The 72,089-nt window shown below is 38.3% G+C and overlaps 1 protein-coding gene across 2 annotated transcripts; it reads left to right on the forward strand.

Moving 5' to 3' along the window:
* The first annotated feature begins 18,118 nt into the window (after nt 1-18,118).
* Nucleotides 18,119-53,508, forward strand: ANKRD50 (ankyrin repeat domain containing 50). Of its 2 annotated transcripts, none has more exons than XM_069557462.1 (5): nt 18,119-18,447; nt 19,936-20,885; nt 44,449-44,678; nt 47,720-51,270; nt 52,813-53,508. In XM_069557462.1, exons 2-4 carry the CDS (start codon nt 20,341-20,343, stop codon nt 51,265-51,267), a joined length of 4,323 nt encoding a protein of 1,440 aa, XP_069413563.1. In that variant the 5' UTR covers nt 18,119-18,447; nt 19,936-20,340; the 3' UTR covers nt 51,268-51,270; nt 52,813-53,508. The 2 variants fall into 2 exon arrangements, with proteins under 2 accessions (XP_069413563.1, XP_069413564.1); XM_069557463.1 differs by having other exon boundaries at nt 18,188-19,118.
* The last annotated feature ends 18,581 nt before the right edge of the window (nt 53,509-72,089 follow it).

The following is a 72,089-nucleotide window of genomic DNA, read 5'->3' on the forward strand; positions in this document are numbered from 1 at the left end:
TTAAGTTTTGTTTGGAAGACTCCATTAGCTTTCCAGGCCTGGAAATATCCCAACTGTGTCTTCCCTCTCTTACTTCGGGGGTCTGAAAGACCCCTTTTCATGAAAGATAGATCCTATTTGTATTTGAATAGTAACTCTGCTTCCTGCCAGGAGAACTTGGGGATGCGGAGAGTCTCCTTTTATTTTATATTCTTTCTGTCCCTTGCAACCTCATCTGGCAGTGATCCTGCTGATTATTTCCAAGTACCTTGTGGCTTTATATGGATTTCTGGGGGATCAATCCATTGGACAAAAGGCTCATCCACAGATTTATTTTTTTTCCCTGAAATAATTCCTTTTCTATTTTGGGCTTCAGCTGAGATGGCTGAAGGATACTGCCAATAAGCTTCTTAGAGGCTTTCTGGTTTGATTGTGATCTGTGAAGCACACCTTTAACCGCTGGTGATTGAATACCCTGAACTTTTGATCTCCCAGGGTTGCAGCAAAAGATTGTACAGTTTTTACTCTCTCCACTCTTTCAGGAGTAATCTCTTAATTTGAGCATCTTTTGCCATCTCTGTTGGCTGTGTGAATGAGTACTCAGTCCCTCAGTCGTGTCTGACTCTTTGTGACTCTGTGGACTCTAGCTCGCCTGGCTCCTCTGTCCATGGGATTTCCCAGGCAAGAATACTAGAGTGGGTTGTCATTTCCTTCTCCAGGGGATCTTCCCAACCCAGGGATCTGACCCACATCTCCTATATTGGCCAGCAGACTCCTTACTACTGCACCACCTGGGAAGCCTTCTATAGGCTGAGAACATCTTAAATCAGCATGCCTTGGTTCCTGTTTGCCAAACAATTTCAATTCAATATCCAAGTTTATTATTTACAAATTATACTCTCTATATAACTACAGGAAACAATTTTCCTAAACTTCCCACTGCTACATAACAAGGATCTCCTTTCCTCTAAATTTCCAGTAATGTGTTCCTCACTCCCTTCTGAGTTCTTACCAGTAGCATTTTTAGTTTCCCTATTTCTACTAACAGTCTTTTATCCAGCATAGCTCAGTCAGTAAAGCTTCTGCCTGCAGTGACGAGATCTGGGTTCAATTCCTGGGTAGAGAAGTTGCACTGGAGAAGGAAATGGCAACCCACTGCAGTATTCTTGCCTGGAGAATCCCATGGAGAGAGAAGCCTGGCAGGTTATACGGTTCATGGGATCATAAGAGTTGGATGTCACTTGTCATCTTTCTTTTCAAGCAGTCTAGACTTTTTCTATCATGTTCTTCCCAATTCTAAGAGCCTCTCTTCACTGCCTCCTTTCAAAATCCCTTCCAAATTTTGGGGCATTTATTATTGTTACATTTTATTTATTTATTGGCTCTATTGGGTCTCCATTGCAGTATGCCAGCTTCTCTAGTTGTGGCACACAGACTTAGTTGCCCTGAGGCATGTGGAATCTTTGTTTCCCCCCTAGCCCCCACCCCCCGCCACCATCAGGGATCGAACCCTGGTCCCCTGCTTTCGAAGGAGAATTCTTAACCACTGAACCACTAGGGAAGTCCCTTGGACATTTGTTATGGAGGCCCTTTTGGTAGCAAAATCTGTATTAGTTTCCTTTTGCTGCAAAATACATGATCACAAACTTAGGAGTTAAAAAAGCATCCACTTAGTATCTCACAATTTCTTCATATCAGAAGTCCAGATAGGCTTGAGCAGGTTCCAGGGTCAGTTCAGTTCAGTCGCTCAGTCATGTCCAACTCTTTGTGACTCCATGGACTGCAGCATGCTAGGCTTCCCTGTCCATCACCAGCTCCAGGAGCTTACTCAAACTCATGTCCATAGAGTCAGTGATGCCATCCAACCATCTCATCCTCCATCGTCCCCTTCTCCTCCAGCCTTCAATCTTTCCCAACATTAGGGTCTTTTCAAATGAGTCAATTCTTCACATCAGGTGGCCAAAATATTGGAGTTTCAGCTTTAGCATCAGTCCTTCCAATGAATATTCAGGACTGGTTTCCTTTAGGATTGACTGGTTGGATCTCTTTGCAGTCCAAGGGACTCTCAAGAGTCTTCTCCAACACCACAGTTCAAAAGCATCAACTCTTCAGCACTCAGCTTTCTTTATAGTCCAGCTCTCACATCCATACATGACTACTGGAAAAACCATAGCTTTGACTAGATGGACTTTGGTGGCAAAGTAATGTCTCTGCTTTTTAATATGCTGTCTAGGTTGGTCATAGTTTTTCTTCCAAGGAGCAAGCATCTTTTAATTTCATGGCTGCAGTCACCATCTGCAGTGATTTTGGAGCCCTAAAAGATAAAGTCTGTCACTGTTTCCATTGTTTCCCCGTTTATTTGTCATGAAGTGATGGGACTGGATACAGTGATCTTAGTTTTCTAAATGTTGAGTTTTAAGCCGACTTTTTCACTCTTCTCTTTCACTTTCATCAAGAGGCTGTTTATTTAGTTCTTTGCTTTCTGCCATAAGAGTGGTGTCATCTGAATATCTGAAGTTATTGATATTTCTCCCAGAAATCTTGATTCCAGCTTGTACTTCATCCAGTCCAGCATTTCTCATGATGTACTTTGCATATAAGTTAAATAAGCAGGGTGACAATATACAGCTTTGACATAATCCTTTACTGATTTGAAACCAGTCTGTTGTTCCATGTCCAGTTCTAACTTTTGCTTCCTAACCTGCACACAGACTTCTCAAGAGGCTGGTCAGGTGGTCTGGCATTTCCATCTCTTTAAGAATTTTCCACACTTTGTTGTGATCCACATAGTCAAAGGCTTTGGCATAGTCAATAAAGCAGAAATAGATGTTTTTCTGCAACTGTCTCACTTTTTCAATGATCCAATGGATGTTGGCAATTTGATCTCTGGTTCCTCTGCCTTTTCTAAATCCAGTTTGAATATCTGGAAGTTCACAGTTCACATGCTATTGAAGCCTGGCTTGGAGAATTTTGAGCATTACTTTGTTGGCATGTGAGATGAGTATTTTGGGGTAGTTTTAGCTCCTTGCAGTCACTTTCTAGTCCTAGCACATGACCCTGTCCTTCTCCACAATGGTGGAGGCAACAATGATACATTAAATCCTTTTGACTCCAAGCTCTCTGTATCAAAAAAAAAAAAAAAAAAAAAAGACAGACTCTATCTGAAAATTGCCATCTATTGTTGGCAATATTGTTTAGTTATATTGTGAGGCTTCAACTGTGATGTTTCATTTCTAGTTAGTGGATAATTTGTGGACATTGGTTCTGATATAACCTCCCCCCATGAGATTTTCAATAATCATTTCTGCTTCATCTGAGAGCAAACCTTGATTAAATATTTTCTTCTTTCCTGGCTCTTGCTGTTGTTATCAAATAACAGCACCTCGTTCCACTTGAATTTCAGGAACTGTGTGAGAATTTCCTTTATGTAACCTGTGTACCTGCCTGAAAGTCTTGCTTTCATCTTATCAATTACAGATTATAGACTGAAATGCCAGGTTCTTACTTATGTAACATTTCTAAATTATTCTGGAAGCAAATAATGAATGTATATAAACGAATGCAAGGAAAATAAATTTCATATTCATTTTAATTGGAAGTTAGCCAAATTAAACTACCATGTATTATAAGACCTGTTAACATTACAGAGGTTATATTAAATAAGAAATATATCTTGAGAAGACATTGCTGATGTCAGTTCACACCCATGCATGCCCAGTCATGTTCAACTCTTTGTGACCCCATGGGCTATAGCCCGCCAGGCTCCTCGTCCATGGGATTTTCTGGGCAAGAACACTGGAGTGGGTTACTATTTCCTCCTCTAGGGGATCTTCCCAACCCAGGGATTAAACCTGCATCTCTATGTCTCTTGTATTGGCAGACAAATTCTTTACCATTGAATAATTACCTACTCAGTAACTATTCAGTAATTATTTTTGAAAAATGTTCACATTGATGTATCTTTCAACATACACCATTTAATTTTTAAACAATGAACTAAAGCTAAGCAAAGACTAAAATTAAGCAAAAATTCTACTTCACTTTCCTGTTAGAGGGAATTTCCTTCAACCACCATAGCTAAAGAAGATATAAATAGTTCCTTTTAACCTCCTTAGTTTAAAAGAATTTAATTAGAGATAGAATAAGTTGATTAAAATAAGCAGAATATTTATAGAATTAGAAAGAGAATATTGTCTTTTGTTAGATATTAATTTATATATGTAATGTTCCATTCCAAGTCAAACAAATCATCCATCTCTGTTCAACTCTGATATTCACATTTTCTGAGGATTAGCTCCTCAAATTCCTGTTACGTGGAGTAAAAATAGAACTTCTTATAGCTACAAAAATTAACAGTGAAAAAATGTCAGAGCAGATGGACATATGCTTTTTATCTTTTGACTGTATTCTTGTTTATTCCTTTTAAGTGGCACATTGAATTTAGGGGAAGATGTTTAAATCAGAGTTTCTTAGTTTTTAATCTTGAGTCCTTGGACATGGAACAGCATCATTCCTTTAAATTTAATGCAGGCTTGGTGTGTATGTACATTTTTTTTTCTTCTGGTGAAGAGCTTATGTTATTTGTCAAATTCTTAACGATTTTTGTTTGCCGTACTTAAAAGAACATGACCATCCCATCCAAAGAGTCTTTTACCCCACCTCCCTGAATCTGTCTTTGTGAATTTCTTTACCTATAAAATATGGCAGAAGGGACACTGGGTGTTTTCCAGAGCATGGCTTCAGAGGTATTCCAGATCCTGCCTCAGCTTTCACAGAACTCCATGGACATTTTGCTGTGAAGAAGCAATGGAGAAAGTCACCTCATTCTTTGCAGCCAACCTAGCTGGTGACTCAAACATGAGTGAAATCAGCTGAATGCACCTAAATGAGGGAGTGATGGCAATTTACTCCAGTTCTCTTGCCTGGAGAATCCCATGGACAGAGGAGCCTGGTGGGCGACAGTCCATGGGGTCGCAGAATTGGCAGGACTGAAGTGACATAGCACACATAGCACAGCAGAGATCAGCAGAGGATCCACCCGTGAGATCCAAAGAATTGTGAGAAACAATAAATCAGTGCCATTTTAAGCCATCATGTAGGTTAGGGTATGTGATGTAGCGAAAGGTGACTGATACACTGAAAATCTAACACTCCACAAAAAAGCTGGTTTAGAGGCAAAAAGCAAGTTCACCTCCAAATCTTTTCACTTTACTACAGAGACTTTTTGAAAAGTGCTAAAAAAGGAGACTTTTAATCAACATTTGATGATGATATTTCTCTTCTACTCTGTAAGTCAAAAGGACTTAGCATTGACTTTCAGAAAAATGCATTACCTTATAGAACTTTTGTAATAAAATATTTTAAAATTAAATTTTATTAAATAAAACATAAATGTAGATTTAATTTCCTTTGAAGAAGTCAAAGGTTTCCAGGATTATTTTACCAATACAAGAGTTCACAGACCTGGACTTCCCTGGTGATCCAGTGATCAAGAATCCGCCTGCCAGTGCAGGGGACATGGGTTTGATCTTTCATATGGGAAGATTCCACAAGCCTGAGAACAACTAGAACCCATGCACCACAACTACTTATCCCATCCTCTAGAGACCTTGAGCCACAACTATGGTACCCAAGAGCTGCAACTGCTGAAGCCTGTACTCGGCAATAAGAGAAGCTACTACAATGAGAAGCCCATGCACCGCAATGAAGAGTAGCCCCCACTCCTTGAAACTAGAGAAAGCCATCACGTAGCAACAAAGAACCAGTGCACCCAATTAAAAATAAATCAGTACGTCAATACAATTTTTTTTTTTTAAAGTTCACAGACCTAAACCATACTCAGCTTCTCTGAATATTTGCTCTGCCCCATTATTGCCTGATTTCTCTTTTTTCTTGTTTTTTCCTCTTTGGCATAGAGAAGCAAAAATTCCTTTGGGGCCCAACTAATCTATACCAATCTAGGAAATCTTGTTTTCTAGATGGAGAAGCAATCCACCTGCTTCAGTTCAGTTCAGTTCAGTTGCTCAGTCATGTCGAACTTTTTGTGACCCCATGGACCTCAGTATGCCAGGCCTTCCTGTCCATCACCAACTCCTGGAGTTTACCCAAACTCATGTCCATTAAGTTGGTGATGCCATCCAACCATCTCATCTTCTGTCGTCCCCTTCTCCTGCTGCAGATTGAAAATCAGGATACACCTATGACGTTGCTTTCTTTAGGTACCTAGGAAGCACGTCTTATCATTTTTCTTCATCTCAAATACTTGCAACATTATTAGTGGAATTTCCTGCCCTTCTTTAAGCAAACATATAGAATCTCCAATCTGAACTTTAAAAAAGTCTCTTAGGCAACGATTCTCCCTCTGAAAAATTTATCATTTTGTATTCACTGGGCCTTGACTAAAAATAATCATATATTTAGACCATCTGGCCTATATCTTCGTTGATCTGTTTATTCCTGATCTGAATACATGCATATAATATGAATTCAAATGTGGTCTAACTTAAATAGAAGGTGATCTCAATTCAGTTGTCGTTGATGACTTACAGATAAATGGAGCTGTTTTTCAATCTATCATTTATTCAACTGTCCAGTGACATAAAAATGCTTAACTTAGCTTTTCACATGTATTTTCATTAAAATTAAAAAGGCTTTCAGTTATGAACTCACCATCTGTTTTTATATTCAATTTTCATTGTTAATATCTCTATTAATTTACTATCAGTATAACAGAAATATTATAATTTAAGATAAATTTAAGTAAAATTTCCTCCCTAAAGTTCAGAATCTTAAACAAAATAGAACTACTTGATGAATATTAATTTGAAGCAAAATAATCTGATGCCAATAAAATGAAAGAAATTATTGACCCATGTCAAAACTTTTTCCCTAGGATTTAAAAAAAAAATCATGATATTTGATTCCAAATTACTAGTCTTCTATCATTTTTCTTAGGAGGTGACATCCTTCCTAGCTTTATTGAACTTCTTCCCCAATCTGCACTGCATAGTGAGCCATTTCGATAATGACATGTATACACCAAAATAATGTGTTTCCTTTTCCATCTGATATTTTTCTTTGACAATCACCAACTTTGGTTTGCCCTCCTTGTCTGTTTTTTCATTCCTGCTCCAAGAATGCTGAGCATTCCTAGAAAAAGTCACAAAACTAAGCAGATACTACTAATTGTCTTCCTAATGAACCGTCTCTACTTCTTAGAACAGAACCCTGATTTTCTTCAGGGCAGCAATGTGTCTAGCTAACACAATTTCCCAGCCTACTTTCTACAGTTCTGATAAATTAGATGTGTGCTGAGAATTACTGGAAGAGTTTTACCTTTCTGATACAGGTGCCATCCATTTCTTATTCCTTAATTCTTCCCTCATTTTCTTCCTGGCCCCAGTTGATATGAGAAGCTGGAGGTAGAATGCCATCTTGAGCCCAGGTAGGCGGACCAACAGTCCTGGTTTACCAGGGAGTAAGGGGGTTTCTCAGCTGTGTATCTTTCAGTTTTAAAACCAAGACAATTTGGTCATCTTACCATGAGGTGACAATGAAGTAAAAGACACTTAGGATAGCAGAGAGAAAGATAAAAGGGTTGAGTACTGCTGAGCTACTTACTATAAGCCATGCCATCAGGCTTTTTATTACACAAGAGAAATAAGCCCTTATGTATCAAGTCATTGAATGTGGGTTCTGTTACATGTGCTCAAACATGATCTCTAACTGCACTCACTACTTTGACACAATCTGGTCAGTTTGAATCGGATCACAGTCCATTTGGATGGTGTCACCCCCAGTTGTGCAGTGAATAGCCTATTCAACTGTAAATGGTGACCCCAACCCAAACTATACTTCGCTAAAGCTGTGACCCTCCTAATGTTCCAACCACGATTCAACCTCACAGACAATGCTGATACACTTCTCAAAATATCTCCAAACCATAGTCCCAGGATAAAAATTGGTCACTTCTCTTTCCACCTCCTCTGGGCTCTTAATTCACCTGATTTGATTGAAAAATATTCAGTTTTACTATTAAATTTTAAAATTGTTTAAATTAAAATTTTTATTAAAATTTTGAATAAATTATTAATGAGCTTGTTCATCCAAAACAGATATATCTTTCATCTGCCTAAATTTCTTAATAACGTGTTCTTTGCAAAGTATATAATCTCCTAAGAAAAAAGAAACAGAAATGAAACAAAAGCTTTTATTACTTAAGGCCAAGTCTAAACCCAAATGTTTTACTCTTTTTAAATTTTGAAGTAGTCAATGTCTAGGCATTCAGAAATTAAATCAACATTATTGAGAGAATGTGCTTCTGATTCAGATCACCCCTGACACACCAGCCCAATTATATGTAAAACTATGCTGGTAAATTGAGAGCACAGCTTCTGATTCTCATTTATTATAAGGCACTTGGCTGGAACCAGATGTTTTTGTTTGAAAGTATTATATGACTGTCTGGCAGGCTAGAATCAGAGATGTTCTTATTGAGCAAAGGCCTCTAATGTGATAAGAAATATGCAGTGGAGAGAAAAGACACCTGGAAATAAATACAAATTCTCATTCAGTCTACATAATTTTAAAAGTCCACTTAACTCCTATCTCACTTCTTTCATTATTTCTCAAAAGGATAGTGTATAGAAAACTGGGATGGTATGAATAATGTTTCGGTTCTTCAGAACTATTTCAATTGCCCAAGAGACAAGATGAAGAGAGAGACAGAAAAGTAATAATGGCAGAACAATAGGACATTCCTTATTTTCACTGGATAGTGTTTTGACTGTGTATTACTAAATAACAAATGACTCTGGGACTTCCTAGTGGCTTAGCAGTAAAGAATCTGCCTGCAATGCAGGAAACATGGATTCCATCCTTGGGTCGGGAAGATCCCCTGGAAAAGGAAGTGGCAATTCACTCCAATACTCTTGCCTGGAGAAGCCCAAGGACAGACGAGCCTAGCAAGCTACAGTCCATGGGTTTGCAAAGACTTGGGTGCAACTTAGCCACTAATCAACGACAAATGACTCCACAATTTAGAGGCTTAAAACAGCAATCATTTTGACATTTGTCATCATTCTGTGGTTTGACTGGGCTCAACCAGACAATGTTTCCATGGGGCTCACTTGGGGTTCTTTGTGAGGTTGCAGTTAATGGCAGCTGGGGCTGGAGCCATCAGGAGGACCAACTAGATGCTAGCCTGGCTGGGTCTCTTTGTCTCTCCATCTGACCTCAAGGTCTCTCCACATGGCCTTCTTGTATGGTTTCTCCACATGGTTCCTTCAGTAGGGTAGCCAGACTTCTTCAACAGTGATTCCTAAAGGTGAGCATTCCAAAGTGTGACATAGAAGCTGCCAATCCTTTTCAGATCAAGGTCTGGAATGAATATAACATCACTCCTGCCACATTTTATTGGTTAATGCAAGTCACAGGTCAGACCAGATGCAATGTGAGACACCTGTTTAAGGGTATAAATGTCATCAGGTATGGTTCCTTGGGGGCATCTCTGTCCTACCTAGTTTGGACTGGTAGCATTCATACTTGGAAAAAGACATAAAAACATTGCTTTTTTTTTTTTTCAGTAGAGTGGGGATCTATACATGTGGCATTCAGAAAATAATTTTGGATGGTAATTTCAGTATATTTCTAGTATAGCAATATCTCTGGTAGGGTATTTGTTATCTTTCATGGTTAAAAGACTTGGTATATGGTGTACCTCAACCAATTCAGTTCCAGATTTAGGATGGTAGTTACATTTTTCTGTCAGAAGAATTTTTAAAAACAGAGGGGGGTTACTCAAAATTAAATGAAAATATAAAGGAATGATCACATTTTAGGCTAACTGACAAGTGCTGATAAGAATTATGTTGTTGTTCAGTTGCTAAGTAGTGCCTGACTTTTTGTGACCCCATGGACTGCAGCACTCCAGGCTTCCCTGTCCTTCACTATCTCCCCGAGTTTGCCCAAGTTCATGTCCATTGAGTTGGTGATGCTATCCAACCATCTCATATGCTGCTGCCCTCCCTCCTTTTGCCTTCAATCTTTCCCAGCATCAGGGTCTTTTCCAATGAGATCAACTATTTGCAGCAAGTGGCCAAAGTATTAGAGCTTCAGCTTCAGCATCAGTCCTTCCAATAAATATTCAGGATTGATTTCCTTTAGGTTTGATCTCCTTGCCATCCAAAGGACACTCAATAGTCTTCTCCAGCATCACAGTTTGAAAGCATCAATCCGTTGGTGCTCAGCCTTCTTTATGGTCCAACACTCACATCCATACATGACTACTGGAAGAACCATAGCTTTGACTCTATGGACCTTTGTTGGCAAAGTGATGTCTCTGTCTGTCTAGGTTTGTCATAGCTGTTCTTCCAAGGGGCAAGCGTCTTCTAATTTTATGGTTACAGTCACCATCCTTAATGATTTTGGAGCCCAAGAATAGAAAAATCTGTCACTGCTTTCACTTTTCCCCCATCTATTTGCCATAAAATGATGGGACTGGAGGCCATGATCTTAGTTTTTTAAATGTTGAGTTTTAAGTCAGCTTTTTCACTCTTCTCTTTTACCCTCATCAAGAGCCTCTTTAATTCCTCTTCATATTCTTTCATTAGAGTGCTATCATCTGCATATCTGAGGGTGTGATGTTTCTCCCGGTAATCTTTATTATTATTATTATTTTTTTTTTCCTCCCTGCGATCTTGATTCCAGCTTGTAACTTATCCAGCCTGGCATTTCACATTAGGTACTCTGCATATAGGGGCTTCCTCAGTCCACAGGAAATGTGGGTTTGATCCCTGGGTTGGGAAGATCCCCTGGAGGAGGAAGTGGCAACCCACTTCAGTATTCTCACCTGGAAAATCCCATGGACAAAGGAGTCTGGCAGGCTACGGTCCATAGGGTCACAAAGAGTTGAATATGACTGAAGCAACTTAACATGCATGCACTCACTCTGGATGTAAGTTAAATAAACAGAGTGACAATATACAGCCTTGTCATATTCCTTTCCCAATTTTGAACCAGTCAGTTGTTGTTCCATGTAAGGTTCTAACTGTTGCTTCTTGATCCACATACAGGTTTCTCGAGAGGCAGGTAAAATGGTCCGGTATTCCCTTCTCTTTAAGAATTTTTCAGTTTGTTGTGATCCACACAGTCAAAGGCTTCAGCATAGTCAATGAAGCAGAAGTAGATGTTTCCTTGAATTTCCTTGCTTTCTCTATGATCCAACAAGTGTTGGGAATTTGATCTCTGGTTTCTCTGCCTTTTCTAAACCCAGTTTGTACATCTGGAAGTTCTTGATTCAAGTACTACTGAAGCCTAGCTTGAAGGATTTTAAGCGTGACCTTACTAGCATGGGAAGTGAGCACACCTATCCGGTAGTTAGAACATTCTTCAGCACTTTTGCCTACAAAAAGGCAAAATAAGAAATACAGATACCCAGATAAAACTGACTAGTAAGAAAATTATCAGTTACCTTATGGAGGTTATTTGGCATCTAGCCTAACAGAGAGAAAAACAAAACGAGCTTATGAGAAGTTAACCTCCCTGCTATAGGCCTCTTGCGCTGCCGTGTTGTTCAGCGGTCTCTGCTTCCATCTTCGTCATCAGTATAATGAGTTCCGTGGCAACGTGCATGGGATGGGAAGTGTGGCATTCCTAGGAGCCTCCGTGACCTTAGAAAAACTGCCTTCCAAGATGAGGTGCTCCCACAGACACTTTGCTCACTTTCTTTTTATGCTTTCAAGTATATAATATTTATCTTTCAAATTAATACAACCTACCTCCCAGAGGTTGCAAATACCAAGGCATGTTGGCCTAGTGAGTGATAAGACCTGGAAAAAGACAAAACAAGGTCTGCTTCTAGATGACCAGAAAGACTGAGGACAATAAATCAAATAATCTCTGTTATTTACTTAGGAACCTAAGTCAATAACTATGTGCAGCAAATCAAGAAATTAATTGCACTTAGTATTTCACTGTAATTTGGTTAAAGAATGCATAGTGGACATAATAAAGTTACAGAAGTCAACTTCTTAAAATGACATTTAGTATTAGTTTCAGATTACTGTTATTACATCTAATTATTGGTATTTTGGGGGGCTTCCCTAGTGGCTCAGTGGTACAAATCCAGCTGCAAAGCAGGAGACACAGGTTCAATCCCTGTGTCAGGAAGATCCCCTGAGAAGGACCTTCTCAGAAGAAATGAGAAGGAAGACAAGGAAAGGGCAGCCCACTTCAGTATTCTTGCCTGGACAGAGAAGCCTGGAGGGCTACAGACCCTGGGGTTGTGGAGAGTCGGATACAACTTAGTGACTAAACAACTGAACAATTGTTATTTTTATATATAAGGATGTAACACAGAAGTCAGGAAGATAATATTGCTGTATCAGTTTCCACTGTCTTCAGATATTCAAAATGATGTTCAGAGAATGCTTCATGAATGGTCTTTGTCAGAAAGAAATATTTGATAAAAAGGTGATGGTGACTCTGTGTTTGAGCATGGGCTTCTGGAAGAAAAAGTAGGAAAATGCAATTATGAGAATCCATTGGAGGGACATATTTTAGAGGACTTTTGCTTCTTTAAATTCCTTCTTGTATTGGAGACGTGCACAAGATGATGAATTTTGGATTCATTCTAGCATGTGGACTGCAGGTGTAATTTTGGAGCCTATTGAGAGTTTTTGTTCTAAAAGCCTGTAGGATAAGGTGGAGCACTGTAACCACGGCTAGTGAGTCTGCATTTCCCTTGGCTGGGAATTCTGCAAAATACATCTTATTTTGGAGTTTGTTTAATTCTTTGAAGGAAAGGCCTCTACCTCACACATTCTATAAGCACAAAATTATTTTTAGGCTTGTCTTCAAGAACAGGAACAAATACAGCTGGCAACAGTAATTTACACATGTAAGACTTAAATAAGCATTCTTTTAAGAAGGGTATTTAAGAGGGCAGCCACAGCCGGATGTTCCTATCATTATGCTTACTCTGTCAATCAAAGACTTTCTATAGTCTAGTACCACGTCAAGTCCAATTAACATAACTAACATAACTTGCGCAGGTTTGTGTAAACCAAGCACTGTTATTAATAGCAGTATTAAAATAACCTGGCATGGGTTTGGTAGACCTTCATATTTATTTCCAGCTTCTGCCATGGTCATGTTTAATAGTGTGTGAGATACATTAGCAATGAACAGAGTTCTTTAAATGTGTGGGGAAACCTGAAAGACGGCCAGCAATAACTTTTTCCGGATTCTTTCCAGATGCAAAGTAACTTACCCCTTCCTTTCAGGGACAGTGAGCAGGATACTAGCTGAAAAAACAAAACTCAGCTTGATAGGAGAGACTGCTCATTTGCTTTAATTGTGCCCAACTCTTTGTGATCCCATGGACTGTAGCCCATCAGGCTCCTCTGGCCATGGGATTTCCCAGGTAAGTATACTGGAGTGGATAGCCATCCCCTTCTCTGTCAAGGGGTCTTCCTGACTCAGGGATTGAACCTGGGTCTCCTGCATTACAGACAGATTCTTTACTATCTGAGCCACCAGGAGAGTGGTCTAACTCCTGGTCTTGGGAGTAATCAGCGAAGCTTTCAAGCCTGCTGATCCTACCAGGTACTTGGTGTGCTATTCAGGTGTGCCCTAGCCTGCTGCTGCCACCTTAGATGTTCATGAACCCCCCAGGCTGCCACTTCTGAGAATCAGTGGTAAATGTAGAAAAGTAAAGTTAAGGTATATCTGAAACATGCGAAATAGAGACTGAATCACCCTGTAATAGAGCATATATCAAGACTGAATGCTCCTGTACAATCAAAGAGTTCTTTAAATTTGTGATAGAATCTGAAAGACTGCAGTGATGTTCTTAATTACTTTGTCACAAACTACTATGTATAAAATAGATAAACAGCAAGAATATATTGTACAGCACAGGAAAATATAGCCATTTTTATGTAAGAACTTTAAATGAAATACAATCTATAAAAATGTTGAATGTTGTACACCTAAACTAAAATTACATTATTATAGCTAATATATAGCTATTGTTATGTAATAACTTTAAATGAGTATAACCTATAAAAATGTTGAATGTTGTACACCTAAATTAAAATTACATTATTATATTTAATATAACATTACATAGCAACTCTATTTCAATTTAATAAAATGAATTACTCTGTAAATCAACCTGAGTGACCCACACTAATTAGAGGCCTAAAATGAGTCCTTTAAATTTTCACAGCATTTCATTTAAAATCACTGAAACTTTAAAATCAAAGTTTTTGTCTTCCACAGCTTTTTAAAGAATTGTAATTACAAAGATTTTCAATAGGAAGAACTGAAATTTTTCTCTACCAATCAAAGAAGAAATTAAATGTATTACATGACTGTACAAATATTGTAAAACACCTAGTTTTCAAATTTATCATTGGGCTTTGGACTATCTCAACTTGTAGGGAGAATCTTTTGATCCAGTTAAAAAGCTGCTGTTTTTAACTGGATAAAATTATATTTTGTATCCAAATGGGTTAAAAACCAGAAGACTTATAATTTTGAGATATCTAAATTTAATTGAAGCCATCAACATAAACAAAATTTATATAAGGAGCTTTGTTTTGAAAAAATATTTGTCGAGAGATGCTACTGAAGGTTTTAAAAAAGACATACCTGTTAAAAGATTTGAGCTGAAAAATTTGTACATTTCAATATAAAGAATATAAATAATTATATATTTTTTAAAATCAGAGCTTGCTTTGAACTTACTAGGTACCTCAGTACTTAGAGAGAAAATTTTCAACTAAAAACATTATGGTATAGAGATTATCATTCTGAGTGAAGTCAGACAGAGAAGCAGAATCATCGTATGACATCCCTTATGCGCAGAATCTAAAAAGACATGATACAAATGAATTTACAAAACAGAAACAGATTCACAGACTTAGAGAATGAGCTTATGGTTAGAGGTGGGGAAGGATGGGGGAAGGGTTAGTTAGGGAGTTTGGGATGGACAGGTACGTATTGCTATATTTAAAATGAATAACCGACAAGGACTTACTGTAAAGCACTGGTAACTCTGCTCAGTGTTATGTGGCAGCCTGGAAGGGAGGGGGTTTGGAGGAGAATGGACACATGTATATATATGGCTGACTCTCTTTGCTATCCACCTGACACTATCACAACACTGTCAATCAGCTATACTCCAATACAAAATAAAAAGTTAAAAAAATATGTTCTACAGAGGAGCATTCGTTGAAGATGGCAATGATATATTGTTTATGTAAACATGAAGATTTCAGGCAATTTTATGAATAAATTTTAAAAAAGGAAAATTGTATTTAAGAAAATGTATTTTTTAGAAAAATACCAGTATTTGGTGGTGGAGAAAGTATGCTAAGAAATTGATTAAAGTATGTGAAATGTACTGAAAGTAAGTACAAATACTAAAAATAGCATTCAGGTAATTGATAAAAAGACATTTTGTAAAATCTGGTAGGTAAATACATATTTGTGTTTTAATATATATTTTATTGCTATTTTTTGAAAAATAATGTTTATATAGAACTATTTAGTAACTCTACCAAACATAATTGAACCAAATTTTTGGTCAGCAGATAAGTATACCTAAGAACTACATAGTTTTGTTTTTATTAGTTCTTTCCGTTCTCAAAAAATATCCCAGCTGGGTCAATTAACAGGCCCACTAAACCATATACGAAAAGTGAAAGTGTTAGTTGCTCAGTTGTATTTGACTCTTGGTGACCCCATGGACAGTAGCCTGCCAGGCTCCTCTGTCCATGGAAGTCTGCAGGCAAGAATACTAGAGTGGGTTGCCATTCCCTTCTCCACGGGACCTTCTGGACTCAGGGATCAAACCTGGGTCTCCTGCACTGCAGGTCTACTCTTTACTACGTGAGCCACCATACGACTTTTTTTTCAACAGTGGAGACTTCCACCTTTGGGTGACCAAGACAGTAATTTGGCCACTAGGAGTCTGAAAGAGCTTAAAAAACATCATTGCTTCATATAAACACTGGTAAAATAAATGGATGTTCTGAAAAGAAAGAATGGCTAGAGTAGTCCCAAGTTACCTTTGCCTTGCAACAACCTCCCAGACTTGAAGAAACTGTGTCTGTCCATTTTTGTAAATTATCATTATGCCCAACACAGTGGGAGAAGGAAATGGCAACCCATTCCAGTATTCTTACCTAGAGAATCCCATGGACAGAGGAGCCTGGTGGGCTGCTGTCCATGGGGTCGCACAGAGTCAGACACAACTGAAGTGACTTAGCCTGCATGCATGCATTGGAGAAGGAAATGGCAACCCACTCCTGTATTCTTGCCTGGAGAATCCCAGGGACAGAGGAGCCTGGTGGGCTGCTGCCTATGGGGTCGCACAGAGTCGGACACGACTGAAGCGACTTAGCAGCAGCAGCAGCCAACACAATACCGTGTGTGTAGAAGTCTCTATGTAAGTTGAGTGTGGAATAAAAGAGCAGACATGCTTTACATGCAGGGAAACTTGCTACAAACCTACAAGGGTGTGGAGCGCATAGTCCCTTCTTTTTCAGAAGCTTTTCTATTAGGGAAAGCAAAAAGTCATAAAAATGAAATGTGCAATACATGTTAAAAGAAAAAAATTCTAAATGAGTCTGAAGATTATAGCTTAGTTATTGCTGAAGTATTTAAAACAGCATTCCATGATAGTTAACTGAAAAAAACAGGCTCAGTAGACCAAACGTTTGTGTAACTTCTCTATTGGACAGAAATTATCTTAATTAATATATTAACAAATAGTTTAATGGAAATGATTATACGATGTACATCAGTTCAGTTCAGTTCAGTCGCTCAGTCGTGTCCGACTCTTTAAATTTCCCCTAAACATGTAATTTTACAACCATGAAACTGGAGTCATTATTCCAATGGCAATAATGTATGACAAGTTAAGCGGTAATTAAAACGGCTTAAGCAAAATGCATATCAAAGTTGTATCTTTTCAAAAATCATATTTTATCACTAATTCTGGTGAATTTATACTCTTTGCTTTGTTCTGGGAAAAAAACCTCAGAATTTGCAACAAGTGCATTAAAATTAAAGGTCAACAAACCTCAACTGCCATAGATAGCCTGAGAATAAACAGAATGGAAGGGTAAGCATAAGTACAGTCCATTTTTCTAGTTAAGAGTGACAGCTATACTTCGAAATTCCTAAAAACAGATGGGAGACTGGTTCAGCATTTAAGATAGAAGACTATTTAAATTAATGGAAGCTGGGAGGAGAGCTGATGGTTTTAGCATAAATAATAAAAAAGATATTAGTTGACAGTACTTTCCCAGCAGAAATTTGGAATCTAATTCAGGTTCACGTGAATGCAAACTGGCTCATCTAGTTCAAAAGTAACTGCTTGTGGTCAGGTCCTCCAGGGCAGTTCATCTTATTCTGCATTCTGACCTCGATCGCGGTCTTTTTCTCCCATAGTGGCCTCTGCGAGTAATCAATCTGTCCAGAAGGGAAGCTAGCTGCCTGAGATCCAATAGTGATAGCTTTCAACTAGATCTGATGGAGGCCATGTCCTTTTCATGAGGCAAGTAGGAACATAGCCCCAAATCCCTACTATTTTTAGTTTTCACAACCTCCTTCCCGGTCATTACTTGTTTCTTTTAGTCCCAGATCGAGAAAGTTAAACCATCACCGGAATTTAATAGATTGAACGGGGACCGGGATGACTGAAGAAAAGGACCGGCCTGGAGTGCCCTTTGGGGACAAAAAGGTTAAGGGAGTGGCATGGGGCAACTCTCCCAGCTCAAGTGCCCCTCCTAGCAGCGGCCCCAAAAGCCAGCGAGTCCCTCAGACAGGAAGACAAAGGAAGGCTCAGGGCCGAGTGGTGACGGGGTGGGTGGGGGCAGCGACTCGCGTGAGCTCGGGGACGTGAGAACGCAGCCCCCGCCCCCTTCTCCGCCCCCATCCTCGAGAAAGGCGGAGCCGCCAGGCAGCCCTCAGAGAGGTCTCCCAGCGGTGCAAAGCAGCCGGTCCCCAGCGGCCGCACACACCCAGGCACAGGCGGCGATCGGACGGTACAGTGGGGGAGGGGCGAGGCAGGGGGCGGAGCCGGCGGCCGAAGAAAGGCCGGGCGGCCGGGGGGCGGGGCCTAGGCAGAGAGGGCGGGGCCGCGGGGCGGGGCGGAGCCGGCCGGTCCCGGGCTGCCTGAGACAGTCACTGCCCTGACGGCGGCGGCGGCAGCGGCGGCGGTTGGCCGGTGGGGGTTGGGAGGAGCACGGCGGAGCTGCTGGGGCAGCTGGAACTGGCAGTTGCCGGGGGCCAAGAGGAGGATCTGGAGCCGGGAGCGTTCTCCGGGCCGGGCTGAGGAGGCGGCTGCAGTGAGAGTTCAGGGAGCGCTGGCGGCGGTGGCTTCTCAGCAGAGCAAGTGTCTGAGACTGAGACTCCGCAGCGGCGGCGGCGGCGGCGGCAGCAGCCGGGACCGAGGTAACCGAGGGGCGGCGGCGGCAGCGGCGGTGCAAACGAGGCCCCACCCTCAGGTCGGAATCTCGGGGGCTGTGGCTGGGCTCGGACCTCACCCACCCATCCAGCCTTTTCAGCCCCGGGCTCCAGACCCGACTTATCGGTTCGTTCCGCGGCGGGCCGGGCGGGGGCGGGAGCAGCGCCCGAGGTTGGGGGCGCGGAGCTGGACACCGACCCGAAGCGACCCTACATCTAGGACTGGCGAGGACGTCGGGCACCCCTTCCCCCTTCAGAGGACACACCCCGATCTCGGGGCGGGGCGGGTGTCTAGGCGTTCCCAGCCTTCTGGAAGGAAGATCTCAGTGTGGAGGCTGCACTTCGGTCCGTGGCCTCTCCGAGGTGGCCCTCCTGTGGCTCCTTGGGGCCACTGAACCCGAAGGAGGTTCCTGTCGCTGGGAATCCCGGAGTTCCTTTTGTCTATCAGCTGAACTAGAGGCCGGAACTGTAGGCAAACACCCACCAGCTCAAGGCATCTATTCCTCATCCCTTTCCTGCCTGGAAGGATTTCTCCCCAGCAGCCTTTTCTCCGGCCACAGTAGTAGATTTCATGCCTCGCCCCCTCTCCGAAACCTTCCTCTTTGGCGCAGAGGAAAGAAGGATTCGCGTAGTACTTGTGTTTGGATTTTATCACTCCTGTAAGCTCACCCCCTTCCCCTTTTTCTTTTTAACCCGTTCCCATTCAGCCGCAACCCTGATAATCATCCGCTAGATTTTGCAACCTATCAACAAAGGAGTGTGGCCAGTCAACAGAGCCCTTTGACTAGCTGGTCTGTGCAAGTTCATAGAGCTTCCCTACCTGGCGCTATTCTGCCAAGCTTGTCGGAAAGACCTTTTTGGCTAGAGTTAAGGATGATACTGCATGTGCCTAAAGTCTTTATTTCTCCTTTCTACAGTGAGGGCAGCTTGATTCAAATGTAGCTGTTTGGGAAGCCTGACTATAGAGGAAGAGAAATACAGAAAGGAAAATGTAATTATGATTTTGGTGTAGTTATCCAACTTTTTAAAAGTGCCAAAGATGAAGTGTATGAGTTTTTGAGATTACTGTAACTGGATAATTGTATTCTTTGACAAATGAGCTTTTTATCATGTGATATTTTGCACGAAGGTATTTTTGTTTTATTTTAGTTGCTAGTGGGAATTATTGATTACCTAGACATCTTAAACGCAGAAACCTGTGAACAGGTTCATTAAGAATCTATCTTGAAAAATGCATTTTATGAATGCTTTGAATTAAGAAGATGTTAACAGTGGTTTGCCATTTTTGCCACATAAGAGACAGTAATCTGAAACAGTTCCCTCTCTGGCAGTTGTCCAAATATCTAAAACCTGCAGGGTCTAGTACTTTGACTATCCTTCAACCAGAAGTATAGCACTAACAATCTACTGTATAATTGTAATCCCTTTGATAGCATTTAACTGTAATGGATACGTTTTTCTGCATCTAATTTTCAGATACAGAGTTAACGCTGGAAATCTGGAGAAGCATTTTATACAAATTGAAAGATTGGGCTTTCTCTTCAGTTTTCCAGATGTATTGTCTCATCTGCATACTTGAAATATCCACAGTCACATAAACTCCAGATGTAACCATGGAGTTACGCGACCCATCAAGATATAGGAAAAGTGTGGCCAAGGTTCGGAAACAGGCAGTTTTCCACCAGTTCAACAATTAATATAAACATATATTCTCTGCTGATTATCAGGAATAAAGAGCCAAATAAAGTCACACACATTCTGTTGGCAGATGGACTCTGTGGCTGTTGAATTTTACTGTAACTGGTTACTCTGCCATTCAAAGTCAACTTAATATGCAAGTTCTGTCCAAATGGATGTAAAGACCTGTGTTGATGTACCCAGATGCTAGCAAATGTTAACGATAAGAAACCTATTATGACTAACCCTTGGGAAGAGAAAGTCTGCAAAATGGCTCAAACGAGTTTACTGCAGGGGAAGCAGTTTTACTGTAGGGAGTGGGTTTTCCACAAGCTTCAGCATTGCCTCCAGGAGAAGACTAACTGCTGCAACAGTGCTGTCAACACACCACCCCTTGTAATGAATTCTGGGAATAATGCTAGTGTTGTCTCTGGGAAAGGAGCTGCCTGGGGTGTGTTATTGGTAGGAGGGCCTGGCAGTGGCAAGACAGCCTTATGCACTGAACTCTTGTGGCCAAGTTCACCTACAAGCTTGCAGAGAGGTTTACATCGCCAGGCGTTGGCCTTTCATTTCTGCAAAGCACAGGACTCTGATACTTTGTGTGTTGGAGGGTTTATTAGAGGTCTGGTTGCTCAGATCTGCCGTAGTGGACTACTCCAAGGATATGAAGACAAACTAAGGGATCCAGCAGTTCAAAGCCTCCTACAGCCCGGGGAATGTGAGAGAAACCCAGCAGAAGCATTTAAAAGGTAACAAATAAGTCATGGTCATGGTGTTCTGTTTCTTTGAAAAAATTAAAGTGTTTTTTTTTTTTTTGGTGTTTTGTATTTTTTCTTAACTTTGCCAGTACTTTTACTCTAATTGTGTATTTGGGGATAATCTGTGGTTGTGAAACACTTGTATACTTTGAATGTTGAAGGAAACAAAATTTAAGCTTTGTATTGTAGGGATATTAATTAAAAGTATTATCTTTTACTTATTTAATAACAGAGTGTGAAGCACTGAAGAAACTTAGAGAGGTGTGATATTCTTGCAGACTTTTTAACATGTGAGTGCCATCCAGTAAAACTCAGGGCAAATCTGTTTTCTTCTGCTGTTAGCCATCAAAATCAGGGTCAGAAATGTTATATCATTCTGAGATTAATGAGCAAATCTGTTAGGCAATACCTGTATCACAAATTTGAGATGCCAAGCTTGATGGACAGTGTTCAATATGGAATAATCAATAATGCAAACCTGAATATTAAACTCTACTTTTTACAAGACTTAAGTGTGCACAAACAAATCTTTTCCTCTTGACTTACTACTTTTTCTGGAGGTACTGTCACTCGTTGAAGAGCTGAATTTTCATTTCCGATAAGTAATTTCATGAATTGTGGATTTATTGAAATCTTAAAAAGTGTTTCGAAAAGCTTAGTCTAAGTCGAACTTTAAAAGTATGTAATTATGTAGTTTGATTGAAATTAGTTAAATAAATTATGTAAAATTTTAATACTTTAAAATATTTAAAATCAAGTCTAATAACTGTATATTTTTGATATATTCTGATCATGAGTAAATCTTTCTCTATAGTAGCAGAGATTTCTTTAAAAAGATCCTTCTACTCAGATCGTTTTCTACATTTTTCCCCCACTGGGTGAATTTTAGTTACTAATTGAAGGTGAATAAGAAGCAGATATACAGCTGTGTGTAAAAACCACATCAGTATTGACTTTCTGATTGTCAGAAGGATCTAATCATTTTGTATTCCCAGTCTGTACTTGGGGAGGGAAAGTCTAGTGTTTCTACTTGTACCATTCTGGTACTCTTATGGTTTTCTACTGGGTCTTTCAAAAACTTGGGTCACTTTCTTTTTCACTTAAGTAGTGAATCAGTGGGCTTCCAAGTGGCTCAGTGGAAAAGAATCTGCCTGCCAATGCAGGAAACACAGGAGACACAGGTTCAATCCCTGGGCCAGGAAAATCCCTGGAGGAGGAAATGGCAACCTACTCCAGTATTGTTGCCTAGAGAGTCCCATGGACAGAGGAGCCTGGCAGGTTGCATTCCATGCGGTTTCATAGAGTCAGGCATGACTGAGACTGAGCATGCACAATTGAGTCATTAAATAAACTAGGTAACCCCTTGGTGGGACTTCCCTGGTGGCTCAGAAGGTTAAGTGTCTGTCTACAATGTGGGAGACCCGGGTTCGATCCCTGGGTCGAGAAGGTCCCTGGAGAAGGAAATGGCAATCCACTCTAGTACTATTGCCTGGAAAATCCCATGGACAGAGGAGCCTGGTAGGCTACAGTCCATGGGGTTGCAAAGAGTCAGACTTGACTGAGCGATCTTCACCGTGACCCCTTGGTATTGGAAAAGCTGTTTTTGATCATTCGTAGAGCTGCATGTTTCTTTGAGACTGTGAAGCAGTAATATAACCATCGTCAAATGCAGACAAGAACATACTTAAAAGTTAAAAAGATAGTTTTACATAGTCTATGACATTAGATGATCTAGATCTCAGCTTTTGGACAAATAGTTAAGATTTTATTGTGGGTTTTACTGGTGTTTGATTGACTTGTTAAATAAATCCTTTGGAGAATTTTAATAGGCATATATTTTATTTAGGTAGGGATAGATGTAATTAAACAAGTAGACAATGGAGCAAAAGGTCCTTATTTTCAAAGAGTTAAACAATATTTTGAGGGAGACAGAGATGGATGTAGTTAATCATAACATGATGGGAGATAAAATATAAACAAAGAAAAGTAATTGTTTTTTTCAGTTTTGACAAAAGCAATCTCCTAAACCAGGTTGTGTATTGTAACTTTCTTAACATTAACACTGGATAATTAATATTGATGACTTCATATATTTATGTGTGAAATAATGTAATAGAAATTTGATATAGTTCTTCACAGATCTATAAAATTGGGGGAATTTCAGAGTGGTTCGGTAATTGATGCTTTTTATCTACTTTTCTTCAGTTTTACTTCCTAATTTTTTTATCCCTATTTTTTTTTTTACCTGTAATGATACTGGATACAATATGCAGTGCTGCAAACTAACTTCTTACATGGAGTCACATAGTTAAGTAGTAACTTGTTAATTACCAGTTTTTTGAAATCACATTTTCTTCATGATGAAAGTAACTTCATGTTTAGTTAAATATTCCTACTTTTTTTCTGACATAGTAGAGGAAACTCTGTTGATTCTGAGATTTAGTTGTCAAGAAATTTCTTCTGATATCCATTCATTCATTCTTACAGCAAATGTTTATTGAGAGCTTTTTATGTTTTAAGCACAGTTCAGCTACAGATATTTATTGTGAACTGTCTCTGTGTTAGGTAGAGTTCAGCTATAGATGAATTAGTGAATAGAACAGACAAAATACACCATCTTCATGGAGTTTTAAGTTGTTAACGCTAACATTTATCTTATTTCTATAAAAAAATAATACTTTGGGTAAATACTTGCTATTGTGTAGATGCAGCACACACATTTTAACTCTGATGGGATTGGATCATCTGTTAAAGGGAATGATGAATGAAGACACATTAATTTCTTATTTTTGTTCTTTTCCATTTTTCTTTCTTCACTGGTTAAAGTGCAAAGCTGTTGTTACTACACTTAGAATATATATATTTCTTCTGTTTCTATTGATGGAACTAAGATGACAACCGTTATGTTTTTACTTGTTTAGAGGACCAAACGCTGATTTATTTCGTTCTGCCTCCCGTTTCAGGCTCATATGGGAAAACTTTGCATTTTCTGTTGAGTTGACTTTTCTAGAGTTAGCGGTAGAGTTTCCTAGTAGTCCTATAACCGTAAAACAAATTCTAGTTGTTTTTGACCAAACGATCAAGTTAAGGAATGAGGGAGGGGTTAGTGGTTTTAGATCCTGTGATTGGTTCAGAAGCACAATGAAAGATGGTTATTTTTTCAATCAGAAAACTCCTTTCTGAGCCTTACTATCATGGTCCTTGACATCCTCCTCCCCGCCCCCCCTTCCCCCTCACCCCCCACCCCCCACACACACAAGGCTAGGGTCTTTTTGGAGAGATAGATGGATGTGGAGTGGAAGTACAAAGCTTTGTTCCTAGTGGATATTATTTTCTTTTATTTCTGATTAACAATAGGCAAGGCCAGATGTGAACTTTCTGTGTGATGTCAATTTTCCACGTTGGGTAAAAAGATTTTGTTCTTTGTAACATTGATAGTTACAGTAGTGTTAGTCGCTCCGTCGTGTCCGACTCTTTGCGACCCCATGGACTGTAGCCCACCAGGCTCCTCTGTCCATGGGATTCTCCAGGCGAGAGTACCTGAGTGGGCTGCCATTCCCTTCTCCGGGGGATCTTCCCAACCCAGGGGTCAAATCTGGGTCTCCTGCGGCGCAGGCAGAGTCTTTGCCATCTGAGCTACAGGTAATGTTGATAGGAATTATTGAACATCTTCAGTGGTACCCTCAAATTAAGTATAAATGGAATAAAGTTGTGATGAATTAAGGATGAACAACTCTAAACTTTGAGAGTTTAGCAGAAAAATTTTATGAAAAGTGCTGAAAGGTAACAGTGGCTTGTTAGAAAAAGATTGGGAGCTGGAAGACTGGACTCTGACATTTGTTCCTTATGTTGACTAGGAATCCTTGAATAGTGGAATCTTCTTTCTAATTTTTTTATCTCCTTCTTAAACATTTTGTACTTCTTCCCTTATAGCTCTTCAGATTCTTAACTTCTTTTGTAATTACTTATGCACACATGTTTTTTTTATCTCCTCTATTAGGCATATGTTTCTTCATAACATTATTCATGGCTGATTAATATTTTATGGTTAGAATAACACTTTGAACAGCATTTTGCATATCATAAGTGCTGTTTGAGTATTGTTTGAGTGAATAAATACTACTGCTAACGTATCTAGAATGTGTTTGAACCTGATTGAAGGACAGCTGAAGCTCTTGCCCAAGAAAGGAAGTTGACATGTTACATCATTTAGGTGAGTGTTAAATGCAGACCAGGCTGGTATAGTGATTATTAATTTATTAACCTGATGTCTGCTCTTTAGCATGTATGACTGTGGCATTGGTCCAGATCGTTTTACATGGCCAGATGTCTATCTTCGGTCTCAACTGACTTCAAGTGTTTTTGGCAAACTCAGCAAAGGGGCAAAGGACGGAGTGGGACTGGAGCATATTCTTCCTTCTTACCCTCAGTGGTGGGGTATTTTCAGGGCAAAATAGTTCCTTTCTATTATCTGTTTTGTATATCTAAGACTACTTATACTCTTAACTAATACTCTTAACTACTAAATCTGATATCTACATATTTACAGAAAGATGTTTAAGCCTAAAATCTTCTGAATCCACTTTTAATCTATCTGTAGCCTTAGATGATATATGTTAGTAATTCTTTTTCATTATTAGTGTTTTCTTCTATTCAGAATCCTCTGTATGACTGTATTCTCTAATGGGACTTTCTCTAGGTTCTCTGTGGCTGTCCAGCAGAGCCTCATTAGGTCGTCTCCATTGTTGATACACTCCTTCAATAATTTACTTACATGGCTACCAATGCTTATGTCTAACACGATAGCAATCCAGTCTACATCAACAGCCTTTCTCTTAATTCTAATCAACATGTATCTTTTCACTGGAGTGTCCCTCACCTACCTTCCTCTGTTCAACCCATCACCTCTTTTAGCATTTCTATTCATTGACACCGATTTATTTCTTAAACAAAAAGTCAGCACCTGCTGTGTGCCAGATGTGTGCTAATGCGCAGATAATAGGACTGAAGTGGTGAACCCAACAGGACATTGAGAAGTGGGGAGAAATACATTGAACAAATAATCACAAAAATTAAAAAATGCAGCTTTGCTAAGTGCTGAGAAGGAAGGACACAGGCCAGTAAGAAAACATACAATATAAGGCTTGATCGTTATCTAAGTTGCTCCATAGTTACTCTTATTTTCTAAACCCTTTCTATTTAAAAGTATGATCATGAGATCAACAATATTGGCGTAACCTGGGAGGTTATTATAAAAGCAGAATCTTAAATTACTGAAGTGAATCTGCCTTTTGAAAAGATTTCAAGTGAATTCTGTGCGCATTGAAGTTTGAGAAGCACTGCTCAGGGTAGCTGCTAGAGTTTTCTTTCGACTTTTTTTCTGTTATCTTATGGTATCTTTTTTTGGAATGGTTCTTGAATTCTTTTACCCTAATCTAGAATTTTTGTTCATCACCTCCTAGGTGCTCTTCTTAATCTTAGCATCTCTGTATTGTGATTCCTTTGGGTAATGGCCAATTAACCAAAGTAAAACAGTGCTTTCTTTAGGTCATTCCTCTGAGCCTGTGACAATGTAAACAACAAATTTAAATTTGTCTACTTGACTTTAAAAGTTCTTTACAATTTGGTTCTATTCCATCTAAAGTATGTATTATGTTTCCAGACTTCACCAGAACACATTAAGCTCATTTATACTTTCAGGAAATATTTTTAAGCTTTTGAGACAATGTTAAAGTTGATAAGAGATATGAATAAGAATATTCTCATTTTTCTTATTGTTTAGTAAGAACTTAATATACTTAGTAAGAATATGGACCTTTTGTTTGTTATAGGTTGCAGATTTTTTAAGTTTTAACTTTGTTTTTAGCATTGCTTAAATGGTTTCTATACAATGAAATGGTTTGATTTTATAAAGTAAAATAAGTAAATATTCTTCTTGCCTTAAAAAAGATCTTTGAAGTGTGTTCTGATTGGTTGCCTGTCTTTATCCTCTAGTTATTTTACGACTTTCTTTGTGTTAGCGTGTTAGTCTCTCAGTTGTGTCTGACTCTTTGCAACCCCATGGACTGTTGCCCACCAGGCTCCTCTGTCAATGGCATTTCCCAGGCAAGGATGCTAGAATAGGTTACCATTTCCTTCTCCAGGGGATCTTTCCCACTCAAGGATCAAACCCTGGTCTCCTGCATTGCAGGCAGATTCTTTAGCATCTGAGCCACCAGGAAAGTCCTGTCTTGACTATACTATATATAATTGTTTTAAATTTCAAACCAACTTCTCTTTCGTGTTATCTTAATTTCAGAAATATCCATATTATCGTTTTCTTTTCTACAACACATGTAATGTAACTAAACGCTGTGCTCAGATGCTTGGTCGTGTCCAACTCTTTGCAACCCCATGGACTGTAGCCCACCACGCTCCTCTGTCACTGGATTCTCCAGGCAAGAATACAGGAGTGGGTTGCCATTTCCGGGGATCTTCCTGACCCAAGGGTGGAACCCACTTCTCTTATGTCTCCTGCATTGGCAGCTGGATTCTTTAGCACAGGTGGCACCCAGGAAGCCCAGGGTAGCTAAATAATCTTTGATAATAATGTAGAATTTGAAAATGTTCATGCAATTACTTAATGAAAATAAGAATTAATTAAGAGAATTATATCTTATTTGTGGCTATCTTGAAAAACAATTTGGACTATTTCAAGAACTTGTAGCCTTTTTACAGTTGTGACTCCAGAAGTGAATATATAGATTCCAGAAGTGAATTCGTAGGTATTGCTGTGGATTGAATTATTTGCTTTTATTTACTTTTGTTCTTCTCTCTATGTATCCTTGGTCTTTCCCACATGATATTGCAGTGCTTCTACTAGAGAAGCGTCCTTCTCTGCCTTTTGATTTTGGCTCAGCCTTGTGATATGGGGGAAGTTAGTAGATGTGATTCAAACAGAGACTTAGCACGTGCACGAGTGATTGGGCTGCTCCTCTTTGAGGCTCATCACCTTGAGAAGGATATGTTCTGGGCAGCTAGTTGGTCCCAAGAGGATGAGGGGGATGTGTGCAAACCTGACCCAACTCAAAGCTTGACTCTAAGCCTGGAATACAACAGATGCATGGACACAGGACAAAGCATAAATATTGTTATTTTAAGCTCTTGAGTTTTGAGGTGGTTGTGGTATACCACTTTTGTGGAAAAAACTAACAATCCAAAAATTAAGGAAATGATATTTCAAATAGAAAATCATTAATTTTCATAAAAAATCTGAGAGTCCTCATTGATCCCCCAATTTTACTCCTCCCCTTCCCCGATTCTGTCAACTACTTTCATTCTGTTTCCAAGATAAATACCTCAATTTTTCTTCATCTCCATTGCTGCTACTCCCATATCCCTTGCAGTGATGTCCTAACTGGTCTTCTTGCTGCTGTTATCCCTCTTATCTTCACAGATTAATTAAGGGTATCAGATCTTGTTATTTCTCTGCTTAAAACTTGCAGATAGCTTCTCATTACCTTTGTAAGAAATTCTAAGCTTTACATGGTCTGGCCCTTGCCTAGCCATTGACTTTGACCTGTACTATTCTCAGCCTTGTTCTTTGTTTGTCATCCTCATTGTCCTTATTATTGTTCTATAATAGGTCACGTTCTGGCCAACCTGTATGGCCACTTGCTCTGATATCACTTAGGTGTACCAGCTTTAATGTTTCCTCCTTGGAGAGTTATCTTTGTCCAATGAGTCGCCCCAGCCAATCATTTTCTTAAATCACATCATCCCACTTTGCTTTCTTTCTGTCTTAATTTCCAGTGTCCATCATGATTGGGAATCATTTTGTGCATACTTTGACTTTCTAGCTAGCTTCTGGAATGAGCAGAGTACTTTTTTGTCTTGTGCCTTTATATCTCTAGGGCTTAGAATATAGCAGAGACTCATTACTTCCTGAATTAATAATTTTGTCACATTGATAATTTGCTCTGAACATATTCAGCTTTGAAATATTCTGTTTTCCTGTGGAATAATCTGTACATATAGATAAAATATTTATAGATGAAAAGTATTTAAAATCAGCATTTTGATGACTTTATATTAGTGTCTTTTACAGTTCATGTTGAAATTAATTTTTATCAAATGGAAACTTTTTAATATCAGGTTTATGTTACGTGATGTGAGTCATGTGATGTCACCTCTTGCCTCTCTTCTGTAAATCCATAGTTTCATCTTGAAACTCTTATCATTCTTTCAGACATTGTCATTTAAAATTCATACTCACTTAGAAAGGAGAAAAAACTTTTGCAGTTTAAATCTCAGTTAATATGTTTGTTAAGTTGCTACTTTAGGGAGAGAAGCAACTTGCAAAATGGTGGACTTCACAGGAATTGAAAGGTAAACAATAATGTTACTAAAAGGGAAGAAATTGTTGTAGAAAATAAGTTATAGAGGAAATGATACATTGCTCCTATCCCCAAAGCTTCAATTATACAGGAACATTAATAAAATAGAAAGACAAACATGCATGTACCTAACTCATTTTGCTACATTTACTCTAAATCTGAGTTTTCTGTTTCTTTAAAAAAAAGATAGTCCACATTTGAAGCCACCAAAGTATCCCATTCTAATTCTGATCTAGGTGACCCCCTAGGTGTCTCATCTGTGAATTTACTTGTTATGCATATGTAGTATGACTAGTTTATATACATGAGGAGATATATATGTATTTATACATACTTATTACATACTTTAGTTGTGTACATTTTTAATTCCATATCAGCAATTCTCAAACATTTTTGTTCTAGGTCGCCTCTATACTCTTAAAAAGTATTGAGTACCACAAAGAATTTGTTTTTGTGGATTATGTCTGTGTATCAATATTTGTTTATTTGAAATTTAAACTAATATTTAATATATATTAACATATTTAATAGTAATAAACTTATATATGAACATAATATTTTAATGAAAGAATAACTGAATTGCCCATGACAAAAGGAAAAAAAACACATAGCAGCATTGTTTTACATTGTTTTGCAAATCTTTTTAATATTAGGCTTAATAAAAGACAGCTGGACTATCATGGCTATGTTTCTGCATGCAGGCTCTGGAAAAGTCCGTTTATCCTTGAGAAAGAACAAGAGTGAAAAAGGCAAATAACATTTTAGTTTTATGATGACCCTGATTAGGGACTTCTAGGGATCCCATACTATACTTTGAAAAACATTGTTCTGTATAGATAGTGTTGTGTTGCTAGTACTATCCTGCAATATTTTCTTTGTAATATTGTTTTTTGTGTGTTTAGCCGTGTTGTTACATGTGGATCTACATGGTTCCCTTTATGGTACGTGTGCACTGGTCCCAAGTCACTTCAGTCTTGTCCGACCCTTTGTGACCCTTTGGACTGTAGCCCAACAGGCACCTCTGTCCATGAGATTCTCCAGGCGAGAACATTGGAGTGGGTTGCTGTGCCCTCCTCCAGGGCATCTTTGCCACCCAGGGATGGAACCCATGTCTTTTAGGTCTCCTGAGTTGGCAGGCAGGTTCTTTACCACTAGCACCACCTGGCAAACCCACTCTCTAGTATATAATTTTATTTTTTTATACTATAATTCACTTATTGTCATGTTGATACTCATTTAAGATGTATAACTTTGCAAAACAGTTAAGAACATTCTTGGGTATTCTAGTGTGCATATATATTAAGAATAAAGAAATGAAGGATGATTCCAAGTTGGATTAAATACTCAAGTATTAAGTGAAATTTTGGATCTTAAGGTATGTATATCCATTTTCAATGTAGAGATAGTACCAACTACTCTTTAAAATTAAATCAGTTTATACTCTTCGAAGAGTGCATAATTTGAGTTTCCATTACTCTGCTAGATCTATGCTTGCCATATTTTCAGAGTTGGAAGGTGAATGTGAAACGGTATCTTATTATTTTAAATATCCTTGATCCTGTGCCTTGTCATTCTGCTTGTGTAATTTTTGTTTTGAAATGTACAAAGTGAATATAATATCAGTCTTTTCATGATTTCCTTTATAGTTTGGCCTTTGGGGGGTCTTAAAATGTAAAAACTTGTTTTCTACTTGATTGTTCTAGTAGTACTTGTTGAATGGCTCATCTTTCACTATTGATTTTACTGCTGCAGTCGGATACTCACATACATACACACACATGCATGTATTTCTGAGTTCTCTATTCAACTTTGGTTTATTCATTCCTTTGTTGTTTTATCAAATATGTATTAGATAGCAGGAATGTACCAGGTGCATTCTTAATACTGGGTTATATTAGTTAAAATGTGCCATGTATCATTGGTATTTATTGAGCTTATATTTTGAGGGTTGGTGTGGGTAGTTGGTAGAAAAGTGAAAATTTAAGAAGACAGTATATAATATATAGCATATCACTAGATAATAGGTGGTATGTGGAAAATCAAAACAGAGTAAGGATGATAGGAGTGATACGCTGAGTAGGTTGGGGCCAAAGAGTTGCTATTTATATAGGGAAAGTTAGGGCATTCTGTAGGAAGTATCCAGAGTGAGGAAAATTCCAAGTGCAAAGTCCTGTGGTGGGAACTGGCTTGGTATTATCCAAGAAAAACAAAGGGAAACTAAGAGACAAGTAGAGATGGAGTTAGGAGCCACGTAATACATAGACTTGGGCTTGGAAGCCGTTATAAGGATAGGCACTTTTGCTTTGAGGAGATGAGAAGACATTAAGTCTTTTAAACAGGGTAGTAAAACATCATGTGACTTACGGTTTTAAAGGGTCACACTAGCTACCATGTTAAGAACTGGGGTGGTAAACATTCAAGCAGGAAACCAGTAAGTGACGAGTGCAGCAGTTAAGGTCGAGAGATAATACTTGGACTTCGGTGAAGTGGTGGAGGTAGTGAGAAGTGTTTAAATAATGTTTTATCTAAGAAGCAAGGTCAGTAGTTGGGAGTGAACTTTGAGAAGAGGAAAGTGTGAAATAGTCCTCTAGGCGAGTGGGGCATGGATGGTTTAGTGCTTTGCCACGTGTGGTGTAGGCCCCTGCAAGGGCAATTAAAAAAAAAAAAACAATAGTAACACACAACGCAGTATTTGTTTTTTCACTCTCCCTCTCTTTTGAGGGTATGATGAGGGCCACATGAGAGACTGAGTGCATAAATATTCTGACTGAGATTTTTATTAGGATTGCATTGAATTTTAGATTAATTTGTGGAAATTGACCTGTTTGCAATGTTCAATCCCCTAATCCATGAATATGGTACATCTTAACTTACTTAGATTTTTTTTTTCCCAATTTTCCTCAGCACTGTATTATAGTTTCTAGTATATAGATCCAGTACATCTTGGATTGGATTTATTTTCAACTATTTGATTTTTTTTTTGGTACTATTGTAAATGATATTATTTGTAAATACTATTTTATGTGTTTTTTAAAATGTTAGTGTGTAGGGATTCAAATGATTTTTATATATTGACATTGTCACAAAGCAGTCTTGTGAAGTCCACTCATTAATTGTTATTCTCTAATCACTTTCACTTTTGAAGTATATTTCCTTTTTTTAAAATATAAATTTATTTAATTGGAGGCTAATTATAATATTGTATTGGTTTTGCCATACATCAACATGAATCCACCAGGAGTGTACACGTGTTCCCCGTCCTGAACCCCCCTCCCACCCCATACCATCTCTCTGGGTCATCCCAGTGCACCAGCCCCAAGCATCCTGTATCATGCATCGAACCTGGACTGGTGATTTGTTTCATATATGATATTATACATGTTTCAATGGCAACCCACTCCAGTGCTCTTGCCTTGAGAATCACAGGGACGGGGGAGCCTGGTGGGCTGCTGTCTATGGGGTCTGCACGGAGTCGGACACGACTGAAGTGACTTAGCAGCAGCAGCAGCAATGCCATTCTCCCAAATCATCATCCCACCCTCTCCCTCTCCCACAGAGCCCAAAAGACTATTCTATACATCTGTGTCTCTTTTGCTGTCTCACAGGGTTATCGTTATCATCTTTCTAAATTCGATATATATGCATTAGTATACTGTATTGGTGTTTTTCTTTCTGGCTTACTTCACTCTATAATAGGCTCCAGTTTGCGATCGGTACAGAGTTAGAGGTTTAGAAGGTGTGTGTGTGTTGTGTGTGTGTGTGTGTGTGTTGTGTGTGTGTGTGCACATGCACATATTGCCTTCATCATTTTAAAGATACCTTTAGCATGTCTTATACATCTTCATTTCTGTTGAAAAGTTTCTTGAAGACTTGTTTTTGCTTCTTTGATAATGCCTTCTCTCCCCTTTTTTTGTTTCCTTTCAAGATTTTCTGTATTTGTGGTTTTTTCTTTGTTTTTCGGTAGTTAGACTTTGTCTTGCATAAGTGTGGTTTCTTGGTAGTTTTTCTGTCTTTGGATTTACTGAGTTTCCAAAATCTGGGGATTGTTTTTTTTCATTAGTTTTAGAAAAGTCTCATCTGATTCTTTTTCTTTGCAGACCACAACTGTGTGTAAGTTGTACCTTTCAAATGAATTCCTCATGTATTTTCCACACTACTCTGTTCTAGCCTTCTTTTCTCATGCTTGGGTATTTTCTTTTGGCCTTTATTTTGAATTTGTTAATTTCATCTTCCATTGTTATCAGGATGGTGTTGAATATACCCAAAGAATTTCCGACATCAAATACATACAGTTTTTTAGTTCTAAAGTGGAATTTTAGTTCTTTGTTTTTATAGATTCTGAGTTTTTTTGGTTTAAATTCTTCATTTTTTTCCTAATCTGCTTTTTTAAATATTTTAATTATGGTTAGTTTAGTTTATGCTAACAATAGTATCTAGATTTGAATCTGTATTTATTGTTTCTTTTTCCTCTAAATTACCAATCACATATTTCTTCCCTTTTTCTGATGAGTTTTGATTGCATGTCAGGTAGTGTGTCAAATACTGTAGAGTTCCAGACCATATCTTTCATCAGAGAAGGCTTGCTTTTTTTCTCATTTGGGCAGAGAGTGAGGGGCTGCTGTAAATAGAGCTTGAGCTGGGCTGAGGCTCCTTTGAAGTCTTACTGAGACTGCTAGTTTATTTCTGTCATTTTGGTGTGGACCTTCTCAGCTTTTGATTGAGAGCTCCAAAAGGACGGTTGATAATTCACTTCTTCTCCAAGAAGTATCCATTTAGTTTTTCGACTTCCTGCCCTTTATACCTTCAAATTCTGACAAACGTCTTGAAGAGGGTGGGTTTTGTGTTTAAAGCAAGTTCCCTCCCTTTGGTAGAACTTCTTCTTCAGCATGCAGACGGTGGGGGACTTCCAGACACAGTGATCCTAGTTCCCCAACCCAGAATTTAGCAGAGATACCTTGGAGAAAACAGTCTGTTGTCAGGGACAATTCAGATTTGACTCTGCTCTCTGAAAGAGAAATGTCTGACCTCTAAAAGCTGGGGTGATGTTATTTCTTTGGCAGAGTCCCTCAGGGTGGCCCAAGTCTGATTCTTCGTCCATACCTAAAATCACTACATGCCCCAAATCAGCAAATGACCCCTTAGAAGAAATCAGCAGGTAGTTTCTTTTTGTTTGTTTGTTTTTTTCCTTTTGGAGGAATTCCTGTCCTCTGGAGTTCTAATTCATTTTGCTCTCTTGCTTCAACAACCTTCTCATGTCTTTAAAAATGTAAATTTTGTAATGGATAACATTATTTTCTAGCTGTTGCTGTGGGAATTTTGGGCTGCTGCCACCTACTGCGTTATATCTGGCAGTGAAAGTCCCTATGAGGAAAATTTCTCTGGTTCTCTCCTGTTTTACTTGATTTGTGCCTTTGCTTGTTAAGTAACTTCTTTTTAAAATAAATAAAATAGTCTTTTATTTATCTGAACATCACAGATTGGTTTTCTTTAAATTCTTTGGCAGTTTTATAAGTTACTTTCATTTGGACATGAACCTATATTCTGATTGTTCCATTTGCTGCTTTCTTTCAAAGCGCTAAGAATTTTGTAATTTTCTCACTCTCCTTTCTGAATCACCATTTCTACCTCTGTTCTCCTTGCTCTAATTGCTGATTGCCCCCACCACTCCCTACCATCAGTGCAGTCTAGGATGATGGTCAATTGAGATATGAAGCTCCTACTCCAAGCCTGTACAAGTGATTTTGTAGATTTAGTCACTGACCCATGATCTTTTTAGGTTCAGTTCCTGTCTCCTGGAGGCTGATTTTTCACCCTCCCTGCTGCTTCTTAAAAGCCATAGCCCTAGGCGGTAGTCTGTGCTTTTTGTTTCCTTCTTTCATTATTCATAGGGAGAGCCCCTCTTCCAGCCCCTGGTTTCAGACAGTGAGTCTGAGTCCTATTAGTAGAGGCAGGAGAACTTGTCACAGTTTTTACTTCCACCATCTAATCTCTGGGCTGCCATTGCAGACTTGTTTGACAGGTTGAAGTTTTAGGCTCATTTAGGCTTATAGCATTTTGCTTCTTTTCTGTGTCTGATACTTTGAAATGTTTATTTTATTTTTGACTCTGGTATTTTCCTTTTTTCTTTGTATTTTAATATTTCATAATTCCCTGCTGTATTTTAGCTAATGGGGAAACAGTTCATGAAGTCCCTACAATATCCTGGTCAATGTTTAGAGAGAAATTTCACCCTATATTTTGGCTAAAGTCGTGACCTGATTTTAATTATCAATTATACTCATGAGATTTCTTAATGAATATATAACATGTGATCCCTAACTGGTTTGAGGTATCAGTTATACCCTATTCCACGTTTTCACATGCTTTAATTTATTGGAGGGTAATTTCATTGCTAAAAGAACATAAGGAGCAACCTAAGTGTGCATCAGTTTAGATAAATGGATAAAGAAATTGTGATACACACACATACATATAACTCAGCCATAGAAAATATTTGTGGCAACGTGAATGGATCCTAAGGACATTATGCTGAATGAAATAACTCAGACACAGAGAGACAAATATTGTATGTTTTCACTTATATTCAGAACCTAAAAACCAAACTCATTGAAATAGAAATGATCATATTTGTAGTTCCCAGAAGCAGGGATTAGGAGTTGCGGCATTAGATGAAAGTGGCCAGAAGGTACAAACTTCCAGTTATAAGATAAATAGGCCCTGGGAGTGCACACGCAGCATGGTGACTGCAGTTAGCAATACTATATATTTGAAAGATGCTAAAAGAATAGATCTTAAAATTCTCATCACAAGGAAAAAAAAATTATAACTGTGAGATAGTGGGTGTTAACTGATCTTACTGTGGTAACATTTTGCCGTATGTACATACACGTGTTATAGTCCTTAAACTTACAAAATGTAGTATGTCAAGTATATGTCTTAATGAAACTGGAGAAAAAGAAAAGTAAGAACCTGGGTCTGTTTTCCTAAGACAAAGATATATTAAGTGAGAATTTTTAGTGATTTAGTTTTTCTACTTCACATGCTTTTAAAACATTTGTTTTAAAGCATAGCCTTTTGAAAGAATTTAAGATTTCATTAATAAAATGACAGGCTGTTATGTCAGCATTGTACTTCCAGATGATTTTGGAAAGGTGCTAGGTATATAGGATTAACCTTCTAGGTAAACTTAAAATGTATAATATTTTGATGACAGATTTCACCAGGTAGTACTAAATTTTTATCTATTTTTATTTTTTTTTAGCGATTTGGCTATGTTGGGTCTTCGTTGTTGCATGCATGCTTTCTCTGGTTGCAGCGAGTGGGGGCTACTCTTGGTTGCAGTGTTCCAGCTTCTCTTTGTAGTGGCTTCTGTTGTTGTGGAGCAGAGGCTCTAGGGTGTGTGGGTGTCAGAGCTTGTGGCTTGAGGGCTCTAGAGCACGGGTTCAGTAGTTGTGGTGCACAGGCCTAGCTGCCTCATGGCATGTGGGATCTTCCCAGATCAGGGATCGAACTGGTGTCACCTGCATTGGCAGGCAGATGCTTAACCAGGGGGTCACGAGAGAAGCCTAGCAGTAAGATCTTAGACTTCAGAATTCAAAATGGGTAATTAAGTAATATTGTGTATCATTTTTTAGGTTGAAAAAAACTCCTTTCTCGATTGAATTATCTTTGCAACACTGAAAAATCAGCTTCCTATATTTACACTGGTCTGTTTTTAACTTAATGTGTCATTACGGTATTCTGCAAATACCATACTATTTTTTTTTTTAACTTGTAAACTTCATTTTTTAGAGCATTTTTAGGTTCACTGCTTTCTTCTTAAGTGGAAAGTGCAGAGAGTTTGTTTATCCCCACACCTTCACACACACAGCCTCCTCCACTATAAACATCCTGCATCACAATGGTGTGTTTGTTATAACTGATCAATCTGCATTGACATATCATTATCATCCAAAGTCCATAGCTGACATTAGGGTTCACTCCTGGTATTGTATATCCAGTTGGTTTTAAGAAATGTGTAATGATATGTATATTCCATTACTATATAGTTTTGTATGGTAAAACTACACAATATTTTACTGCTCTAAAAATCCTCTGTCCTCTGCCTACTCATCACTGCCTCCCTATTCTCTGGCAGCCTGTGAGCTTTCTGCTTTAACCAGTTTTGCCATTTCCAGAATGTTTGACAGTCAGAAATCATATTGACTTTTTCCACTCGGTAATACATTTTAAGATTCAGTTCAGTTCAGTCGCTCAATTATGTCCGACTCTTTGTGATCCCATGGACCACAGCACGCCAGGCCTCCCTGTCCATCACCAACTCCCAGAGTTCACCCAAACTCATATCCATTGAGTCAGTGATGCCATCCAACCATCTCATCCCCTGTCGTCCCCTTCTCCTCCCGCCTTCAATCTTTCCCAGCATCAGGGTCTTTTCAGATGAGTCAACTCTTCGCATCAGCTGGACAAGGTATTGGAGTTTCAGCTTCAACATCAGTACTTCCAATGAACACCCAGGACTGATCTCCTTTAGGATGGACTGGTTGGATCTCCTTGCAGTCCAAGGGACTCTCAAAAGTCTTCTCCAATACCACAGTTCAAAACCATCAATTCTTGGGTGCTCAACTTTCTTTATAGTCCAACTCTCACATCCATACATGACCACTGGAAAAACCATAGCCTTGACTAGATGGACCTTTGCTGGCAAAGTAATGTATCTACATTTTAATATGCTGTCTAAGTTGGTCATAGCTTTTCTTCTAAGGACTAAGAGTCTTTTAATTTCGTGGCTGCAGTCACCATCTGCAGTGATTTGGGAGCCCCCCAAAATAAAGTCAGCCACTGTTTCCACTGTTTCCCCGTCTATTTGCCATGAGGTGATGGGACCAGATGCCATGATCTTACTTTTCTGAATGTTGAGCTTTAAGTCAACTTTTTCACTCTCCTCTTTCACTTTCATCAAGAGGCTCTTTACTTTTTCTTCACTTTCTGCCATAAGGGTGGTGTCATCTGTGGTTATTGATATTTCTCCCGGCAATCTTGATTCCAGCTTGTGCTTCTTCCAGCCCAGCGTTTCTCATGATGTACTCTGCATAGAAGTTAAATAAGCAGGGTAACAATATACAGCCTTGACGTACTTCTTTCCCTATTTGGAACCAGTCAGTTGTTCCATGTCCAGTTCTAACTGTTGCTTCCTGACCTGCATACAGGTTTCTCAAGAGGCAGGTCAGGTGGTCTGGTATTCCCATCTCTTTCAGAACTTTCCACAGTTTATTGTGATTCACACAGTCACAGGCTTTGGCATAGTCAACAAAGCAGAAATAGATGTTTTTCTAGAACTCTCTTGCTTTTTCCATGATCCAGTGGATGTTGGCAATTTGATCTCTGGTTCCTCTGCCTTTTCTAAAACCAGCTGGAACATCTGGAAGTTCACGGTTCATATATTGCTGAAGCCTGGCTTGGAGAATTTTGAGCATTACTTTTACTAGTGTGTGAGATGAGTGCAACTGTGTAGTAGTTTAAGCATTTTTTGGCATTGCCTTTCTTTGGGATTGGAATGAAAACTGACCTTTTCCAGTCCTGTGGCCACTGCTGAGTTTTCCAAATTTGCTGGCATATTGAGTGCAGCACTTTCACAGCATCATCTTTCAGGTTTGAAATAGCTCAATTGCAATTCTGTCACCTCCACTAGCTTTGTTCTCAGTGATGCTTTCTAAAGCCCACTTGACTTCACATTCCAGGATGTCTGGCTGTAGGTGAGTGATCACACCATCGTGATTACCTGGATCACGAAGATCTTTTTTGTACAGTTCTTTTGTGTATTCTTGCCACCTCTTCTTAATATCTTCTGCTTCTGTGAAGTTCATACCATTTCTGTCCTTTATTGAGCCCATCTTTGAATGAAATGTTCCCTTCTTATCTCTAATTTTCTTGACGAGATCTCTAGTCTTATTGTTTTCCTCTATTTCTTTGAATTGATCACTGAGGAAGGCTTTCTTATCTCTCCTTGCTCTTCTTTGGAACTCTGCATTCAAATAGGTATATCTTTCCTTTTCTCCTTTACTTTTTGCTTCTCTTCCTTTCACAGCTATTTGTAAGGCCTCCTCAGACAGCCATTTTGCTTTTTTTTACATTTCTTTTTCTTGGGGATGGTCTGATCCCTGTCTCCTGTACAGTGTCACGAACCTCTGTCCATAGTTCATCAGACACTCTGTCCCTGAGATGTAGTCCCTTAAATCTTTTTGTCACTTCCACTGTATAATTGTAAGGGATTTGATTTAGGTCATACCTGAATGGTCTTGTGGTTTTCCCCACTATCTTCAATTTAAGTCTGAATTTTGGAATAAGGAGTTCATGATCTGAGCCACAGTGAGCTACCAATCTTGTTTTTGCTGACTGTATAGAGCTTCTCTATCTTTGGCTGCAAAGAATATAATCAGTATGATTTCGGTGTTGACCATCTGGTGATGTCATGTGTAGAGTCTTCTCTTGTGTTGTTGGAAGAGGGTGTTTGCTATGACCAGTGCGTTCTCTTTGCAAAACTCTTAGCCTTTGTCCTGCTTCATTCTGTGCTCCAAGCCCAAATATGCCTGTTACTCCAGGTGTTTCTTGACTTCCTACTTTTGCATTCCAGTCCTCTATAATGAAAAGGACATCTTTTTTGGGTGTTAGTTCTAAAAGGTCTTGTAGGTCTTCATAGAACCGTTCAACTTCTGCTTCTTCAGTGTTACTGGTCAGGGCATAGACTTGAGTTACCGTGATCTTGAATGGTTTGCCTTGGAGACAAACAAAGATCATTCTGTCATTTTTGAGACTACCTCCAAGTAGCATTTGGGACTCTTTGTTGACTATGATGGCTACTCCGTTTCTTCTAAGGGATTCTCGCCCACAGTAGTAGATAGGATGGTTATCTGAGTTAAATACACCCATTCCAGTCCATTTTAGTTGGCTGATTCCTAAAATGTTGATGTCCACTCTTGCCATCTCCTGTTTGGCCACTTCCGATTTGCCTTGATTCATGGACCTGACATTCCAGGTTCCTGTGCAATATTGCTCTTTACAGCACTGAACCTTGCTTCTATCACCAGTCACATCCACAACTGGATGTTGTTTTTGCTTTGGCTCTATCTCTTCATTCTTTCCGGAGTTATTTCTCCACTGATCTCCAGTAGCATATTGAGCACCTACTGACCTGGGGAATTCATCTTTCAGTGTCCTATCTTTTTACCTCATCATGGCCAGATAGCTCATTTCTTTCTCAGAGCCGATGATATTCCATTGTCTGGATGTTTATTAACCGATGTTTTTTAACTGATGATTAACATTCACAGAAGGACATCTTGGTTGCTTCCAAATTTTGGCAATTAGGAATAAAGCTGTAATATACATCTGCGTACAGGGGTTTACAAGGACATAAATTTTCAGTTCGTGTGGGTAAATACCAGAAGACACAATTGCTGGTTTGTATGAGAGTATATTTAATGTTTTATGAAACTGCCACTCTGTCTTTCAGACTTGCTGTACCATTTTGCATTCCCACCAGCAATGAATGAGAGCTCCTATTGCTCCACATCCTTGCCAGTATTTGGTGTTATTACTGTTTGGATTTTGGCCATTCTAAAATAAATGTAGCGGTGCTTTTTTGTTTTAATTTGCAATTCCTTAATGACATATGATGTTGAACTTCTTTTCATATGCTTACTTGCCACCTGTATAGCTTCTTTGGTGAGGTGTCAGTTAAGGTGTTTTGCCTATTTTTAATTGAGGTCGTTTTCCAGTGTCTAGGAGGATCTGCCCAGGTAAGCAGAGGTGTCTTCTATGCCTGCCTGCAGATGTCTGTGTCACCTTCAATTTGGGGCTAGTTGGTTTCCCTCTGTCCTAAGCTCTCATGGGTTCAAGAAAAGTCTTGAACTTGCAGCTTGTCGGGCTAATTTGTTGTAAGGGTGGAAGAAAGACTTTTATTGTAAGACTGGAAGGTATAGCTAGTTGTCTATATCTGAGAGAGCAAGCCAGAGAAGGAGATGAAACCCCATGTTCAACAGTGAAAACCTTAAGAAACTATTGTACATGTGGTATCTATTAGTATATTCCTTATAATACTTACAGCAGCTTTAAAAAGTTAATTAGCCTCCTGAGAAGGGGCAGTAGGTAAATTCACTGTTTTGAAAACAAAAAAGAGTGAATTTCATTTCAGAATTGCCCTGATAGTCTTTCAGCTGCTTTTTGACCTGGAAATGAGAAGGCCAGCTACAGAAGCATGGTGCTGCCAGTGCTTACACTCAAGATAGAATTGCAAATGGGAAAGCTGCTCAAGGACTTTAAATTAAACTCAACAATATTAAGAATGTAGTATATATTTTCTAAATTTTAATAATGTAGCTAAGAAATATAGGACATTTAATCACATACATATACAAAGTAAAAACCCTGTAGCCTGCTGGTGCTTTTAAAGATGGTGGTATTCTTTGGATGAATGTGATAACCTAGTACCATTACATTATCTCATTTTGAAGGTTATAAGTATATACATATATAATCACAAACAGAGAAAAATCTGTTTTAGACTATCTAAAGTACTCTGGGCTTTGTGTGTACATACTTTGATGGGATTGTCATTTTATAAACCTGGTAGAAAAAGTGGGACTGTGTGTCACTTCGTGGTATAGGTATCCCCATATGGTGCTTTTGTTGAACTAAATGAAAGGAAACTGAAGATGGGAATTTTGAGTCTAGTAGCATTTTTATGTAGTGTTTTGAAGTAGCAGTTTTCCTATTAATTGTCATTCACTCATGAAGCAAACTTTACTGAGTGTCTGTGATGTGCTAATAATGGTTTTGAGTACTGGGCACAAGTCTGGCGGCACAAGAGAGGCGTTGTCTGGGGCAGGGGGCAGCATGGAAGTGGAGGAGCTTCACTCCAGCCTTACAGTGAAACCAGTACATAAGTAATACAGTAAGTTCCTTTGAGAATATGATCAGCAGAGTGTGCAAAACAGGATCAGGAGTTAGGGTGACGGCAGTACATGACAAAGACTATTTAAGACACGGTGATCAGGGAAATGGGGAAGGAAACGGCAGTGTTCTTGCCTGGAGAATCCCAGGGACGGGGGAGCCTGGTGGGCTGCCATCTATGGGGTCGCACAGAGTCGGACACGACTGAAGCGACTTAGCAGCAGCAGCAGCAGATCAGGGAAAGCCTCTTCAGGAATAAACTTTGTGTTGAAACCTGAAGGAAGAGCAGTTCTGCCTGGGGGAGCTTTCTAGGTGGAGGGAGTACAAGTACATAGACCCTGCCCGGAGGAAAGCTTGGTGTTAGAAGTGAAAGGAGAGCAGTGTGGCTGGAACAAAAGGGCGAGCTCAGGAAAGAGTCCTAGAATTTTAACTTAAGAAACTAGAGGGGATGGGATACCACTAATTGACATGGAGAGATGAGTGGGGAGGAACTTATTTAGGGTGTAAACTGAAAGAGAATACTTTTTAAAACATACTAAATCTGAGATACCTGTAGGACATCCATAAGGAGATGGCACCTTTGAGTTTAGGGGTGAGGGCAAGGCTAGAAAAAATTGCTCAACGTTTTTAATGCCATAGATTGACTTCTGGTTTTAACATAACTGAGTGAGTCCTGGGAGACAGTCAAATAGCAAGAAAGTAAAACTATCAGAGACCTGTAAACCTCAACCTCAAGATAAACGTAGACGTGAATGCCAAATGGTGATGCAGACCAAACTGACAGAACATTTTTATCTGCATACCATGAACATTATCGAGAACACAAAGGCTCTCCTTGGAACTGGAGACAGGAGACTTACACTGGAAGTTTCCCTGGACCCAGTTAAGCAGAAAGGAAGAATAAAGAGGGCAGGGAAGAATAAAGAGGGCAGGGAAGAATGAGTCACACATGAGCTTTATGTGAGAATCAGACATTTGAGGATTGTGGGGAGGGGATTGTGGTGAGAAAGGCTGCCTTCTGTACATCCCCACAGCGTCTCATCTTAATTGGCTGGAGAAAAGTTAAAGCACAAAAAAGTTGTTCATGCCCATAACTCTTGAGTCATAAGGAGATTTCTTAGAAACCTAAACAGTGGATACACTAGCCTGCAAAGGAAAGTTCTCTTATTGAAGAGCTGTCACAAGACATATACAAATATATCTCAAAAACAGTAGGGAGAGGGGTCTGCAAAAGAAAGCTAGAATGGCTGGAGCAACCTTGGAACTCTGGAGCGAGTGGGTGAAGACGTGCATTGTCATGGTTCCCGGGTGACAGACATGACTGTGGTTTTTGGAATACAGTGATAATACAAACCAAGGTGGGATTGTAATATTTATATAAAGAAATATTGACAAGACTTAGTGATAAATTGGATCTTGGTTGCTATTGGAATTGAAAGATTAAGAGGAGAGTTGTAGAAAGGATCCTCTGTAAATTTCTGGTGTTCAAAATTGATGGAGTTTGTCCTCTTCACCATTGTATCTTTTAGAACTTCATTGAGCACATGGAATGCTCCTATACATATTTGTTAAAAATGAATGATATTATTTTAGTTATGAAAAAGTTGCATTCAACTTCAGTATAAACAATCTGAGTAGGAGGTGTGTTCTGCTGTGGGATTAAACCTAATAATTTATTCTTTACATTGAAATTTGAGCATATATCAAATGGGACCTAGACTGCAGTTTCTTTGAAAAGTCTTTTAAAATAAAATTTCTGTGTGACAGACTAGATCAAGTGCAGTCTTTGTGAAAGACATGATGATAAAATCTTCTATAAAGAAACTGATTTTTTTTATATTATGGAAGTGATCGCCGGTTTATTTTCCTTTACATTTTAGCTTTGTTATAAACATTTCAAGCTTTTATTATTGATAAAAAATCAGAAAAGGAATATTGAAGTCTTGTTTTCTCAAGTTCCTACTGCCTTTCTGAAGTATACTGAATCACTGATTCACCCACACCCTCATACACTTTACTGTCAAGGAAAATGTTGTTTTTGAAAAAGTGAACTATTTAGGACCAGTATTCATATTAAGGTAAGGAATTGAAACTTGTACAGTATTTTTATTCTAAAACTTTATCTTTCTTCAAACAATATTTATAACCTGTAATTCTAGTGTTCGGATAATAAATCTTAATATCATAGCCAATAACACTGAAAGTGCTCATATGGATGTGGTTTACAGGTGCGTCCTGCTCCCTCTTTTGGGAATGAAGCCACCCCAGCAAAGCCTCTATCTTCTTGTGGATTCTGTGGACGAAGGGTGTAACATTACTGAAGGTGAACAGACGTCCACCAGCTTATCTGGGACTGTGGCAGAGCTTTTGGCTGGTCACCACGAGTTCTTTCCACCGTGGCTATTGCTTCTCTGTTCTGCCCGAAAACAGAGCAAAGCTGTTACTAAGATGTTTACTGGTAAGTGTAATTCCTACCATCTGCAAATGGTTTTCATTGCTGAGCTTAAGACTTGTATTTCTTTCTTAGAGGAGAGTACTCCGTTAGAAACTGGGTCCTTGCTTCTGCTGTTCTCTCAGCTGTTCTGCTCTGTTAGCGATTTTCAACTTTTTAAAGTGGTATTAAAAACAGGCCATAAAATATTTTAAGTTTATTTAATAGTAACTTTCTTTTTTCAAGATTCTTTACCTATAACTTCCTTAGCAAAGGTGAGGGCTGCATATTTTATGCTGATGTTTCCTGATCGGCTTGTATTTCTTGTAGCTAGACTGCGCATCCTGAGAGTACAGAAAATGCCTCCTTAAAAATCAATGGCAGTTTGTCTAAGACGTTTTTTCCTGGTTTTAGAGGAGAGACAGAGTCGACAGCTTTTTAGGGTACCTCTTGAAGTAGATCTTTTATTTTTTTAAACCCTTTTTCGATGTGTGAGAAAGCAATCTATGTAATGTTTAAAAGTACGTGATCAGGTTTTTTTTTTTCTTTTCTTGTTTCCTGACTTTACTTTTTTTTTTAACTACCACAGGAAAGTGCTTACTCCTATTAGATTATGTAAAGCACTTTTTTTGTGTGCTGTGGGAATGAAAAGGAGCATAAAACAAGGACCACTCATAGGATTTATAGTGTAATTGGGGAGATAATAGTTATTGGTTAATTAGCTATATCACTTTAAGATAGTTCTGTACATCTTACATAAGGGTGAAATCTTACTAATTTGCTAAAACGGCTTCCTTTAACCACATTTATTCCCTCTCTTTTCAATTGCCTTGCTAATAATACCTTTTGATTTGGTTTCCATTATGCTATTCTGTTTTGTTGTTATTGGAAATTGAGTTGATAAAAGTCAGGAAATTAATAGGATGAACTTGGATATCTCTTAGTATGTCAGGTACAGGTAAAGTTGAAGCCTCTTTCGGTCTATGTCATCCCATGTCTTTCCCTTCTTCATTTGAGGCAACCAGTGTTAGTTTATTTTTGTCCTTTTATCTCATATTTTCATTCTGTCTATTTTTATAATTTACATAAATGAAACGCTGCATACACCATCCTAGCTCTTCCCATTTACTGGCTGTGTGACCTTATGCAGCTTCCAGTACAGTCTGTGCCTCAGTGCCCTCAACTGTGAATTGATAGTTATTACATGTTTCTATTACTTTCCTCATAGAGTATTTTTGTGTGTGAGTCTAAGTGACAAGTCTTATTATGTGACTTAGAATAATTCCTAGTACATAATAAGTGCTTCATAAATGTATCACTACTATCGTTATCATTTCACTATATAGAAAAAATCAAAAAACTAAAACAGTATATCAGAAACAATGTTTTTGAGCCTTGTTTCTATTACTGCTTTTAAACCCAGTTCATTGCTTTTAACTGCTGTATATTATTCCTTCCCATGAATAACTCTCTAGTTTTTCCATTATCCTATTTATGGACATTATTTCAGTTTTTCATTATTACACGAAATGCTTCATGACTGTGCTTAAACATACCTTCTTGCACACATGAGCTGTAAGATTATATTATAAAAACATATAGAATTACTAGAGAACAGAGTGTGTATATTTTGAGCTTTAATTTTAACAAACTGCTATCTAGTGTGCTTGAAATAATTTATATTCCTGCCAGCAAAACATGAAATTTCCCTTTTCTCTATATTTTTGTCAGTTAACATTTGTTATTTTCAGATCTGTTTTTTTTCTGCCATAGGGGCTTGTGCTTGATGTTCCCTGTGACTGGAATGATCTTCTGATTCCCAAATCTAACTTTTAGTTATCTGCTGCTGCCACTGCTTAGGCTGTTGCAACTTTTAGTGATTCTCAGGTAGACTTTACTAAATACTCTGTGAAGAGTTTTACCCCAGGTGTTGACTCACTCTAGCTGTTTGTCTTTAGTGATGTTAGAATAGTCTTTCAGAATACAAATCCACTCACATTATTGTCTTGGTTCTCACTGACTTCTGATCACAAAATCCAAAGTCTCATTTCTTCACATAGTACCTGGAATATAGTAGGTTTTATATATATATATATATGTGTGTGTGTGTGTGTGTGTGTGTGTGTGTATTCATATTTGTTTTATTCAATTGAGTGAGAATATTTTACTCAGTATTGACCATCACTGATCTTTGCTGCATTTCTAGATTTATTCCTCTTAAGAAAGTTCATTCACTCAGCAGTTTTTTCCTCCAGAAGATGAATTACGCAATTGTCTAATAAATCCATATCTATAAAACAGGATATCGTCTCCCTTCCAAAAATGAAATTATAATTCCTTTCAAAGAACTTGAAGTGAGTTTTGAATAGCTGTTAACTAATATGTTTTTAGGTTGGTTTGAATTTTATTAAGCTGCTTTATTTTAACAGTGCTGAAGTTTTGTTAACTGGTTTAACCAAGTTGTGTCTTCAGATTGGAGCTGTTTTGACACTCTTAAGATTTAATTATTTAAATTTGGTAACATGTAAAACAATGTAATTTAAAGGTGGTGACAAGTGTTATTCTAATTGTATGCAAATATTCAGTTCCATAATTAAGACTAGTGTACATTTGGTTATGTGGAGAGAAATATGTAAATTTTTCACATGGAAAAGATCAGCTTATAAAAACAAATCTTATTTATGTCTTCTGCAACTTTTTTCCCTAATCATTTGAGAGGGACCGAAATAACTTCCCAGAGTACTTGATATAGCTAAAGATGTCTAATGCTCTAATGATAAGAGTTTAGTTGAAGTTGAGAGGAGCACTGAACCACTAAACAAATAAATAGTTCCCTTTGTGGTTAGTAAAATGAAATCATTTATCTGTCATCAGTGTGTTTTTCCAGAAGGGGAAAAAGAAAAACCTGTTTATTATATTTCTAGGTATTGATTGACTTGTTCATTAGTGTTAATTGACTTACTGTTAATTTGTTTGATTATTAGTTTGTCACATGTTGAACACATTCTCTTTGAAATATAGCAACTTTGATAATCATTTTCAATTGACACCTACTCTTTTGTCCTTAGGTTTTCGAAAAATAAGTTTAGATGACCTTCGGAAGGCATATATCGTTAAGGATGTTCAGCAGTACATCCTTCATCGTTTAGATCAAGAAGAAGCTTTGCGACAACACCTCACGAAAGAAACTGCAGAGATGTTAAATCAACTGCACATTAAAAGTAGCGGATGCTTTCTTTATCTAGAACGAGTTCTCGATGGAGTTGTAGAAAATTTTATTATGTTGAGAGAGATTCGTGACATCCCAGGAACTCTAAATGGTCTATATCTCTGGCTGTGTCAAAGACTTTTTGTAAGAAAACAGTTTGCAAAGGTTCAGCCTATCTTGAATGTGATTCTTGCAGCCTGCCGGCCTCTGACCATAACAGAATTATATCATGCAGTATGGACAAAAAATATGTCATTAACCTTGGAAGACTTTCAACGCAAGTTAGATGTCCTCTCCAAACTTCTTGTTGATGGACTTGGAAATACTAAAATACTGTTTCACTACAGTTTTGCAGAGTGGCTCCTGGACGTGAAACACTGCACTCAAAAGTATTTATGCAATGCAGCAGAAGGACACCGAATGTTGGCTATGAGTTATACCTGTCAAGCCAAGAATTTAACACCATTGGAAGCACAAGAATTTGCATTGCACTTAATTAATTCAAACTTACAGTTAGAGACAGCTGAGTTAGCTCTGTGGATGATATGGAATGGCACACCTGTCAGAGACTCCCTGTCTACTTTAATACCCAAGGAACAAGAAGTGCTGCAGCTGTTGGTAAAAGCTGGTGCTCACGTCAACAGCGAAGATGATCGCACATCATGCATCGTCCGGCAGGCCTTAGAAAGAGAGGATTCCATTCGGACATTATTAGACAATGGAGCTTCAGTAAATCAGTGTGATTCAAATGGGAGAACATTACTGGCTAATGCGGCTTACAGTGGCAACCTCGATGTGGTGAATTTACTGGTCTCTAGGGGAGCAGATTTAGAAATAGAAGATGCTCACGGACACACACCACTTACCCTGGCTGCTCGACAAGGACATACCAAGGTGGTTAATTGTCTGATTGGTTGTGGAGCAAATATTAATCACACCGATCAGGATGGCTGGACAGCATTGAGATCCGCAGCTTGGGGTGGTCACACCGAGGTGGTGTCTGCACTGCTTTATGCTGGCGTAAAAGTGGACTGTGCAGATGCCGACAGCCGAACAGCTCTGAGAGCAGCAGCCTGGGGAGGACATGAGGATATTGTGCTGAACTTGCTCCAGCATGGTGCTGAGGTCAACAAAGCGGACAACGAAGGCCGAACTGCTTTGATAGCAGCTGCCTACATGGGACATAGAGAGATTGTGGAACATCTGTTGGACCACGGAGCAGAAGTGAATCACGAGGATGTCGACGGCAGGACTGCACTCTCTGTGGCTGCACTTTGTGTTCCTGCAAGTAAAGGACATGCATCAGTCGTTAGCCTTCTGATTGACCGAGGTGCTGAAGTGGATCACTGCGATAAAGATGGCATGACGCCCCTGCTGGTGGCTGCCTATGAAGGACATGTCGATGTGGTTGATTTGCTTCTAGAGGGGGGAGCTGATGTCGACCACACGGATAACAATGGGCGTACACCCCTCCTAGCTGCCGCTTCTATGGGTCATGCCTCAGTTGTAAACACGCTTTTGTTTTGGGGTGCCGCTGTGGACAGCATTGACAGTGAAGGGAGAACAGTGCTTAGCATAGCTTCAGCCCAAGGAAATGTTGAAGTAGTCCGTACTCTGCTGGACCGGGGCTTAGATGAAAATCACAGAGATGATGCTGGATGGACACCTTTGCACATGGCAGCTTTTGAAGGCCACAGATTAATATGTGAAGCACTTATTGAACAAGGTGCTAGAACAAATGAGATCGACAACGATGGGCGGATACCTTTCATATTAGCTTCGCAAGAGGGTCATTATGACTGTGTTCAAATATTACTGGAGAATAAATCCAACATTGATCAGAGAGGTTATGATGGAAGAAATGCTCTGCGGGTTGCTGCATTAGAAGGACACCGGGACATTGTTGAACTGCTTTTTAGCCATGGAGCTGATGTTAACTACAAAGATGCTGATGGTAGGCCAACACTTTATATTTTGGCCTTAGAAAATCAGCTTACAATGGCTGAGTATTTTTTGGAAAATGGTGCAAACGTGGAAGCAAGTGATGCTGAAGGCAGGACGGCACTTCATGTCTCGTGCTGGCAAGGCCACTTGGAGATGGTGCAGGTTCTGATCACCTATCACGCTGATGTCAATGCTGCTGACAATGAAAAGCGTTCTGCACTGCAGTCTGCAGCCTGGCAGGGCCACGTAAAAGTGGTGCAGCTTCTCATTGAGCATGGTGCTGTGGTGGACCACACGTGTAATCAGGGCGCCACCGCGCTCTGCATTGCGGCCCAGGAAGGACACATTGACGTCGTGCAGGTTTTATTAGAGCACGGTGCTGATCCAAACCATGCTGATCAATTTGGACGTACTGCTATGCGAGTTGCAGCCAAAAATGGACACTCTCAGATAATTAAATTATTAGAAAAATACGGTGCCTCCAGTTTGAATGGCTGTTCTCCATCTCCTGTTCACACGATGGAGCAAAAGCCTCTACAGTCAGTGTCTTCAAAGATGCAGTCCCTAACCATTAAATCAAACAGCTCGGGCAGCACTGGTGGCGGGGAAGCGCAGCCTTCATTGCGCAGTTTACCAAACGGGCCAGCTCATGCATTCAGTTCTCCTTCAGAATCGCCTGATTCGACAGTTGATCGGCAGAAGTCATCATTGTCAAATAATTCCTTAAAAAGCTCAAAAAATTCATCTTTGAGAACTACTTCATCTACAGCAACGGCTCAAACAGTGCCAATCGACAGCTTCCACAGCTTGTCATTTACAGAACAAATTCAGCAGCACTCGTTGCCGCGCAGTAGAAGTCGCCAGTCGATTGTCTCCCCATCTTCCACAACACAGTCCTTGGCCCAGAGCCATCATTCACCGAGTAGTGAGTTTGAGTGGAGTCAAGTCAAGCCCAGCTTAAAGTCAACGAAAACGAATAAAGGGGGGAAATCAGAAAATTCCAACAAATCTGGGTCAGCTGGGAAAAAAGCTAAACAAAATAATTCTTCACAGCCGAAGGTCTTGGAATATGAAATGACTCAGTTTGATAAAAGAGGACCCACAGCCAAATCTGGGACCAGTGCACCATCTAAGCCGATGCCAGCAGATTCACAGTGTAAAATCATGATTCCTTCAGCTCAGCCAGAAATAGGTCGATCTCAACAGCAGTTCCTTATTCACCAACAAAGTGGGGAACAGAAGAAGAGAAACGGAATAATGACAAATCCAAATTATCATCTGCAGAGCAACCAGGTTTTTCTCGGTAGGGTTTCAGTCCCACGGACAATACAAGACAGAGGGCATCAGGAAGTGTTAGAAGGATACCCTTCCTCGGAGACAGAATTAAGCCTTAAACAAGCTCTGAAGCTTCAGATTGAGGGTTCTGACCCTAGCTTCAACTATAAAAAGGAAACACCATTATAAAAGGTAACATTTCATCAAACATAAAGAATAAACATCCAAAGTATGGTTCCCTCCATATATTGTTCCCTTAGAATGCTCTTTTCCCTAATCCACATGACCTGCCCCTTCACCTCATCACTGTGTCCTCTTCTCAGCAAGACCCTCCCTCCTACTCCTCAGAATTTGAATTCTCCCACCTCCATCACTCCCTTTCCCCCTTTTCTGCTTCCCATTAGCCATGGTACTTATTTCTTAACGTGGTTTATATGCTTTATTACGTTTATTATTTGTCCCCTCTCATCTGAAATGTCAGCCTTGTGAGGGTAGGGATTTTTAATCTCTCTTCTTTACCACTGTATTCCATGTACTTGGAATACTGCTTGGACCCATAGCAGTTTCTCAGTAAAAATGTTTTGTATGAGTGAATGAATGAATATGCTATTTATGGATCTCAGATTAAAGATTCTTTCCTATACAATCATTCCCCCCCCCTTACAAGTTCTTTTATGATAACAGAGGTGGGGCTATTTCTCTTTGGGGTTTGAATAAAGTAGTGTATGTAATGCTTAATAGGTAGGTAGTGAGTGTTAATTTCCTTCCTTTTTTCACCCTGGAAGAAGTAAAAAATTGAATCATAAAAGGTAATTTTTATTATGACAGATCTCTTAAGAATCTTTCAAGTGAAATGTACACATATCAAAAGTAGATATTTAAGGTATTCAGGGCCCAATATTTAGGTGTAAGAATTTTTTTAGACCTCAAAGTTATATTTATTAAATAAAAACTTTTTTCTCCTTTCTACTACAGTGGATGCTATTCTAATTATAGAGGGGAAGTTAATGGGAAAATCGAATTATAATTTTATATTATAGATACTTTTTCAGAAATACATTTCTCATATTTGAGATAAATTCAAGATTTTATTAGGCATTTTTGCTAAGTTATACACAAGTATGTTTGTACATGTGCTAAATTATACATATGTATGTTTATACATATGTATAATTATACACAAGTATTTCCTATACAGTCTAATAATAAACACCCTTCAATGTGAATCTATGGAAGACTGGTGAAATATTATTCAAACATAAGTTGTATAAAAGTAGTTAATTCATTCACCAGTGTGATTTATTTTTAAAATATTTAGTTCTGATGGTACAGCCCTCTAATTCTCATGATATCTTTTGTAAATATTAAGTGTGGGTATATATTTTACAATAAAACATACAAATTAAGGTGAACCCTTGTGGAATATTTAAGTAATTTATACTTAGTGACTCTCTAATAGGTCTACTTTTGTGCTTTACACAGTAAATATATATATATATATATTCTTATGTGAAAGTGAAAGTCACTCAATTGTGTCCGACTCTTTGCGACCCCATGGACTATACAGTCCATGGAATTCTCCAGGCCAGAATACTCGAGTGGGTAGCCTTTCCCTTCTCCAGGGGATCTTCCCAACCTAGGGGTTGAACCCTTTCTTATGTAGTTTTGAAACTCTATGTAGTTATATTTAATAAGTATAACATAGAAATTAATTTTTTTTAACTTTTGTATTAGTTTCCTATTCTGTGAAACAGAAGACATTGGGATTGGAGAGATTCTTCAGCTACTGGATGAAAACATAAAATGCCTGTTGATTTGTTGGAAAAAAAAAAGAAGAATGTGATACCTGCAGTACAGTTACCTTAAATGCTGTCATGTGCCTAAGTAGTAAGGCTGCCTTCTCAATGTAACCCTCTGTGCTCAAAAAATTTCATTTTGTGTGCTTTGTATTCACTACCCAAGAGTAAGCACTTTTTTTTTTAATGCAGATATATACTGCAGTTCCCTGATAAAACATGAAAAATATTTTGAGTATTTTAAGTTAATATTTGATAAGTGTGCATGTGCCATGATCAAATATATATATGAAAAGGCAGTGTTCCTTGTATTTATTTTTTTCTTTCTGTGGCAAACGAAACTTAAGCATACTGCTTCAGTCACATTTACCTTGTAGTGTATGGTTTGTTTCCTGTATCCTTAAAAATGTCACTCAATAAAATAAATCATGCAACTGTTTTATGTTCACTACACCTTCAGCATTGGTTAAAAATGTGTTTCTATTTAATGCTACATCAAGGTGAAAAAATAGTTTCATGAAAGATTTTTTAAAAGTCTAGTATTTTAGAGAGCTGCTCTAAGTAGTTTAAGTTTGGATTTCTCAGTGGAATCCTCCTAATCATCAGCTAAAGGTGTGAAAAAAAAGAAAGAAAACCCACACACAGACTATAGGCAGAACAAAGTTCTGTTTCATTGACCGGGATGCAGTTTCACCTTCCTCTCACTTGTCGTTCCACATCCAAGAAGACAGGCGATCATTCCTGAGGCCTGAAAATTCTCAGGGACAGAGCCGGGCCTCAGTGGCATGTGTGTAGAGGGGGATGCACCTGTCTGTCTGAGGGTGCATTTGTGATCCCTGAACAATTCACTGACTACCCTCTTTCTTCCAGCCAGTTATGTAAAACATCTGCTGCTGTAAACTGCGATGCCAGCTTCTCTCTCAGTCGTTTCTATTTTGTAAATCACTGCATGTCCAAAATAGCCCCCCACTCAGAATCAGTTGGATCAATTTTAATGATTAGTTGGATGAGTATTCTTGATGAATATGTGTTTTCCTTCACAGATGACACTACTAACCTATCAGCCATAGCACAGGTGTATTTTTTTTATTGCTATTTGCTAAATAGTAGTAATGGATTTGCACTTTTCTGTCCACATACTCTTTCCTGTTTTACTCTTTGGACAATCACTTCTAGAATGATAGATGCCAGGGTTACGGGTGAAGTCTGTAACCAAGGAAAATAAAGTCAGCTGTTCAGATGAGCATGTGACCTACCGCCTTGACCTCCTAGATGGACACTTTAACCAGTTGAGCTAGCTTGGTGGGTTGTATGCATGTCTGGAGAGGGTCAAATTTATTGTTTAGAAACCAAGGTTGCAGGTTTGATCTTTGCAAAAGCCCTGGGATCTTGCAAAACCCAGAAATTCTATTCCTTCAATGTGCTGTTGATGAAGAGGAATAGGAAAGAGAATTTGGAGATTCAGCACAAAACCATTGTGACTACTGGAAAAAAATCTTTAGAAAATGTCTTAGTATCTGAGGTCAGTAATGTCATCTTCATATATAAAAGACACATACATGATGCATTGTTCACAGAAACAGAAATATGTAGTTGGTCGTGATAAATGTTTCACTTGATCTTCCTGTAAGGCTTTTGTGTTTGCTTCTGTTTTTTAAAGTCAGCAAAACTTGGGTGTTTATATCATCGGTAAGTCATAATCAGAATAGGAGATAAGTTCAATCAATATTAAGGTGACATGGCAATATTTATAACTCAAATGTGAATGTTTCAAGTGTTGAATTTTTGTCCCTATGGGACATTTATTAAATACACTTAATAGGACTCTTGCAAAGTAGCCTTAAAAGTGTTAATGATTCTGTTAATAACTATGAACACATCCTATTATTAGAACCAACTCTACTCATATCTCAAATACAGTACATTTACATAATTTAGAAGAGGAAGCTCTAATTTCTTACTAGGTGTATTTTTCTTTAGAAAGAGAATCTTGAAAGCTGCCAGTTTTTCTATTAAACCTTGAATTATTGGAATTGTATTTATTTAATTTTATTGTTTTTACAAAAATGCACCTTGTGGCCAACGGGCAAAGATATGACTCGTGACACAAGGGATTTCTGTTTTCTGAAAAGCTCAGTGTTTTCATATCCATACTATATTCACTTGAAACAGTTGGTAGGAAGAGAACCTGTTGGAGAAATATGCTTTTCAGAAGTAAATATTCCTCTGGATGTTTTTATATGAGCTAAGTTTCGGAATAGAACAGCAGTGGCTTTCAGTTAGGATAAGGCTAATATGGGGGTGGAAGAAGCCCTGCTTTGCTTATTGGTTTCTGTGGGGATTTATTTAATACCATGACTGAAAATAGCTTCTGCTCCATTGAGAGTAAAAATAGTCCCATGAATAGAAAACTCCTAAGTAACTATTTTTTAAATAAAAAACGTTAAATTTTGTAAATCACCTGCTGCCACAATACAACTGTGATGCCATATGCTTTTAAACAGTTTTATACCCTTCCATTTGTGTTCCTTTCCTAAAAGTCATGAGTTGATAGCAGAGGAAGTGAGATATATATATATATATATATATATATATATATATGTATGTATGTATACAGTAATGAAAAATAAAGTCTCCATGTGTGTAGGAAAGGTTTTGGAAGGAAAATGGACCAGAACTCAGTGTGTTCTGCACAATACAGCCAGTAATGTTGTGTCCCTCCCCCTCACCCCCCATGTCTACCAGAATCCTCACCAAAAGTAGTTCACTGCTCAAAAATCAAGAGTAAGTACTTTTTCCAATATTGTTTGCCTATGCAAATACTTGTTTTACTTTAAATGTCCTCCATTTACACCTTGCAGCAAATGTAGTCGCAGACAAATGCTTTTTCTTCTTGAATTTTTCCCTTGGTTTGGGGGTATGTAAATAGCCTAAAAATGTACATTGAATTTCACATTGTAAAAGTTTTATTTTATTCCTTGTATTATATTAAGCGAAAATCCCTATGTAAATGAAAGTGCATAATAAATATATTTGCTTTACAGAGAATACTTTGTTTTAATTTTATCCTTGAATCCACAGAAGGTGCATGACATGCTTACAGTAGAAACAACTGTCTGTTAACTTCTTTTAAGTACTGAGGAGATGAATTTGGAAACATTTTACAAAGAAAACAATGAGAAAAACTTTCAAAGGAAGGTAGAAATTAAAAAGATCTAGCGTTAGTATCTTCCTAAAGCTTTTTTAAGGACTTAATATTCTCTACCCTTCCCCCAGTAACATACCATATCTCTCACTATGTCAGGTTTCCCACCTCTGAAATCACAGTAATCCAGTAAATGGGATGCATGTATCTTCCCTGATCCTCAGAACACTGTGGGCATTTTAAATTTGATAGATTGGCGATTTTGTTGCAAAACTTGTCATTCATTTTCAAAATAAGTTTCTATCCTTCACTCAGTAAATTTAAGTCACTTCATGACTTTCTGCTTCCTCTTGAAGAACACAGCATGTGTGTGTGTGTGTGTACTCCAAATAGTTTGTAAAGTCAGCAAGGCATGTTCTGATAGGTAATTCTACAGTAATTACAGGGTTCTATTGTAATTATCTTACACTCTTTATAAAGTTGTTAGAATAGTAAAAGTCTTACTCTAAAAAATTTTAATAATTTTTAACAGAGATGGTATTGTACATAGAATAATTTTAAACTGTCTGACTAAATAAACATACATGGAATTTTCTAGCTGGTGGTCCAAGGAAATACACTGGGAACTTGGCAATGACTAATGTTTTCGTTCCTTTACCTGAAAGTTGGAGGGAATCCAGCTAATAGTAGTGAGATACATACCAAAGACATAGATTCCCGAATTTCTGGGAAAATTTTATTCATCATGCAAATATTAACCACTAACTCATCTTTAAGATAGGATCTCTGCATTGTAAAGCAGTTATCTTCCAATTAAAAAAACAATGAGCACAAAGCACACACACACACACACACACACACACACACACAGATAGGGTCTCTGCCTGTCTTGCTAATACAGTAAGACATCCTAAAATATGTCCCAAAAGAACTGATGCTACATTCTTAATGAGTGTCTGTTATTCTTATTTTGTTTGTAAACTTAGGTTGAACTATATTGTATACAGGAAAATGCACAGGTTCTAAGTAACTGTCCTATACATTTTTATAAAAACTGAACATATGTGTTGAACCATCACCCTGATCAAGAAGTTGACCACTTCCTGGACATAACCTCCAACAAAGAAAACCACTATTCTTCACCATATATTGGTACTGATTGTTTAAATTTCATAGAAATAGAGTCAAACAATGTCTTTTTTTGTGCTATTTTCTTCCCCTCAATGTTATGTTTCTAAAACTTAAACACACTGTATATATAATAGTTTGCCCCTTTCCAATGCTATATATTACTGTCTTTTCAAACTTTTATAGCGTTGCATTGTGTGAGTTTACTCTACACTCAAAAATCCATCTTATTACTAATAGGCATTAGGATTGTTTTGGCTTTGGGCTCTTAGAAATTCTGCAGGCAGTAACCTTTTTGTGGATATTTTTGATGTCTACCTGTAAGCATCGTTTTCATGATGAGTGAAATTACTGGGTCTTATGTGTATAATTAGCTTTAATAGATAATGTCACACAATTTTCCCAAGTGGTTGTATCCATTTTTATGCACTCCAACCGTGTACAATAGTCTCTTATTGCTTTTCATCTTTGTCAACCTTGGTATTGCTTAGTTGTTTTCTTTTTTGCTCTGTGTGTTTGGTTGTATACTAGTATTGCATTTGAGCTTTGAATTTGCATTCCTCAGATGATTACAGAAAGTAGATACTTTCACATATGAATTTCATTTGGCACCCCACTCCAGTACTCTTGCCTGGAAATCCCATAGATGGCGAAGCCTGGTAGGCTGCAGTCCATGGGGTCACAAAGAGTTGGACACGACTGAGCGACTTCACTTTCACTTTTCACTTTTATGCATTGGAGAAGGAAATGGCAACCCTCTCCAGTGTTCTTGACTGGAGAATCCCGGGGACGGTGGAGCCTGGTGGGCTTCCGTCTATGGGGTTGCACAGAGTCGGACACGACTGAAGTGACTTAGCAGCAGCAGCAGCATTGTCTTGTGAAGTTGTCATTCAGTCACTCGGTTGGATCCGACTCTATGACTCCATGGACTACAGCATGTCAGACTTCCCTGTCCCTCACTATCTCCTGGAGTTTTCTCAAACTCATCCTCGAGTCAATAATGCCATCCAACCATCTCACCCTCTGTCACCACCTTCTCCTCCTGCCCTCAATCTTTCCTAGCATTAGGATATTTTCCAGTGAGTCAACTCTTCACATCAGGTGGCCAAAATATTGGAGCTTCAGCTTCAGCATCAGTCCTTCCAATGAATATTCAGGACTGATGTCTTTTAGGATTGACTGGAAAGCATCAGTTTTTCAGTGACTACTGGAAAAACCATAGCTTCGACTAGATGGACCTTTGATGGCAAACTGATGTCTCTGCTTTTTAATACACTGTCTAGGTTTATCATAGCTTTTCTTCCAAAGGAGCAAGTGTCTTTTAATTTCACAGCTGCAGTCATCATCTGCAGTGATTTTGGAGCCCAAGAATGTAATACCTTTGTTTCCATTTTACCCCCATCTATATACCATGAATTGATAAGACTGGATGCCATGATCTTAGTTTTTTGAATGTTGAGTTTTAAGCTAGTTTTTTCACTCTCCTCTTTCACCTTCATCCAGAGGCTCTTTAGTTCCTCTTTGCGTTCTGCTTATGGGTGGTGTCATCTGCATATCTGAGGTTATTGGTATTTCTGGCAATTTTGATTCCAGCTTGTGCTTCATCCACCCTGGCATTTCAAATGATGTACTCTGCTCATAAGTTAAATAAGCAGGGTGACAATTAAAAACGAGGTACTCCTTTCCCAATTTTGAACCAATCTGTTGTTCGATGTACCATTCTAAATGTTGCCTCTTGACCTGCATACAGGTTTCTCATGAAGAACTTTGCTGTTTTTCCTCCTTGGTTTTCTTGGTTCCTAGAAATTTTTTGTATTTTGGATGTAAATTCTTTTTATAATATGCACAATGCAAATATCTGATTCTGTGCTTTGCCCTTTCACTCAAAATGGCACGATTTAATAGAGGTTCTTATTTAATATTTTTTAAGAAGTTATGCTTTTTGTGTCCTGTTATGTAAGTATTTGCCTGGTGCAAGTCATGATGATAGTCTCCTATGTTTTCTTCTAATCAGTTTTTGTTATACCTTCATGAAATAGCAAATTAACCCAGCATCATCTATTTCTCTCCCTGTATTTTAGTATCTCTTCATCATAAATCAGATATTCTCACATGGCTGGATCTTCCTGTTCATCTTTGAGCCAATATCAGACACACTTACTTACTATGACTTTATAAGTTTTAATATACAGCAGTGTGAATCTCCACACATTTCTTCAAGACTGCCTTGACTCTTCTTAGTGTTTTGCATTTCCATAGAACTTTTAAAATTGGCTTCTCAATTGTCATTTTAAGAAGAAACTTGCTGAGATTTTGACTGAGATTGCATTGAATCTGCAGATCAATTTGGAGTTGGATGAATTGATCTGTTTATCCATTTAGTCTTCCAATCAATGAACCTGTATATCTTTCATTTGTTTTGATCGTTATTTGCAGTAATGTCTCTCAGTTTTCTGTGAAGACGTATGTGCATCTATTATTCTTAGGTAATCTGTTGCTTCTTGCTTCTGCCGTGAATGGTATTTTTATTTTCTATTTGTTGCTATATATAGAAATAGTTGTATTCATAAGTCTTGCTGAATTTTTTTATGTGGGGTATAACTTACATACTGTAAAATTCATCCTTTAAGGATAGTTTGATGAGTTTTGACATACAATATCAATACCACCACAATTGAGACATAGAATATGTCCATCATCTCAAAAAGTTCCTTTTTACATGTCCTTTGGAAATCAATTTTCTCCTTTCACCCACCAGCCTCTGACAGCCACTGGTCTGATTTCTTAAGTTTTGCCTTTTTAGAAATATAAATAAAATCACATAGGCATAGTTGTGCCTGGCTTATTTCACTCAGCCTAATGGTTTGCAGTTCATTCATGCTGTAGTATGCAGCCTGGCTCTTAATGCTGAGTAGCGTGGCTTTTAATGCTGAGTAGTATTTATTCCACTGTAAGGCTATAGCACAATTTTTTTTTTTTAATTCATTCACTAGTTAACAGACTTTTGAGTTGTTTCCACCTATTAGCTATTATGAATAATGCCCTTATAAGTATCTGCATTTAGATATTTGTGTCAACATATGATTTAATTGGTCTTGGGTAAATATCTAGGAGTGGTATTGCTGAGTTTCAAGGTAAGTATACCTTTGCATTTATAATAAACTAATAAAATCTTTACAAGTTGGCTGTGCCATTTTACATTCTTATCAGCAGTGGATGAGATTTCTAGTTTCTCCACATTTTCACCCAGACTTGGAATTGTCAATCTTTTTGGCTAAAGTTTTTATTGAGATGATTGTAGAGTCATATGCAATTGTAAAAAAAAAAAAAATAGATATCCTATGTACCCGTTCTCTAATTTCTTCCCACAGTAGAATCTTGAGAAACTGTAGATTAATATCACAAGCAAGATATTATCATTGATAATGGTATCCATGAATCATTCTAATTCTCCCATTTTACTTGTACTCACTTGATTTCCATCTGGTCCCATCCCTTCATGGGAAACATATGAGGAAACAGTGGAAACAGTGTCAGACCTTTTTTAGGCTCCAAAATCACTATCGATGGTGATTGCAGCCATGAAATTAAAAGACACTTAACTCCTTGGAAGGAAAGTTATGACCAACCTAGATAGCATATTCAAAAGCAGAGACATTGCTTTGCCAACAAAGGTCTGTCTAGTCAAGGCTATGGTTTTTCCAGTGGTCATGTATGGAGGTGAGAGTTGGACTGTGAAGAAAGCTGAGCACTGAAGAGTTGATGCTTTTGAACTGTGGTGTTGGAGAAGACTCATGAGAGTCCCTTGGACTGCATGGAGATCCAACCAGTCCATTCTAAAGGAGATTAGTCTTGGATGTTCATTGGAAGGACTGATGCTGAAGCTGAAACTCAAATACTTTGGCCACCTCATGTGAAGAGTTGACTCATTGGAAAAGACTCTGATGCTGGGAGGGATTGGGGACAGGAGGAGAAGGGGACAACAGAGGATGAGATGACTGGATGGCATCACTGACTCGATGGACATGAGTTTGGGTGAACTGCGGGAACTGGTGGTGGACAAGGAGGCCTGGCGTGCTGCCGTTCATGGGGTCGAAAAGAGTCAGACATGACTGAGTGACTGAACTGAACTAAACTGAACTTGATTTCTCCCGGTTTTCATGTTCCCATGTGTGTGCCCATAAGCCCAGACATGTGGGCATTTAGTTCTATTCAATTTTATCAGTCAGATTCCCTGGTGGCTCATATGGTAAAGAGTCTGCCTGCAATGGAGGAAACCCAGGTTAGTTCCCTGTGTCTGGAAGATCCGCTGAAGAAGGGAATGGCTACTCACTGCAGTATTCTGTCCTGGAGAATCCCATAGACAGAGGACCCTGGCGTGTTACAGTCCATGGAGTTTCAAAGAGTCAGATACGACTGAGCAACTAATTTTCATAGGTTCTTGTATCCCGTATAATAGTCAAAATACAAAACAGTTCCATGCCTCCCTTGTGTGACTTGCTTTCTTCCAAGCCCCTCCATTCTTAATTCCTGGCAACACTAATCTAACCTCCATTTTCGTAATTTTATTATTTTAAAATTGTTATATAAATAGAATCAGAGTATATGTTTAGGGATTGGCTTTTATTTCACTCAGCAGAGTTCCCTTGAGGTTCATGTTTCTTTTTACTTCTGAATAATATTTCATGGTATCTATATCTCACAATTTGGCATGTGAGCTGTTTCTTCTAGTTTTGAGTTGTTATAAATAAAGCTGCTATTAATATTTGTGTATAGATTCTTTGTAAAGATAGAGTATCATTTCTCTGGAATAAACGCCCAAACTTCCATTGTTGGGTCACACGGTAATTGCATGTTTGATATTGTAAGAAATAGCCAAACTTCCAGAGTAACTAGTGGTGGTGGTTTAGTCAATAAGTCATGTTTGATTCTTGTGACCTCGTGAACTATAGCACATCAGGCTCCTCTATCCATGGAATTTTCCAGGCAAGAATGCTGGAGTGGGTAGCCATTTCCTTCGCCAGGGGATCTTCCTGACCCAAGGATCAAACCCTGGTCTTCTGCATTGCAGGCAGATTCTTTACCAATGGAGGGACCAGGGAAGCCCCCAAAGTAACGATATCATTTTACATTTTTGTCAGCAATGTGAGTGCTTCAGTTCCTCACATCCTTGCCAGCCTTTCATACTGTCACTTTTTTTCTCTTTCAACCATTCTGATAAGTATATAGGAGTAACTCATGTTTTAATTTGAATTTTCCTAATAACATCTCTTCGTGTATCTATTTGCCATCTGTATATTCTGTCCAGTGAAATGTTTGTGTTGATTGCCTATTTTCCAATTGGATTTGGGTTCTTATTTTTAATTTTGCTCTTTGAGTTTTTCATTTGTTCTAGATACTAGTCCTTCATCAGGTACATGGTTTGCAAATATTTTCTCTCTGTAGCTTGTGTGCATTTTCTTCATATGCTCTCTTGCAGAGCAAAAGTTGTAAATTTTGATGGATTTCAGTTTATCAATTTTTTTAAAAATTATAGATTGTGCTTTTTCCATCAAATCTAAGAACCTTTTTCTTAGTCTGAGACCCTAAAGATTTTTGTCCTTTTTTTCTAAATGTTTTACAATGTTTACATTTCATATTCAGGTTTAGGTTCAATTCAGTTCAGTTCAATTCAGTCGCTCAGTCGTGTCTGACTCTTTGCGACCCCATGAATCACAGCACGCCAGGCCTCCCTGTCCATCACCAGACTCACGTCCATCGAGTCAGGGATGCCATCCAGCCATCTCATCCTCTGTCATCCCCTTCTCCACCTCCCCCCAATCCCTCCCAGCATCAGAGTCTTTTCCAATGAGTCAACTCTTCGCATGAGGTGGCCAAAGTACTGCAGTTTCAGCTTCAGCATCACTCCCTCCAAAAAAAATCCCAGGGCTGATCTCCTTCAGAATGGACTGGTTTAGGTTAGGTTTTATTTTTTTGACCAATGAAATCCAATTATTTCAGCAGTTTTGTTGAAAAGTTTATTATTTTTTCACCACTTTTGCACCTTTGTCAAAAATCAGTTCTGCATCTTCGTGTGGGTCTATCTGTGGGTTCTCTGTCTTTTGATCTGTGTAAATCTTACACTGCCAGTACCACTGTCTTGATTGTGGTAGATTTACACTAAACCTTAATATGAAATAGCATGATTTCTCCCATATTACCTTTTTCAGTTTTTCTAGGGCCTGTGCCTCTCAATGGAAATTTTAGCTAGACTAGAGCTAAATTAATTTTGGAGTATCATTTTATGGTCCCATGTTATTCCAACTATTAGCTATTATTTACAGCTCTTAATTTTGTTTGTTAATGATTGCTCTAGGGTCTACTGTACACATCCTTACCTTATCACTGTGTTTCTTCAGATAAGATTACACTTTACATATAATTCCACTTTCTCTTTCCCATACTCTTATTGTTATCATATTTTTATATCTAAACATGATGTAAATCTCACAACGTATTCCTAAATATTTTCACTCTAGACATTCAATTATTTTTAAACATCTTTTTAAAAACGAAGCCTTTATATTTACTTCCCCTCTCCCCTTTATTTCAAATCTGGTGGTGGTGTTAGTCAATCAGTCATGTCCAACTCTTTGAGACCCCATTTCCTCAAGGCTCCTCTGTTGATAGAATTCTCCAGGCAAGAATACTGAAGTGAGTAGCCATTCCTCTCTCCAGGGGATCTTTCCAACCCACGGATCAAATTCAGGTCTCCCACATTTCAGGCAGATTCTTTACCATCTGAGCCACCAGGGAAGCCCTTTTTCATATCTAGCACTCTTCATTTCTTTGTTTTCAGATTCAGTTTCCTATCTATTGCCATCTCTCTTCTGATCAAGAAGTCCTTTAACAGTTCTTATAGCCCACATCTACTGGCAGTGATTTCTTTCACCTTTTGTTTGCTTGAAAAGTCATTATTTCACTTTTATTTAAGTTTTTTAAAACATTTTTTCTGAGTATATACATCTGTGTTGTTTATTTATGTTCCTCCATTGTTCTCTGGATTCCAAAGTTTCTAGTGAGATAAACACTGTCATTCTTTGTATTTAATCCCTCCTCTGACCTCCGCTACTGTTCTCCCCCACCCCCACAACCCCTGGCTGCCGTCAAGATTTCCTTTTTATGTATTACTTTTAGTGGGCTTTCCAGGTGGCACTAATGGTAAAGAACCTGCTTGCCAGTGCAGAAGACATAAGAGACATGGGTCCGATCTCTGGGTTGGGAAGATTGCCTGGGAGACTGTCTCTAGATGTGGTTCCCTTTCTTGTTACTTGGAACTTTCTGAGATTTTTGCATATATGATTTGATTTTCTTCATTGCTTTTGGAAAATTCTTGACTATCGCACCTTCAAATTAGTTTGTTCCCCCTTCTCTCTTCTCCTTTTGAGGCTTCAATTTTATATACATATTAGACTGTTTGATATTGTCCCAGAGTTGGATCCTCTATTCTGTGAGTTTATTGTCACTAATTTTTTTTCTGTATGTTTATAGTTTGGATAATTTCTATTGAACCATCTTTAAGTTCATTAACTTTCTTGTGCAATGTACAGTCTGCTGATAATCCTATTGAAAGTGTTGTTCATTTCTAATTATAGTTTTTATTTCAGGAGGATCTTATAGGTTTTTAAATATTAAATGTGAAATTTCAACTTGTTACTTGGCTTGGATATTTTATATTATATACTCATCAAGTTTCACAACAGAGGTAAGCGTTAGTATCATCATTTTACGAGTGAGACACCCAAGGTTTGTACTGAAGTTTAAGTAATTTGCCTAAGAGCATATAGTAGATGAGTCAAAAAGGTAGGAGTGAACCTCAGCAGTCTAGCTTTGGTACATATATGACTAATCACTGTGACTATCTTGCTGTGACTGAAAAGTAGCTCTATCTTTATGTATCATGAAATGTCCAAATGCTAACTCAAAGGACACTCTAGACCTAAGATTTTTAGCAGCTACCAAAAACACTTGATAAATACATCATTATAGCAAATGGAATATTGTAGTTAGGTTTTCTCAGTATATTAGGCTAAAATTCTTAGTAAGTAATTGTTTAATAACTTGCATGCTGCAATCTGTTTAAAATGTCCTAAAGATTCCATTCAGTTATCCAATTATCTTAACATAATGAGTCTATTTTTAACTTCTATGAAAATACTTATATTTAAATCTGCTATTTAATAAAGTGCTATGTTAAAGACAATAACATACTTTGTTGGGGGGAAAGTTTAAGGAGTGTTTATAGACTTAGTCAAAATCCGATTTGTGATAACAGTTATGAGGAGTTAGAGGTGCATATTACATTAAAAGATTCTTAGATTTTGACTATTATCACCACTCTGTAGTAAAGATAAACCATGCCCAGACATTGTAAGAATTATCACATGGAAATAAATGGCGCAGCAGGAAGTTCCTTATACTAAGGTAGATCACTGGCTGAGGGTGTGACTCTCTGCTAGACCAATATTGTGAAACTTGTGTGGCTCTGGGCATCAATAATAGTGCAAAACACCCTCCTCCCTGTGAGCTACACAAACCTCATCAGTCTTGCTTTTGTAAGAGGGAAGAGAGATGCTGGGAGTCGTGTCTGTTCATATCCTTGGTGGACATTTTGTCAGTTTGTGCCTCCACCTATTTGGTAGTACTTGAAGAATTATACACATGTATTTATGAAGAATATAAGGGCTTCCCTAATAGCTCAGCTGGTAAAGAATCCACCTGCAATGCAGGAGACCCTGGTTGAATTTCTGGGTTGGGAAGGTCCCCTGGAGGAGGGCATGGCAACTCACTCCAGATTTCTTGCCTGGAGAATTCCATGGACTGAGGAGCCTGGTGGGCTACAGTCCATGGGGTCGCAAAGATTGTCAGACACGACTGAACGACTAAGCACAGCACAGATGAAGAATATACAGGAACATGTTGAGATCAGCCAGAGCTCAGTTTGGGATTCAAGCAAGAGATCAGCTTTATGCCATTGCCTAATGACAGATCACTTGCCCATGATGCTGCACTGAATGACCTGTTCTTTGGTGTTAATTCCCAGAGTAACATTGGGCCTTTCCTAATTTCCTAAGAAAGAAGAAGACTGTGGTCATTGTGCTTTGACATGTTTTCCTCATGGAGCCTAACTGTATACGATGCAGATGTCTTCTCTGCCCAGGCTTACAGGTTCCTGGGAGGAAAAAAGCCATTCTCTGTCAGTGCAGATCTCAGTCCTTCCCACAGGCAGTGATGAGAGTCAAGTGTGGGACTTGAGCCAGGAGTGACACCCAAAACCTTCATGGGAGAAGATGGGCAAGTGTGGGCAACATCTCTCCTTATCCTGCACATCTCTCTTGTACTGTGCCCCTTAGGGATATTTGAAGAAACATTTCTTGGTTTCTATTTTTAAAATATGTCAATGGCTTAAGGGTAAAATATAGTATTAAAGGAAAAACAATTTGAAGGTAAACTTTTTTAAACTGAAGCGAGCAGTAATATAGATTGAAGAGTCAGGATTTAAAGCAGTTAGGTAGATTCTTCTACCTAAACTATTTAAAATTGTTCTAGTTAAACAGTATAAAGGGCTTCCCTAGTGGCTCAGATGGTAAAGAATCTGCTTGCAATGCAGGAGATGAGGGTTCGATCCCTGGGTTGGGAAGACCCTCTGAAGAAGAATGCAACCCACTCTAGTACTCTTGCCTGGAGAATTCCATGGACTGAGGACCTGAAGGACTACAGTCCATGGGATCACAAAGAGTCAGATGTGACAGAGCTACTAACACAACAACACAACAAACAATATAAAACATATATTTTTAGGGGGAAAAAAAAGTCTTAGTCAATGTTGAAAATGAGGCAAAGAAGAGTTAATGAGAATATAAAATAAAACTTATGTTAAGCAAGAAATGTGTAATCACTCATAAAGTCATATAGAAGCTTTATCAAAGCATTTCTCCTTTTTTGGTAGTGACCCTATTCAAATCTGGAGTATGATTTACTCACAGTAGTTATAATATTTCAAAGAGAATTTGACTTCCTTGCAATAAAGGTGCTATTTATATTTCAGTCAAATACACTCTTCATTTAAGAATGAAGATTCAAAGGCGATCCAGAATTTCCAGTGGATAAAAAACAATTTTTAAATAAGTCTGGAAATGCACATATGGATTAGTTTAAAAACTGTCACATTTTTTTCAATTAATTGGTTGTTAGTTGGGAACATTATCTCTGCAATGAAAGTTGTTATAGTCCTGCTTAAAATAATACTTTTTAATGTATAATTTATCTTGGATCAAAGGCTTTCCGAACCCAGCTGGCCATCAGAATCACTTTAGCAACAGTATTTTCTGGATTTCAGCCGTGCTTGTGAAGCACTGCCTTGGGTCATCTAGTTCAGCTTCCTCCTTTAACAGAATGACTCAGAAAACTTGGTCTCAGTCATATGACAGATATTCCTAAGCCAAGCTGAATAGTTTCCCATCCCCACCCCAACCTCTAAGATGTTTTGTTCTCCTTTTCACATTGATTGTTCCGACATACTTCCATTTCCACAAGGGGATCCACTGTGAACTTGGATAATTCCAAAAGACAGTGGATCGTATTTCCTTTCTCAGCCTGCTATGCTATGAACAGAGATGCTCCTGTTTTCCTGTCAGCGATCAGCATAGAAAACAGCAGTGTATAACCCAGTTGTTGGCAATCTTTTTTTTTAATCCAGTTTTTCAAGTGAGAGACAACCATGCTATATGAAAATACAACCATGATGCATATGAAACACATTATAAACCTTGAATGAGCATAGACTAAACAATATTATTGAGTTTCCTACTATCTACAATCATATCTAACTATCTGAAAAGTTTATGTTTCTGTATGAGGAAATCGATCAAAGAATTAGAGCAAGAATTTGCTTAAATGCAAGCAAGCTTTCTATTTTGCTTGCAAAAATGGTTCAGAGTTCCTGTGTATTCTTTATCTGGATTCTCCCAATGATAACATATTACATAGCCATAATATACTTACTAAAACCAAGAAGTTGATATTGGGACAGTTATAAAAGGCTGTAGAACCTCTTTGTATTTCACAAGTTTTTCATATACTCTTCATGTTTTAATAGTTCTGTGAAACTTTATCACACGCATAGATTCATATAACCACCACCACAATCAGCATACAGAACTGTTTCATCACCCCCTCAACACTCCCCCACCTAAAACTGTCACCTACTCTTTTATAACCACACTTTTCTCACAAACCAAGCCCCTCGTTGCTACAATGACAAAAGAATTCATAAATAATTTCAATTTAAAAACTCAATGTCATTGATTAGATATATATATTAATTAATGAAATTATCTAGCTTTGTGTTGGAAAAAAAGCCAGTGACTACTTTTACTGTAATCATTAAATGTTAGGCAGCAATTTCCCTTTTCTCATCTGAATATTATGTAAAAGTTACAAGATGAACACTAACAAAATCTGCATGCTTCATTTTCAGTGAAATTAGAAGACAGGTAATTCAGACTCCTTTAAAAAGGTAAGGTCTGCTATGAAAAGTAAGAGTGCCTCCATTTTTTTTGCAATGAACAGCAGCAAATATTGTTTCAGGGAAAGTAGATAGCAGGATGATCCAGTGACAACAGATCCCAGATAACAACAGCAACAACAATAATAAAAAACAGCAAAAGTGCACTTTCTTAAGGTAAGGGGTCAAACTGAGGCAATCAACTTATATCTGCTGTATACCCAGAGAGCTAATGTTTAATGTTATTTTTAAAAATTTAGAAACCTGGATGCAATTAGTCATTTCCTTTGTTGTTGTTGTTGTTGTTGTTTAGTTGCTAATTCATCTCCATTTCTCTGTGACCCCATGCACTGCAGTACACCAGACTTCCTGTCCTTCACTATCTCCCGGAGTTTGCTCAAATTCATGTCCATTGAGTCCATGGAGTCCAACCATCCAACCATCTCATGCTCTGTTGCCCACTTCTCCTCTTTCCCAGTATCAGGATCTTTTCCCATGAGTTGGCTCTTTGCATCAGGTGGCCAAAGTACTGGAGCTTCAGTTCAGCATCAGTCCTTCCCATGAATATTCAGGGTTGATTTCCTTTAGAATTGACTGGCTTGATCTCCTGGCAGTCCAAGGGACTCTCAAGAATCTTCTACAGCACCACAATTTGAAAGCATCAATTCTTTGGTGCTTCAGCCTTCTTTAATGACCCCAGAAAATTTTTTTAAAATCTAAGCATCTGATTTCCATGGAATAAATATAGCTATCTTGGGAAAGAAAACAAAAAGGAGGCAAGAATAGATCATTTTACAGAGAAATTCTATCTGATACTAAGCAGAAAAGTCTAATGTTTTTAAAACTGTTCTAAAATGTTATTTAAAACTATTTCCAGATACTTTACATGTAGTCTTCACACTACATGTTTCCAATATACATGAATTTCAGTTATTACAGTTTAGTTAAATAACACAAGTTCCTCAATAGCAGGGTTAAACTTTCAGTCACCATGATGTATTAACTATGAGTAATTATATAGGTAGAAACTTCATGGACAGGACTTTAGTCCACAAATCAACATAACAGATATGCACTGTGATCAGTGACCATCATATCCTCTCTTTCAAAGTCTGTTGGTAGTTGGTCAATTGGTCACTATCTGTTACTCATTTCATACACAAACAGCAACTCATGAAATTGGGTTGCTTCCTTATCTCCCAGTGATAAACCTATAAGACACTTTTCAAAATTGGATTATGGAAAGAAGAAATTGGTGAATAAAGATTTAAGTGTGGCAAAGTCACACCATGGGAATTGATGATGTTAAAGTAGATTGGATTAGAAGATGTGAAAATAGCAACATTAAAGCAAAGATAGAATGAGATCTAGATCTGCATGATGTTACGGAACATACCACGTTGAAAAAGTTTGATAACTATACAAACCAAGCTAAACTTTCTTGAACATCCTTTCGTCTAAATGTACTAGGGGCTTCCCTGGTGATCCAGTGGTTAAGATACTATGCTTCCACTGTAGGGGGCATGGGTTTGATCCTTGGTTGGGAAACTAAGAGCCCATATTCTACTCCTTGATACCATAAAAAAAAAAAAAGGAATAAAATGTACTAAGCACACAGAAAGCCACTATGATTTAAACATAGCATTTACATCTACTTTTAAGTGGAGACTGTATAGAAAATCCCAACCGGTTTAGCTAGGATTCAAGCTGAAAAGCTAGAGTTAGTTGCTACATTGAAAGAAAACAGGGATCATGAGGAGACTGAAAAAAGACCTTTCACAGTCAGTAAAGTCTTGTTTTGGTCATCTCAGCAGTCAGTATGAATTGACTTATATGAAGTTATCTGGTGAAACTGTTAACACAAATATTTACATTGCTGTGAAATTTGCACCAGATTCCAAGAATTATTAAGATCACTGTGGAAGGTTTCAGTACGCATGGTAATTTTTACAGTTTCACACTGCAGCATAAAGTGAGGACTGCCTGTGTAAACCTATCCAAAATCACATCCCAACCTATCCCAAATTTCTTATGTGAAAAAGAAATTAACAGACCAATAGACTGATCTCACTTATGAATTTTTGATGCAAAAGATCTTAAGTAAATATTAGCAATCAGAAGCCTGCACCACATTAAAAAATATTTTATTATAACCAGTAGGGTTATTCCAGAAATTCGAGGAGCAAGATTTAATATCCAGAAAGCTATTAACTTAGTAGTTCTTCTCATTACTGCTACTGCTGCTAAGTCACTTCAGTCGTGTCCAATCTGTGCGACCCCATAGACGGCAGCCCACCAGGCTTCCCCGTCCCTGGGATTCTCCAGGCAAGAATACTGGAGCGGGTTGCCATTTCCTTTTCCAATACATGAAAGTGAAAAGTGAAAGTGAAGTCACTCAGTCGTATCCGACTCTTAGCGACCCTATAGACTGCAGCCTACCAGGCTCTTCTGTCCATGGGATTTTCCAGGCAAGAGTACTGAGGTGGGGTGCCATCTCCTTCTCATTACATATCTAAAAAGAAAAGCATGTATATTTCATGGCTACTGAAAAGGCAGATGACTCATGACAATAGTTCTTTAGAAGAACACTACAGAAATAGAATAAAATTTGTTTCTTAGTACACAAGTCAGCTTTATGCTTAATAAATATGAATTACTTTGCCCCTAAAGTCAGAATAAGTCAATAAAATTCACTATCACCACCATTATAAAAGTTATTCTGAGGTTAGTACCAACACAATTAGAAAAAGAAAAGGTCGAGTTTGTAAAGAAGGTAAAGCTATTACTGTGTGCAGACAATGTCATATGCTTGGAAATACTCAAGTGAATCAACTGAAAAGCTACCACAGACTATTAGAGATTTTAATAAAGCAATGAGGGACACAATTAATACATACTTTCAGTAGCTTTCACATATACAAAAAATAACCAAGAGGGACAGATAATGAAAGAACTGCACTAAAATGGCATTTTATGGGTCTTTCAGAATGGCTGAAATCCCCCAATTTGATATTTTAAAAATCTTTTCAAGTCCATGAGAAAGTAGGCATGCTCCTGTATCACAGATAGGCATAAAGCTCTGGCAGTCCGCACAGAAAGCAGTTTCCTAGATAAGAAAACTGTAAACTCTGACTCTTTGATCCAACGATCCCACTTCTATCTGCAGATATGTCTCTACATGTTTGAACTGATGCAGGTACATGTTTATTCATTGAAGAAGCATGGTTTGAATAACAGAAAAAGAGTTGGCAGACAAAAATGAAAGCAAAGCAAAGAAATGAACATCGAAATGAAAAAGAAGTTTGGAAAACATGTCCAACAGTAGAATAAATAATAAATTATTGCCTATCCATACAAGGAACACTGCAGCTAAGAATGAGGCAATTCTATGCAAGGA

Source organism: Ovis canadensis, chromosome 17 (genome assembly GCF_042477335.2).
Source record: "Ovis canadensis isolate MfBH-ARS-UI-01 breed Bighorn chromosome 17, ARS-UI_OviCan_v2, whole genome shotgun sequence".
In the NCBI taxonomy this organism is placed as follows: Eukaryota; Metazoa; Chordata; class Mammalia; order Artiodactyla; family Bovidae; genus Ovis; species Ovis canadensis.

Coding starts and splice junctions, on each gene's coding strand:
- ANKRD50 (XM_069557462.1), top strand. CDS start 20,341: ATGCTAGCAAATGTTAACGATAAGAAACCTATTATGACTAACCCTTGG. Junction 20,886..44,448: donor CCAGCAGAAGCATTTAAAAG/GTAACAAATAAG, acceptor TGTGGTTTACAG/GTGCGTCCTGCTCCCTCTTT. Junction 44,679..47,719: donor TGTTACTAAGATGTTTACTG/GTAAGTGTAATT, acceptor TTTTGTCCTTAG/GTTTTCGAAAAATAAGTTTA.